A 60,948-nucleotide genomic window follows, 5' to 3' on the forward strand; every position below is an offset into this window, starting at 1 on the left:
TGGCTGATCCATATGTGGTATCTGGTTGGGGGGAGAAGAGACGGTTGAATCTGTGAAAGTAACTTGAAGTGGACTCGTGATGATTTATTGTGTTTCTTCTGTCCAGAGGGAGCAGGCGCTCCAGACCACATGACAAGAACTGTGACTTCCTTTGCTCTCCGCAGTAGGGCGCCGTTGAAAGGAGCGATAACGTGGGGTGGCATTAAGTGTTGAGGAGGATTAGCTGAAATTGAAGATTCCTGGTTTTTGTGAAGCCCGTCGTTTGGAGTGATGCAGACCCAGTGGAGAACGTGGTGAAACGGAGAAGACATTGTCTGTCCTGCTGAGTTTTGATGCAGAGTCTTTGCCCTAGAAAGTCAAAATTAGGATTTGTCAGTTATCCCGTGAGAGCTTTTGTTCCCTAAAATACTACAGTGTTGACTTTTTCCAAATTTTGTTATGTTACAGCCTTATTCTAAAATGGATTAAATAGTTTTTCCCCCCTCATCAACCTACACACAATACCCCATAATGACAAAGCAAAAACTGGTTTTTAGACATTTTTGCAAATGTATAAAAGAAAACCCGTAAATATCACATTTGCACAAGTGGTAGTGTTCTGTCTTCCTAGACCATTGGCCTGGAGTAGGATTAGATTGGGTTAAGTATTGGAATGGGGTGGTTTAATTTTTTTTGTTAGGGCTAATAGTTGGCAGGGTAATTTTCCTTTTCCCCCAATTTTGTATTACCAGAATGGAAATGGAAGCCTGACTCCATAAACGTGTTGCCACTGTAAAATACTGTCAGCTGCAACTGTGTTAAACCGTTAAGACAGTATACAGTAAGTGTGTTATTTGCATTAGTAAAATTATTTTGATATGATATGAAAGTAGGGGTATTTATGTTTCTAAAACCATACAGCAATTGAGAATCGACTCACTTTCAGATGGAGTATTTGGCTGTTTTGGCTTTCAGACCATTACAGAACATGTAGGGTTCTTGGACTAAGGAGTAACGTTAGCTCCTTTAGTCCAATATTGGGCTACCTACAACCCATGATTTACAGGGGTCCAAATAAAATACACTGACACAATGGAAAACAATTCAACAAAAAAACTTTAGCAAAATTGCAGTAGTCTCTGCATGAAATAGAAACGGCCTACAACCACACATTATTAGCAAAGCGATTACTGGCAATGATGTTCTGTTATTGTTTCTAAGCTACTTCAAACTAGCGCATATGCCGATGAAGGATAGAAATTTAGCATGGCACTGCAAATTGGACCACTGACGACTAGCACTGCCAGATCTGACAATGAGGGACAAAGTTCCAAATTAAAAGAATGGAGATGTTGCCATAAACACTGGCAGAATACATTAAGCCTATCAAAACCAGCTTTCTGTAAAAAATAAGCCATTTACCCATTTTCTTCTCTGACAATCCATGGTTTAATTGTGGATTTACGCAATAACTCAACAAAACTAGAATTTTTTTTCCAGTAATAATGTTTAGGCCAATGAATAAACAGGAACACTCAAACGGGAGCCGAAATGAAACATTATCAAATTAATGACTGAATGATAAATTGCATTTTGAAGAACTATTTAAAATCACGAACCTTTTAAGGGATGTCAGATCTCACTGAACACATAATTCATTCTTCTGCGATTGCAATTCTTCAAGACCAACAGGAGCATATTAAGAACCAAGGAAAAACAAACTCTGAAACGTGCAAATGAGGAAGGAGTAGTTCAGCCTTCGCATTTCCTTTGTTAGAATTTGCGTAATTCAAATCTGGTATTGGAATAAGAATCAAGAGATCTTCAATCCAAGCTAAATTTATTATATGCAAAATGTATGTATGATAAGTATGAAGGTTTGTATATACGGGTCCGCTGAGATACCACACAGGGCACTCAGAGAACTAAACCATTGTTTACAGGTTCTTTCTCAAATACTCTGACAGAGAGTTCCCACCTCTTCTGTTGGCCAATCAGAGTAAAGGACTGAGTGTGGTTTAGACTTTACTCAGCCAATCCGTTGGCGCACGGGTTAGTCCCAATCCCTTGGCGCTCCACCCCTTGGCGCTCCACCGTTCCCAGGCATAAGTTGCTATCATAATAACCTGTAGAGTCAGCACCCAAAAGACACCCTTCCAATCTGTACTCTATGTACCTACGTTCAAGGACGGTTTCACAGACAACAAAGAGAGAGTGTTCGTATCTGTAAGAAATACAAGTCTTATCTGTCCTACCCCTAACGTTCCTTACATGAATCACAGCCTGTTATGTGAAACAATTTATATCAGTATAGTACAAACCTATGCTTATCATTAATACATTCCTTCTAAGTTATTCATCAAATACAGATCCAATTATGAGAAAAATAGAACCCAACAATCCCCCTTTTGACACCCTCTAGGGTGTCACTCATTAAAATACAATACAAACAAAAAGAATCACACTTTTATTAATAGACAATTATGATAATAAAAGGCCTTCAGTCCTTCCATCTACACCCAACTTGCAAACGGTTGGCTACCAGTCACCCAGGAACTTCAAACCTTCACATAAGGAAAGACAAACATTCACAATGGTTAGCTTGATTAATAAAGCATAAAACACAAACAGGGAAGTAAATTGTGGCCCCCTTTAGACACCCTCTAGAGTGTCACTCCACCAAGCCTGGTAGGTCATATCCTTAATTCCTTAGGTCGGAGTCCGGGATTGGGCCGTATCTCACCATCTGTTGGGAAACCACCTTCTCCATCTCCTTTTCTCACCAACCCTCAGACACAGGAAATAAGACAACATCCACAAAGAACACGTATACCCATAGAAGCTATAACTTCACCCAGAATAGTTACAACAATAGTTTTCCATTTACCAAATATGTTATCAAACCAACCGTTTATGGAGCTATCAATACCAGAGTTCTCAGCCAGTTCGTTCGCCAGCGTGGTGATGGTCACGGACCCTTCCGGTGCTGTATTGTTTGGGGATGAAAGTACAGCACATATATCCAAACAGAACACAAACCCCGTCCCGCTCAGCCACAAGCATATCTAAAGCTATTCTATTCTGCCATGTCATTAAGCTAGTTGCCGCTGTCTGCTCAGCTAATCCCTTTATTGCATCACGAGTGTGGTTTATAAATCTTTATAATTTATCCAATCTACGTTTTTATTAATTGTTGACCGCCAGAAAATACTTGATTCAAACCCAGCTGCGATCTGATTGTGGATCCCATCAATATATATCCTTTCATCAAAGGATCCCGGGAGGAGGTTCTACTTTCTACGTGACAACTCACCAGTCTCTGACACGTTTGATTGTTTGCGTATGTAGGTGAGTTCACAACCAGTTATCACCACACAACCATCAGATGTCAGCACGGGCCTGGTTTTGGATCCTAAAATCCTCTGGCTGCAACAAAGAGGAGAGATTAGTCACGGTCTCTTTTAGTTGTGATATTCTCTGTGTGGGAGCAGGAGCTAAGATGCCTTACCCTGTATCCTATCTTATTAGTCCTAGAAAAACAATAAGACTCCCCTGTGATTTCAAACGGAGGCAACCTAGGTCTGGATGACTTTGTTATCGGGGGATACAGATAGTGCAAGTTACTACAAGACTCTTTCACCACATTCCCAGGTGGCTTGCATGGAGGATAAACCTGACAGAGAGTTAAAGCCTGTCAAGGGGAACGGAGTAGTTGTCAACCTTGGTTTGGCTGTCCTACAGGCATAACAGTCCTCTTTAGACCGTATACTGAATCCATTCCAACCACAGGTTAAAATATATTTACTCCGTCTCCATCTGTACTACTTCCTTCAGGTCTATAGTTTGCACTGTCTCACTACCTCCCTCAGAGAGGTTTACTCTATAGGGTGCCCCAGTTGAAGAGGATATCTCACTTGTCAGGTCTGTAATCTGTTTTAGCATAATTCAGACTTTCAGACCTACCCTTATATGGGTCGCACTGCCATTTCTGGTAATTCCCTACTTTCACAATACTACACCTGTCCTTAAACTGTGTATGGAGATTGACATATCCCCCCCGCTTGGTATGAGCAACTACATAGTCCCAGGATATACATGGTGACATACATATGGTGATGTCCTTCCCTACAGTCCCTAGTACTTCCCCTTTCCCTATGTCTAGTTGTCTCCTATGCCTTCATAGACTGTGTTAAGGTATTATTTGTTAGGTTAACTACTACTTCTGGCGGATCAGGAGGGTTTGAGTGTGTTAGGAATATGGCCCCCACAATCAGACAGCTACCTACCGTCAGGAGACCTGTGAATCCCCACCCTCGCCCTGAGAACATGTCAGATGCCAGAGGCCAACCCATTGCTTCACCTTCTATCGAACTCACACAGGGATGATCAGACAGGGTAAGGGAATCTTCGTTAAGGAGCCAACCCCCGAGCCCTAGTGGTGATCGGTTCTTTCTCCTAACTCTGTGTTTGTTCGTCAGGTGTAACTGGGTTTACCTTTTTGCAGTGAGTGACATGCACCCAGATGGATCTCTCAGCTATTCTGCTGGCAAAGGCAGTACTTGGTAGGGCCCTTCCCGCCAGGCCTGCTTCCAGTTTCCTGGTTAGATAGAGTGGGTCACCTTCTCCTTTAGTTCACCTGTGGGGCACAAAACCTCTGACATACGGGTGTGGTTAACAAACTATCTTCACACATACATGTTCAGCTCTCAATTTCTAATCTTTTTTTTTTTTTTTTTTAAGTATTTTGTCATCTCCTTCGTATATATTTATTATTTAATCCTATCATCTCCTACCATACCATCCATCCCCCATTTGACACATGATTTGCCCATGTGTCTATTACCACCTACCTAAACAATCACTTAGGTAATATTGGTAATTCATTATCCAATTGCCATCCCTCCACTCTCTCTTCTGTTATTTAATGGTTCAAATCAAATATACCATTACCAAATTATAATCTTCTTCACAATTTTCACAGTACTATAAATTACCCTCAACTTAGTAAAATAAACTATCTTAAACTCCTCCTCTCATGCCTTTAGAATTTACTAGTGTGGATGATTAATTAACACCAGAAGGTTAAAACAGAGTTCAGAGGCAATTGAAATTATTCAATGAACTGTTCCATCCCATAGTATAACCAACATTACCATTATTCTAATTATTAATTCTAAATATTTCATAAATGTTAGTTATCCCAAGTGTTCATTAAGTCCTACAGTTATTATCAATTCATTCTCATAAGAAATCATATATACCCCAAACTCAGCCAAAACCTAAAAAACTCCATAAAATTCACTGTGTGTGTTCCTCTAAGACCTATCACCCTTGACCTGCTGAAAACCCCCCAAAATTGAAACAACAAGGCTTATAAACATCATACTAGGTGTGTTGTTTTTTGTTTGAAAAACCCAATTTGAAAAACAACCACAAATAGCCAGGCCTCACTTAATTTGGTAGCTCACTTTTATGACCTAAATACTGCCTAACTGAGATGAGCTAATCTCTTTCTCCTGGTTATAATCTAAAGATGATAATACACACAAAACATGATACAGATATCCCCAGTCTTAACCCATCAATAATTGTTTGTATCAATCTAATTCCTCATAACTAATCCATAAAACCACTCAAAATTCCTCGAGTATACAATGATTATTTAATTGATTACCCTAACTCTGCTACATGTGATCTCATCTCAAATGATCCATTATCAATTATTTGTTCAACCCCCTAGGAAAATCTGTCTCCCTTCTATTGTTCCTGTCCCCCCTGTAAATGTCATATTTGAGTTTTTAGCCAATACAATCACGGTTACATCAAATGTTCCCTCATTTAATGGTATTTTCTTCCTAATATAACTTCCCTAAATGAGATTAAATCCCTTGCTTTTCCTCTACTATCCTTCTATCATTACTGGATCAATGATAATAACTGTAATAACTATCCATAATAATTGTAATAACTATTTCACATTAAATTGTGCCTTTTTTCTGATAATGTTATAATTGTAGCCTACTCCATCACTTTAGTTTAAAATATACGTTTGTTTTATGTAACAATTCCAGAACCCACCACAGGCTGGCGCTATTCCCCCATCACAACAGCCAATGTCACTTGCATCCACGTAACCAAAATACATTATCGTTCTAAAATGTACCAAAAATTTATATTTTCCCGCTAACCCATTTCAGTTCGCTATTCAATTTATTTAACTGTTCTCTCTGATTATGCCCTAATTAATAAAACAAATACTTGCTATCGTTGATAAGCATACATTTAATGATGTTCCTACCATCTGAACTGTACTGTCTCTCACCCTCCCCTTGCTCCTTCGGGGAAAGCGCATGGTAACCTTATATCATATTTTCATAGACCTTTCTAGAATACTTCTATTTAAGCTATCTAATTCAACCTTTCACATTTCTCAATCCACATAGTAATCTAGGTATATAGCCCCACTGCGAAAGCTTTACTCACTGTCCCTACCTGTTTTCGAACCAGGAACCCTTTACATACATCGCCAGGCACTCCACACCATCTGCGATGCTCTCAAAGTAACTACTCCCAGTTCATAGAGCAAGTGACGTCACCAAATGAAAATCGCAGTAGCTTTCACTTCAGCAAAAAAACTCTCTCTCCCTTCACCCATTCCCTATTGAATAAGTTAGTTTTTCTATTTAACCCCAAAACACACTACAAATAGTCCATTCAACATTACCAAACTAAACATTGCCAACAACCGAGAGGTCGCCGGTTCCAATCCCCGAGCCGACCAGGCGAAAAATCTGCCGATGTGCCCTCGAGCAAGGCACTCAACCCCAATCGCTCCTGCAAGTTGCTCTGGACAAGAGCGTCTGCCAAATTACAAAAAATGCAAATGTAAATATTCTCCACTTTCCCACCCATGACGTACGTCTACGTTCGGGTGAGCAAGTTCAGAACATCCATCGTCAGAAACCCGCAGGCACCTCTCAAATATTCACCCCGTGGTTTTCCCAGCCAACTCCCAGTCTTTCCTGGCTCCAAAAGCCGCACTTTTGCTCTCTCCAGCCCCTCCCCTCGCAACTCTCTCTTCAGCTTTTGAGGAGCTGTGTTTCTTGTTAGTGTTTCCAATATTCTGTCGTTATTTAAGGTACTTTAGTCTATTTATTTAAATCAAATCATTCCCACCTAATTAGTTAAAGTTGGTGCACGTTTATATTTAAACGATAAACCGAATTATTTCAGTCTAATTTTTAACCAGTATTTTGCAGGGTCAAACATCAAACATTACATCAAATAATCAACAAAAAAGCCTCAACCCAAGCACCTATAACCAGAATTATGCTATGTCTAACACCAAACGGCACAGTTCAAACATATCAGCTCAACCGTTTCAGTTCAGTCACACAATTCATCACTTTAGATTTATGTTCCCAATTGTTTTTAACGGGTTATATGGTTTAAGCAACCACAAACCCAACAGTTATCCCCAAATTATACAGTTTGGACAGGCACAGACGTCTTTGATTCCCAATTAGTTTTCTATCAAGGTATACAGGTTTATCATTCACACTCTCATGCATACGTCACCCCTGTCTTAAAGAATTTTAAGTGTCTCCTTTGAACCTAGTCATATCTAGTCTGAACTGATATGTGCCATAGCGTCGCACTGCCTATTTATTTAAAGTACCTCCTATGGGTGTCTTTTGTTAACGTTCGCACAATTTAAACTTTATTTCCTAATTGTAATTCTCATTATTTACTGTTTTAAAATATTGTTTGTATTCTCAGCCAAAATGGTACACAGTTATTACACAGTTTAACGTAGTATACAGTTATCACACAGCAAAAATAGTACACAGTTATCACACTCACTCACAATACACAGTCATAATCCTATCACACAGTCATAAATGACACACTTACACTCGACACACAATCGTAATTCTTTGTCACACAACTAAAGTTTCTTAGGACACACAGATAACAAAGGGGGCACACAGCTACCTCTACTATGGGGCACACAGCCACCTCTACTATGGGGCACACAGCCACCTCTACTATGGGGCACACAGCCACCTCTACTATGGGGCACACAGCCACCTCTACTATGGGGCACACAGCCACCTCTACTATGGGGCACACAGCCACCTCTACTATGGGGCACACATCCACCTCTACTATGGGGCACACAGCCACCTCTACTATGGGGCACACAGCCACCTCTACTATTGGGCACACAGCCACCTCTACTATTCCATGGGTTTAACCATCAGAATTATCAAACATTTGCATAGTATATTATGAAATCGAAATAGTATACTGTAATCGTTATTTATAGTACAATAGGGTTCACTTACATCAAACAGGTGTTTCACAAAATTAATTTGGATAAAGCCAATATGCAGAACTTTAGTTATATAAACAATAGGTGTCTGCTTACCAGTGTTTTTAGAAGCCCGGGCACTTTGTGAAACACACAGTTCAACGACAGTGATGTCCAATAGGCTGGGTGAATTCCAGCGAAGTTCCGCTACCAGATCACGTTGGGGTCACCAATTGTTAGAAATTGCGTAATTCAAATCTGGTATTGGAATAAGAATCAAGAGATCTTCAATCCAAGCTAAATTTATTATATGCAAAATGTATGTATGATAAGTATGAAGGTTCGTATATACGGGTCCGCTGAGATACCACGCAGGGCACTCAGAGAACTAAACCATTGTTTACAGGTTCTTTCTCAAATACTCTGACAGAGAGTTCCCACCTCTTCTGTTGGCCAATCAGAGTAAAGGACTGAGTGTGGTTTAGACTTTACTCAGCCAATCCGTTGGCGCACGGGTTAGTCCCAACCCCTTGGCGCTCCACCCCTTGGCGCTCCACCGTTCCCAGGCATAAGTTGCTATCATAATAACCTGTAGAGTCAGCACCCAAAAGACACCCTTCCAATCTGTACTCTATGTACCTACGTTCAAGGACGGTTTCACAGACAACAAAGAGAGAGTGTTCGTATCTGTAAGAAATACAAGTCTTATCTGTCCTACCCCTAACGTTCCTTACATGAATCACAGCCTGTTATGTGAAACAATTTATATCTAAGTATAGTACAAACCTATGCTTATCATTAATGCATTCCTTCTAAGTTATTCATCACATACAGATCCAATTATGAGAAAAATAGAACCCAACACCTTCTTCTTTGATGGGGTTTAATGTCGGTTGGCATCCAATGTTAATGGTGCATTACCGTCACCAGCTGGACGGGTATTAAACGAGAAAATAAAAAAATCCATTGCGGAAAATAGAAACTACATCATATGAAATACAAAAAATTGGTCCATTAACAAACAAAACACATCACACTTCTTCAATCACAGTCCATTCCAAAATGCATCCCTACACAGGCTCAGGGGCCTGTGAGGGCGGAACATTCACCAACACAGGATTTCTTGCAAGGCCTCGGCAGTGAAATCACAAAGATCCGCATTCACAATGATTCCAATTTTCTCAGACTTCTACTCAACTTGTGCTGTCCAATTTATGACTATTGCAATAAATAATACAAAGTCCACCTTTTTAACATGTAACATTTCATGATCCCCCGGTTGATGAGAAACTTGTGGTGGCTCTACTACCATTGTTTCTTCCCCCCTATTCGCTCATTCCACTCTTATCACAACCTCTAGATTGGAGACACGCTGGACACCCCTTACTCTTGCCACCTCGGTCTCCTTCACCCTAACAGGGCACTCCAAGAATTCAGATACATGTTCGCCACCACAACTGCAGCATTTCACTTCATCTGGCATATGATACTCTTCCCATCTGAACACATTTGCCACATGACCAAATCTTCTGCATTTGTAACAATGAAAGGGTTTGTACACAAAAGCTCTTACAGGGTATCACATGAATCCTAACTTTAATGAGAAGGGACAGACTTTTCATCAAAGAACAGTAGTATGGATGAAGTGAATTTATTTTCTCCATCCACCATATGGGTCAGTCGACGTGCAACAACCACCATCTACAGTATGTCTTCAGTTATATAATCTGCCTTTACTTCTTGCACCACCCCAGAAATATCCCTCTTGATAGGCGCCCTGCTTTGAAAAGAATCCATACAGGAAATATTCAACCGATATCTTTTTGAGGATTAAAACATGCTTCTTCTGCTCCGCAGACACGAAACATCTAAATAAGACCACTTCTTGTGACTCTCACCGACTCAACACGTTCCTCCAAAACATTCCAGATTTTCCTCGAGTTCAATACCCTCACTCCAACTAAAAATGAGTCTAAGGGTTTCCTAGCTTCCACCACAACGGTACTTCCCTTGTTTCCCTTCTTCACCACTGTAACCCAGTCATTCTTACTCTCTGTGCTATTATATTCACTAGCAGTTGCAAACAAAACCTCAGTTTCCTTGTGGTGGCCGAACAACAATGCTGATATGCTGTGTTGATAAGAAATCCGCTGACACTGTACTTTGATTATAAAGGTTTATTATATCAAAAGATTTCAGCGTCAATTTACAGATTTCTGCAGAATCTGGAGAACAACTAATCCAATCTCAAATATGAATATTCTCCCCGTGCTTTGTTGAAAACCTGGTATATATCCTATGTAACATAAGATGGGTGTTTTGAATAGACCAATCCCTGGCTTCCACATATCCAAGTCTCCTCTGTTTCAGGGGGCCCCTATAGTAATGCTTTCCAGATGTTTCAGCAAGGCAGAGTAAAGTTCATCTAACACACCATTTGCAAATGTCAGCCAAAATTATAAACTGTTCAGATACTACATCCGCCATCTCGTCAAATCCTTCACATTACCTGACTGTCTTCACCCATAATGGGTACTAGTTTTCCCCCATTGAGATAGATAGATAGAGGGCTCTTGTATCCAAAATCCAATTTTAGCATGGGCAGTGCCACAGTTTGTCTACATTCGTCCGCAGTATGCCTTTACAGACAGAATATGAAAATATTGATGCCTGACAGATGTTTGTCATGTTAGGCCTACATGTTTATAGGAATTAGAATACTATACAATCAGCCTTGAATTACTTTCAAATGTTATGTGGTAAACCGTGGGGTGTTGGGTTAAGCGTGCAGAGATGGACACAGAGACAGGGTGGTTCTAGACAGAAAAACACGACTTTCCTAGGCAACGAAAATAAAGATAACCACAAAGTATTTCAGGGTTGGCTCCGTGCCTCCGGGAGCTTTGTTCCCCCTCGTAGGCTCACTCCTTGCCTCTCTCTTTGTCCTTCTTGCGGTGTGCCACTGTGCTCCCTTTATGTGGCCTGCACAGCTGGCTGGCACTCTCCCCTAATTACCTTTACTTGGCCCATCAGTGTCGGGGTGCCCAGCCCATGTACTTCCAGCAGAGAGAGCCAACGTCGCGGTACATACCTCCCCTCTATCACCAACCCCTGGGGTAGACCTCCCGGAATACCACAGTTACTATGGATGATCATGCATCTCTGAACCATCCCAGTAGCTATAACTGAGGCCAGACACTTTTTAATTCGAAAGTATTTTGTTTTTACTAAATCAAGTAATTTTTTCCTAGATTGTCCTAGATACTAGATTTGTCCAAGTGGTGTAGTGGTAAAGTAAATATATTTTTCACATCAATCAATCACATACAGGTGATATACATTTGAGTGATTCGGCAGATAGTTCTGGTTAATTCAAGCCTTTATTGGAAAAAGGTCTAGAACTGGCCGACTGCACCCTCTCCATCAAGGTCATCGAGAAAGTCCACACTTTCCTTAGCTGTCTCCTCCATTACTAACAAGCGACAACAGAACACGAATACTGTTGTCACGGTGGTAAGTGGGTAGCATAATTTCTGCTCCCTTCTTGTGGAAATCAATTGATCTAGAAGTATCTTGTTTGGCATGAAACAGATGGTGGGCATACAAGTTGTAGAGCTTTTATAAATTCCGTGGTTCCATTCCTTCTCTATCATCGCATATATTATCTGCTCTATCAATGCTGCCAGATTGCTGCTGGTATCTCTGATGTTTTCCAGTTTAGATCTGCTGTAGTCCAACTTCCAGGTCAAGTGGCATTCCAAACCCAGCAGTGTTCTGAATCATTCTGGTTTTAAAAAACAACAACAGTTCAATCAAAAATAGTTTAGAACTAAGTTAGTTCAACTAACAATGCCTAAGTGAGTGAGTGAGGGATAGATCGAGAGAGAAACGCACTTAGGCAAAGAAAGCTATCTCATGGTTTCTGAATTTAAAGAGCAAATGAGTGTCTGATTAGATACCTCACTGACTTCTATCCTGATTGTATGCTGTATAGACCACATTGTTATCTTCGAATGGGCGGGTTATGCGGTTATTGCCTCACTTTACAAACAAGTATCATAGTTTCATTTATAGCCATAGTTTCGTTTCTACAAATAAAGACTAAAGCAAATGAGTGTGTGGCCTTATAAGAGCGTGCAAGATTCATGTTGAAACAGGAAAGGGCCTTACCCAAACTGTTGCCACAAAGTGGGAAGCGCATAATTGTCTAGAATGTAATTATATGCTGTAGCGTTAATATTTCCCTTCACTGGAACTAAGGGGCCTAGCCGGAACCATGAAAAATAGCCCCAGAACAATTTTACTCTTCCACCAAACATTACAGTTGGCACTATGCATTCGGGCAGGTAGCGTTCTCCTGGCATCTGGCAAACCCAGATTTGTCCGTCAGACTGCCAGATGGTGAAACATGATTCATCACTCCAGAGAACGCGTTTCCACTGCTCCAGAGTCCAATGGCGGCCAAAGCTTGGCACTGCACATGGTGATCATAGGCTTGGGAGCGGCTGCTCGGCCATGGAAACCCATTTCATAAAGCACCTGAGGAACAGTTATTGTGCTGACATTGCTTCCATAGGCAGTTTGGAACTCTGTAGTGAGCGTTGCAACCGACTACAGACGATTTTTATGCGCTATGAGCTTCTGCACTCGCCGGCCCCGTTCTGTGAGCTTGTGTGGTCTACCACTTCGCGGCTGAGCCATTGCTCCTAGATGTTTCCACTTCACAGTAACAGCACTTACAGATGACCGGGGTAAGTTACTTGATCTTGATGCCTGTGTGCCAAAACGATTTAGAGTTGTAAAATGAGAGTGACGAGTGTTTATATAATGGTAATATTGTCAAAATTCCGCTTTTAACAACCGTCAGAATTTAACAACCAAATGCACTGCGAGTGATAAGGACTCATTAGTCTCATTTCCAAAACTCAAATGTATTCTCTTTTTCCCAGCTGTCTAAATGGTATCACTGAGCTCAGGAAGTGGACAGAGTGCATGTTTGAGGATTCAACAGTGAAAGCCACCATGTACCCCAATGAGGCATACAAGGCCTTTAACAAGGGCTACGTCTAAGGAAAACTAAATTTTTTATATGGCCTTTAGATACATTGCAAGTTGGTATTTCACCCTTGACCATCCAGTTTTCCCATTTAAAATAAAAAATGTATTCCTGCCATGGTACATGTCAACCTAGTTGTGCAGCTGTGTATCTCATAGGAAACTTTTCTCAAAGTTCATTTCTGTGCTCCTTTCCTTTGTTTACATTTCATTGCATATGGAACATGGTTTGATCAACAGATTTTCAATGAACCCATAACAATGATTATTTAGAATGTTTGTAGTGTAGTTTCATAAGTGGCAGATCAGAAATATTAATGGAACTATGTGAATCATGTCTGTTGAAGTTAATTTATATCATGCTTTGTCCACACCTGGCAGTTGATTTTTTACATTTACAAAAGCATATGAATATTTTCATGTAATAAAGACTGCACAACAAGAGATCCAGTATTTTTATATTGTTGTGCTGAAATCTGGAAGTTGAATAGTGTGCTAGTCATCTGCATTATCTTATTTTCACCACCAGTCCTACATAAACCTATACTGTATTTGGACAGGTCTGTGAATAGAGGGTGGAGCACTGCCATGGAATAATACCTCTTTGTGGAATTGGTTATGCCATTGTCTTGCCTTTCACAATGTCAAATCCTATCTTGTATGTCAATGAGTAGTTAAATCAATGTCACGACTCACAACACAAGTAATAAACAGTCCATCAAACTGGAAGCTGCCTTCACCATTTATATAAAAACACTGCAAATGCAAATTAAAACATAAATTGTTAAAAGTACATTTTGTGGTAAAGTAGGCAAATTACAATGGGTATGAGAGACACTAGTAATACTACAAAACAAATACAACCTGTTTTATAAATTACAAATATATCCAAACACTTGTATACAAATTACATTTTTAAGAGTGCATTCTACTATCTCAAACCATATGTTTCTATTTGCCATTTAACTATACATGATCCTAAGACTGAACTAAAACAGAGGGGAATTGTTCTCTTCAATTAGATAGTACATGTTCTGTATCATTTCTAAGGTTATCATGCTGAAAGGAATTAAAAAAATGATCTTATGTTCCTCAAGTACCCATTTAAAGGAATGTCAACGGAATACCTTTGCTGACATTCTTATCTTTTGGTGAATGACAGCCAAGACGTGTAACAGGGAGTCTTCAATTGGTATTTTCAAACTATGTTGCACGGCTTACAAAACTAATATCCTTTTATGTCAAATAGCAATTGTTGACAAGTACTTTAAAACTGATAATACTGCATCATAAAAACACCCATACTACAAAGTATGATGTGGTCTTCTCTAGAATACATTTCTCAGACTGCCATTGAGTTGAGTCTGTGGCGACTGTCGCCATTGTCACGGTGCTGAGTTAAGGGATGGTAAACGGAGCACTCGTAGAGTGTCATCTTTTTATTAAACTTATCACACTATACGTTCGCAAAAATAAGCAAAGAGAGACAAGCACCAAGTGAATTATGTGCCGTGAACACAATAGCAGACAAGCACAAGCACGAACAATGATCCACACACAGGTGGATGTGAGAGGTGCCTAAATACTAACCCCAATCAGAGACTAACTCTAGACAGCTGTCTCTGATTGGGGATAATCAACCACCCTTAGTATTCATGTGAGGGCTTGACTGTGGTCCTACCACTCCCACTAGTGGAAAAAGGCCTACCAACAGTCAAACCTTCACAGCCATTTTGTAACAGAGGCGTGTACTCCTGAATCAGAACAGGAGCATTCCTGAGCATCTCCTGGAAATGCCGAAGCGTGTCAGCGTAAAGCTCTCTCTGTAACACCAGTGGCCGGAAAAGATTGATGGCCTCCGCCGTGTGGAATGTTGCCGGAACCCGGACTTCTGGTGGAACTTGGCTGTTCCCAACCAGAGCGTGACAGAGTCTCTTCTCCTGTAGACTCCTGTGAAGGAAGCCTAGCATGTCCCGTAGCCTGTGCTCCAGACTCTCAGAGCCCCAGCTAGACGACCCCTTACTCAACAACAGGTGCAGCAGGGTCGTCTTCAGGTGGTAGTTGGTCAGAGCACACCTGCCAGTTAGACCAATCTGTTTCTTGTGTAGGAAAGTGATGATCTGAAGGCAGTGGAGATTGCAGGAATTTTCAAGCAGGCTTTTAGCCACAACATTGAGCAGGTTCCTCTCATAGACAGCGAAGGAGAGGGGCCAGTAAGTGTCTAAGGAGGTGCTGCTGTCAGAGGGGAAGTGTGACACAAAGTAGGCATCTGTTCCCTCTAGTTGCACGACAGGGATAATGTTCATCACAACGACCTTTCCTGAGCGGAATCAGACCTTCAGTGCTCCAGCAGCATCCAGGTTGCGGAAAGTGAGCTCAAACTCGTACTTGTGAGAAATCCGTCCCCAGGCTTTGGTCACAGAGATCTGGAACCACTTCATGACCTGGTCCTTGGCCAGATGAGGTGTGTTCTTGGAGCACAGAAGGTCATCCAGGGTGTGGTCTGCTCTGGGCTTCTCATGTTTGCTGTGCAGCAAGCACAGCATGTCCTCACCCAGGTTGGCAGAGCCACAGAGACAGCCGTCCTCATTCTCCCCGACCTTCGTCGGGGAGAATTGCCTACATAGGAAAGGAAATTACATAAGGCCCTTTCAAAAACTTTTTGAAGCTTTTAACAGAACATCAACAGTATCTCAAATTACTAACCCTTGGGTTGAGCATATACCCAAAACAGCAGACTTCTAAATACTTAGAGAAATAAAGGAAATAGTAGGCATTATGAATGGGTCATGAAATGGACAAGCTTTTTGGGAGACTGAAAATAAACATTCCAAATGACAAAGAATGTGTTATGATAGATTTTGATAAAGAAATTAGAATCTGTTTCAGACTCTGTCACATCCATAAAGGAGTGTGTAACATCCATAACGGTCATTTTCCTTTCCGAAGTAACAATGGAATTGAAAATCTTTTCTAAATTATTGTTTTTGTGTTCAGCCAAGCCTTTCCTTCGAAATGGCCATTCATGCATTAACGTAGGACTTACAAACTCACAGATAGCTAATTATGTTCAGTCTCCCCAAAAAGCTTGTCCATTTCATGACACATCTATAATGCCCATTATTTGCTTTATTTCTCCAACATACCAATATTTTTAAGTCTGCTTTTTGGAGTATACGCTCCCCCCAAGGGGTTCTATAGACACACACATCAAAAGTTTCATTTGTTTTGTTGGTCCATTCTGTGAGAAATGTAGCTGGAATGTCCCATAGGCCATTGAGATGCTGAACAACTATTTGGCATTTCCCCTGTAAACTGCAATAGTAGCCTAGAATATGATACAAAATATACACCATGAAGTTGTCATGATAGGTGGATTTAGTCTGTTCCTTGAAATTTCCCTCAGGATAAAGACTGAGGTATGAAAGTTGTAGAGCCAGGAAAAATATAATTCAGAGTAACATTTTACCCTGGCAACATTTCAAATAATTTCTACCATGACTTAGTTCACTTGGCTATTTGTATTTTCCATAATCTACAGTTCAACAAACATTATAGACCTACAACAACAAGAGATGTCAAGTGGTGTTCTCTATGCAAAGCACTGACATTAGCCTTTAAAATCAAGACAAAATACTGATAACAGCTACAGCCTAAATTATTTTTTTAACACCAAAAGGCTCTTATGACTCTACAGTAGCCTACCCTACATCCCTAGCCCTTGATCATGACTCTCAGTTACATTACATTACACAAGTCTTTGAACGAAGGCGTCTTCTGTAGGGGGGAGTTTTGTTAAGAGCCGCTACGCTCGGTCTGAACATTAACACGCATCGTTTGCGGTACGGTTTTGGTAGCATAAGGACCTTCGTTATCTTTCATATCGGTGAGAAATAATTGTCAAAAAACAAAAAAGGTTTGATCAACTTTATACGGTTATGGTTCCCACACAGCCATATTTCCATGTCACAGCGCTTGTTTATGGAAAACAGAATGGACTGCAGAATCTAAGCTATAGAGGTGAGAGAGACAACAGGAGAGATGGCAGACCGGAAAAAAGGAAAGAAAGTTGAACATTTGAGTAAATATGGAGTGGGGGATTGCACAATCCTTCTGGAAGATCTGATGAAGGAGAAGATGGTGGACAAGAAAAAAAGGAGAAGTGGAACATGTTTTGAGGGAATATGGAATGGAGGAACTCACAGAACTTTTGGAAAAGCTACAGAAGGAAATTGAACGTGACGAGAGTGAGGATGAATTAACTGCAGTGGCAGGTGCAGTGATTACCGCAGAGAAAGAGCTGATTGTAGAGGGAAGCAGTGTGGTGAGGAAGGCTGGCGTCAAGCGCAAAAAGAGGGATACGTGCTCCAGTAGTTCAGAGATGGACCCTAACGAGAGTGAGGATGAAGTACCTGCTGTGAGGACCGCCGAGTTAATGCCTCACCCCGATGACGACATGGATGATTCTGGCCCAGTGGGAGAGACATCTGTGTAGAGAATGAATCCTTGTATTCTGGCTGATCCATATGTGGTTGGGAGGAGAATAGATTGGGGGCTGTTGAATCTGTGAAAGTAACTTGAAGTTGACGCATGACTTGCTTCGCTCTCCGGAGCAGGGCGGCGTTGAAAGGAGTGATAACAAGGGTGGCATTAAGTGTTTAGGAGGATCAGCTGAAATTTAAGATTCCTGGTGTCTGTGACACCTGTCTTTTGGTGTGACGCAGACCCAGTGGAGAACGTGGTGAAACAGTGAAGACATTGTCTGTCCTGCTGAGTTTTTAAGCAGAGTCTTTGCCCTACAAGGTCAAGTTAGGATGTGTCAGTTATCCCGTGAGAAATTTTGTTTTAGGTGCCAAGCTTATGGTCATGTGGCAGCAGTGTGTAGAAGGGAGATTCCTACATGTGATAAGTGTGCAGGAGGGCATGAGACGAAGGAATGTGGAGAAAGTTGTGTGTGTTAGCTATGGGGGTGCCCATGGGGTTGGAAATCAGAGGTGTCCAGTGAGAGAAAGGCAGGGTGAGGTTGCCAGGGTCAGAGTAGTAAAGAAAGAGTTGTATGCTGAAGCAGTGAAGAGAGTGGTAGAGGAAGATGGGTACATGGTGAGGGATCCTGAGAAAATTCCTGTGAACAGGCAGAGACCAATACAGAGGGATGGGAAGAATGTGCTTCAGTAACGTGGGTTTCTTAGCATTCATAGCCATGGTTGTCAACTGTACTGCAGAAACAGTAATTGACATAAAATACCAGTTAACAGTCTACAGTAAGTGAGTTTTTTGCATTTGTTAAATTATTTTGGTATGATATGAAAGCAGTGTTTTATGTTTCTAGAACCATACAGCAACTGAGAATCGATTCATGTTAAGATGGATTATTTTCATGGTTCTTGGACTAAGGAGTAACGTTAGCTCCTTTAGTCCAATATTGGGCTACCTACAACCCATGACATACAAGGGTCCAAATAAAATACACTGACTCAATGGAAAACCATTCAACAAAAAAAACTTGTACAAAATTGCAGTACTCCCTGCATGAAATATAAACTGCCTATAACCACACACCATTAGCAAAGCGATTACTGGCAATGATGTTTTGTTATTGTTTCTAGGATACTTCAAAATAGCCCATAGGCCAATGAAGGATGGAAATATAGAATGGCACTGCAAATTTGGCCACTGACGACTAGCACTGCCGGACCTGACGATGAGTCAGAAAGTTCCAACTTGAAAGAATGTGAGATGTTTCCATAAACGCGGACAGAATACATCGAGCCTATCAAAACAAGCTATATATATATATATATATATATATATATAAATAAATAAAAATAGCAATTTACCCATTTTCTAAACTGAGAATCCATGTTTTAATTGTGGATTAACGCAATAAATCAACAAAACAATGTTCTTTCCGGTAATAAAGTTTAGGCCAATGAATATACGGGAACACTCGAACGAGCCGAAATAAAACATTATCAACTGAATGATAAATTGCATTTTGATTAACTATTTAAAATCACGAACCTTTAAGTGACGTCAGATCCCACTGAACACACAATTCATTCTTCTGCGATTGCAATTCCTCAAGGCAAACAGCAGTTTATTTAGAACCGAGGAAACGCAAACTCTGAAATGTGCGAATGAGGAAGGAGTGGTTCAGCCTTTGCATTTCCTCCTCCTTCATTTGGGTTTCATTTCGGTTGGCATCCAATGTTAATGGTGCATTATCGCCACCAGCTGGACGGAGTATTGAACGAGAAAATACAAAAATCCATCGCAGAAAAGGAGGGAAAACGACATCATACAAAATATACGTCAACAAACAAAACGCATCTCACTTATTAAATCACAGTCCATTCCAAATTGAATGAGGGCGGAACATTCAACGACGAGATTTATTGCAAGGCCTCGGCTGTGATATCACGGAGATCTAAAAAACTTTATCTGCATTCACAATGATTCCAATTTTCTCAGACTTCTTCTCTGCTTGTGCTGTACAGTTTATGACCGTTGCAATAAATAATAAAAAGTCCACCTTTTTAACACTTCATGATACCTCGGTTGATGTTAAACTCGTGGTGGCTCTACTACCATTGTTTCTTCACCACAATTCGCTCCTTCCACTCTTCTCGTGGTCCTCTGTAGCTCAGCTGGTAGAGCACGGCGGTTGTAACGGGTTCGAACCCCGGGACCACCCATACACAAAAAATGTATGCACGCACGACTGTAAGTCGCTTTGGATAAAAGCGTCTGCTATTATTATTATTATTCTCACCGCCATCAGAAGGAGACATGCTGGACACCCGTTACTCTTGCCACCTCGGTCTCCTTCCCCCTAACAGGGCACTCCAGGAATTCGGATGCATGTTTGCCACCGCAATTGCAGCATTTCACTTAATCTGGAATATGATACTCTTCCCGTCTGCACACATTTGACGCACAACCAAATCTTCTGCATTTATGACACTGAAGGGGTTCCTGCACAAAAGCTCTTACAGGTTATCTCATGAATCCTAACTTTGTATGAGAAGGGACATACTCTTCATCAAAGAACATTAGTATGGATGGAGTGAATTTATTTTCTCTGTCCACTATACTGGTCAGTCGACATGCAACAACCACTCCATCTACAGTATGTATTCAGTTATATCATCTGCCTTTACTTCTTGCACCACCCCAGAAATAACCCTCTTGATAGGTGCCCTGCTTCGCAAATCCATGCAGGAAACATTCGACCGATATCTTTTTGAGGATTAAAACATGCTTCTTCTGCTCCGCAGAGACAAACTTCTAAATAAGACCACTTCTTGTGACTCTTACCGACTCAACACTTTCCTCCAACACATTCCAGATTTTCATCGCGACGTCAAACGGATTTCCCAGGTAGCATTGGTCCAATACCCTCACTCCGACTAAAAACGAGTCTAGGGGTTTCCTAGTTTTCACCACAACGGTACATTCCTTGTTTCCCTTCTTCACCACTGTAACCGAGTCATTCTTATTCTCTGTGCTATTATATTCACTAGCAGTTTCAAACAAAACCTCAGTTTCCGCCATCTCGTCAAATCCTTCTCTTTACCTGACTGGCTTCACCCATAATAGGTACTAGTTTATCTCCCATAGAGATAGATAGAGGGCTCTAGTGGCAAAAATCATATTTAGAATGGGCAGCGCCCTTAAGGACTTTCATCATTTTGCAGTAGTCAACTGGGTTAAAAAAAGAAAGTAGTCAACTGGGTGGGACTTCCTATGGATTAAGGAAGGATCACATGATTCCATCCGGGTCATCAGGAGGGATCAGCCAATGAATTATACTGGCAGTAAATCGCAAACCTTGGCTTTATACCTTTTCAAACAACCCACTCTAGGTGGCAGTATGCACCCTTTCAGTCTGTTTGCCAACTCCTAGAAGAAGTAGAAGAAGAACATTGACTACTTCAAAATGGAGATGGCCTCAATAGCGCTTCCCATGCTCTCACATATGTCATAATGAGACAGATACAATGATACAATGTATATCTATGTTTCTCCCTCTATAAAAACCATTTAGCTAATAGTCAATGTATTTAACCTTAAAATTTCTACTTGATATCCACAACTCCATTTAAGAAATTCTAGTTACCTAAATGGGATAGTGATGTACATTATAAAGTGACTTGGTATTGTTTGCTGTAACTGTATTAATGTAATTAATTATCTGTAAACATTATAGAACAGAATACCTTTATTTTCACAACAACTTGCAAGATATTATAGAGTACATCTTACACATTTTTCCAGAAACAGAATCCATTGTGCCCACTGTGCAGAAAAACAAAACACAAGATCCTATCACTCTGGATAGTCAGTCTGTGAGGCTATAAAGGGGTTCTCTACTTTATAATGCAATAATTGTCTACATTGTCCGCAGCATGCCTTTACAGACACAATATGGAAATATGGATTCCAGAAAGATGTTTGTCATGTTAGGCCTACATGTTTATAGGAATTAGAATACTTTACCATTATCCTTGAATTTACTTTCAAATGTTAGTATGGTTGATCAAGCATCTCTCAACTATCCCAATTGCTAAAATTGAGCCCAGACACTTTTTAATAAGAAAGTATTTTGTTTTTACTCAATCATAATTTTTCCTAGATTGTCCAAGATACTAGATTTGTCCAAGTGGTGTAGTGGTAAAGTGAATATATCAATTTTACATGACTGGGAAAACAGATATTAATCTGTTGGTCACAGATACCTTTTAAAGGTAGGGGGCTTGGATCAGAAAACCAGTTAGTATATGGTGTGACCACCAGTTGCCTCATGCAGCGCGACACATCTCCTTCACATAGAGTTGATCAAGATGTTGTCTGGATAGTTGCTGGATATTGGTGAGAACTGGAACACACTGTCAAACACGTCGATCCAGAGCATCCCGAACATGCTCAATGGATGACGTGTCTGGTGAGTATGCAGGCCATGGATGAACTGGGACATTTTCAGCTTCTAGGAATTGTGTACAGATCCTTGCGAGATGGGGCCGTGTATTATCATGCTGAAACATGAGGTGATGTCGGGGGATGAATGGCACAACAATGGGCCTCAGGATCTCTTCACGGTATCTCTGTGCATTCAAATTGCCATCGATAAAATGCAATTGTGTTTATTGTCCGTAGCTGATACCTTCCCATACCATAACCCCACCGCCACCATGGGACAGTCTGTTCACAACGTTGACATCAGCAAACACGATGCCATACACGCTGTCTACCTTCTGCCCCGTACAGTTGAAACCGGGATTCATCTGTGAAGAGCAACCTTCTCCAGTGTGCCAATAGCCATCGAAGGTGAGCATTTGCCCACTGAAGTTGGTTACGACAAGGCAGTCAGGTCAAGACCCTGGTGAGGAAGACAAGCACGCAGATGAGCTTCCCTGAGACAGTTTCTGACAGTTCTTCGGTTGTGCACACCCACAGCTTCATCAGCTGTCTGGGTGGCTGGTGTCAGACGATTCCGCAGGGGAAGAAGATGGATGTGGAGGTCCTGGGCTGGCATGGTTACATGTGGTCTGCAGTTGTGAGGCCGGTTGGATGTACTGCCAAATTCTCTAAAACGATTTTTGAGGTGGCTTACAGTGCCACCTTCGGAAAGTATTCAGACCCCTAGACATTTCCACAGTTCGTTACATTACAGTCTTATTCTAAAGGATTAAATAAATAAAAATCATCTTCAATCTACACACAATACCCCAAAGCAAAAACAGGTTTTTAGACATTTTGCAAAAAAATTAAAAAAAGAAATATCTTATTTACATAAGTATTCAGACCCTTTGCTATATGACTCGAAATTGAGCTCAGGTGCATCTTGTTTCCATTGATCATCCTTGAGATGTTTATACAACTTGATTTGAGTCCACCTGTGGTAAATTCAATTGATTGGACATGACACCTGTCTATATATGGTCCCACAGCTGAATGTCAGAGCAAAAACCAAGCCATGAGGTCGAAGGAATTGTCTGTAGAGCTTCGAGACAGGATTGTGTCGAGGCACAGATCTCGGGAAGGGTACAAAAACATTTCTGCAGCATTAAAGGTCACCAACAACACAGTGGCCGCCATCAGCCTTAAATGGAAGAAGTTTGGAACAACCAAGACTCTTCCTAGAGCTGGCTGCCCGGCCGAACTGAGCAATCAGGGGAGAAGGGCCTTGGTCAGGGAGGTAACAAGAACCCAATGGTCACTCTGACAGAGCTCCAGAGTTCCTCTGTGGAGATGGGAGAACCTTCCAGAAGGACAACCATCTCTGCAGCGCTCTACCAATCAGGTTTCTATGGTAGAGTGCCCAGATGGAAACCACTCCTCAGTAAAAGCCACATGACAGCCCGCTTGGAGTTTGCCAAAAGGCCCCTAAAGACTCTGACCATGAGAAACAAGATTCTCTGGTCTGATGAAAGCAAGATTGAACTCTTTGGCCTGAATGCCAACCGTCACGTCTGGAGGAAACCTGGCACCATCCCTACAATGAGTCATGGTGGGGCCAGCGTGGGGATGTTTTTCAGCGGCAGGGACTGGGAGACTAGTCAGGATCAAGGGAAAGATGAACGGAGCAAAGTACATAGAGATCCTTGATGAAAACCTGCTCCAGAGTGCTCAGACTGGGGCGAAAGTTCACCTTCCAACAGGACAATGATCCTTATCACACAGCCAAGGCAACGCAGGAGTGGCATTGGGACACGTCTCTGAATGTCCTTGAGTTGTCTAGCCAGAGCCCGGACTTGAACCCAATCTAACATCTCTGGAGAGACCTGAAAACAGCTGTGCAGCGACGCTCCCCATCCAACCTGACAGAGCTTGAGAGGATCTGCAGAGAAGAATGGGAGAAACTCCCCAAATACAGGTGTACCAAGCTTGTAGCGTCATACCCACGAAGAGTCAAGGCTGTAATCGCTGCCAAAGGTGCTTCAACAAAGTACTGAGTAAATGGTCTGAATACTGATGTAAATGTGATATTTCAGTTTATAATTTTTTATAAATTAGCAAAAAAATCTAAAAACCTGTTTTTGCTTTGTCATCATGGGGTATTGTGTGTAGATTGATGAGGGGGGAAAAACTATTTAATCCATTTTAGAATAAGGCTGTAACAAAATGTGGAAAAAGTCAAGGGGTCTAAATACTTTCCGAATGCACTGTATGGTAGAGAAATTAACATTCAATTCTCTGGCATCAGCTCTGGTGGACATTGCACGCTCCCTCAAAACTTGAGACATCTGTGGCATTGTGTTTTGTGACAAAACTGCACATTTTAGCGTGGCCTTTTTAGGTGTAATGATCATGCTGTTTAATCAGCTTCTTGATATGCCACACCTATCAGGTGGATGGATTATCTTGGCAAAGGAGAAATGCTCACTTACAGGGATGTAAACAACTTTGTGCACAAAGTTTTTGATAAATACACTTTCGGTGCATATTCTAAATTTCTGGGCTATTTTATTTCAGCTCGTATAACATGAGACCAACACCTTTTATATGTTGTAAAAAAAATAATAATTAAGTAGGTCATGAGAAGGAAAAAAAAAAGTTATATCTGAGTTGTGCCACTACCCTCTCATTGGCTAGAATGGTCCCAGCTGATCTTGTCATTTCCCGATTTACTTTCCATTTTTGAATACATTTATTTTAATTGTTAGAGTGGACAATAGAGCTTGCCAGCTTGTAGTTACATACATATAGGGTAACCCATACACAGGTCACAGGGGCTATAAAGCTGAAGCATCCATTTAGAACATTTTCTCACCACCAAATATGTCAGTGAGAGGAACTCCATTTGCGTGTAGTGGGAGAAGATGGAAGTCCTTGTCCCAAAATATCCCAGAATGCACCGTGCGGCCCTTTGACGATGCGTGGGCAACGTACACAATTGCCGTTATTAAGAGTTTAATTGGAGTTTCCCATCTCCTCTAAAGTATCTCTGGTGAACCTGGGCCTGCATTATGCTAATTTTCTAAAGTAAAAAAAGGAGTGCAAGGTTGAGTTGAGTTTGTGCACACGCGCACTTCAAAGGTGGCATTCCCTAACAGAAATATGCAAATACTTGCTACAACGTGCCAATAGGATCTCGCTAGCTCATGCTTGACTTTGCCCATCTCTTTCCTTGTTCTGCCCACTATGCTTCATTTGCTCCCACTGTAAACGACACAGAAGACCTGTCTTGGGTTAGTTATAAATATCTTTGTTGTAGTCCTTAAACCCGGAAATAAGTTACCTCTGGTTCGTTCAGCCAGAGAGGAAGCAGAAGAGGAAGAGAGAGACCCAACTCGGCGGAAAATCTATCTCCCTCCAGCAGGTGACGTTTTTTTGTTGTTTCGCCACCAAGCAATGAGTTTTTGTATGGATATCAATTGTATGGAGTGTCGAATTTGGTCAATAAACAATGTTATGGCTTATTTTCTACGTGAGGTTTATTTGATCAAATAGGAGTTTCATAATGCTGAAGTTGTTACAAGTGTACGTGACATCCCAGCAACTTCAATTCAGCTCAGTTTCCACATCATTTTATGGGCAGTGTGCACATAGCCTGTCTTCTCTTGAGAGCCAGGTCTGCCTACGGCGACCTTTCTCAACAACAAGGCAATGCTCACTGAGTCTGTACATAGTCAAAGCTTTCCTTAATTTTGGGTCAGTCACAGTGGTCAGGTATTCTGCCACTGTGTACATCTCTCTCCATTGAATACAGACAGTTGACGTCAACAACCCTCATCAAATATTTAAAAAAGGATTACAATAATGAGATGTATCCACCAATCCAAAGAAAGGATAGGCGGGAGCTAGACAGCTCGCCGTGCCGCTTTGTGGACAACGACTCACATTGTTAGGGGGGAGAAACATGTATCTTGTCAGTATATCCATAATCTTTGGTTTAGCCATTCCTATGGGGAAAATTAATGGGGAAAGAATAGGGTTCTGGGTTAAATGCCGAAAGTAAAGTCTGAGGTTAACACAAGTTTAGGAGATCTTCTATGTTTTGTTCTGTGAGATAATATAAGTCAGTTAACATGACCTTTATGAATGATGAAGCCTTTATGTGCTTTTTTAAAATTACATAAATGCTTCAAAATTCACAAAAAGTGACATTAGCTGATGAAGATTATCTCATAGAACAAAACCTATAAAATCTCCTAAACCTGTGTTTACCACTGACTTTATTTTTGGCGTTTATCCAAAAACACCATTCATTTCCACTTATGGCTATGTCCAACGAACCATGGCGGAGTTTGTGTGCCTACAAAAGACGCCATTACTATTTCTCTATGGAGTTTCTGGTCAATATAATGGATAATCTGTGGCTCTGCCGAGTCCTCTAACCAGATGTTCAGTTTTTCAGGAGAAATGTAAAGAGAGCCTGTGGCGCAAATCGGCTATTGGACGTTAACAACGTGACACTCCATCTTAACTACACCACAGATACTGGATTGTTTGAACAGTGCAGAAGAGAACCTCGCCCAACATGTAATGTCAAGTCCAGGATGTAGGGGATCTAGTTTCAGGCTTCTGTTAGGCCTGCTGTATTAGGTTAGGGGGAGAGATAACCAAATAGAGAAACAGGATGTACAATCGAAGAGTACAGGACAGAATGTAAATAAACGAGCCCAGGGTTCACATTATTCCTCACACTGGATTTACCTCCTATGAATAGCTACACCACCAGAGATAGGAGAAGAGCGATGGAATGAGAATGTTATGTTTAAGGCCAGGAGTGTTACCTGACCACTTGACCTGACCAGGAAAAACTCTGAAGCTGTATGCCAGCCTTCGGCATGTCAGTCAATCAATTACTAAAATAGAGACACAAGTGAATTTATGGATGCTGAACTGGTGGTGATGCATGAGACGGTGAGGAGTTATGGATTGGCTTCATTAAAAACTAGGTGGCACCTTATACACAAATATAATCCTGTTTTTCATCAAACCCTTGCAAGGGAAGAAGTGTTGTCTGACGAAAACTGAACGGGGGAGCCTACTGTACAAAATCAAGGAGCTCAGTAGGTGTGTAGTGTAATGTGTATTTCAATAATGTCATGTACTTTAGAACTTTAAGTATTTGTGAAATACTGCACAGTACTGGCAATATGTTGGCCTATCTTTCTCAGCAGCAATTATACTATGATTTCTGGAGCAACTTCTGAGAAGGTGATGTATTGTGATGTCAACTGACACTAGTCACCCTTCATTCCCATGGGGCGGCGCACAATTGGCCCAGCATCGTCCAGGGTAGGGGAGGGAATGGCCGGCAGGGATGTAGCTCAGTGGGTTCGATTGCAACGGGTGGGCCAGTATGAAAAATAAAAATAAATAAAAATAATGTATACACTCACTAACTGTAAGTCGCTCTGGATAAGAGCGTCTGCTAAATGACTTAAATGTAAAAATAAATGTAAAATTACCCATTGCTTTCCACTGACATGTTCTTTGCTGTATTTGTGGTGTTCTCTGTCTCTGTCTGTGTACCCTGACCTTGTACCGTATGCTTGACCTTCAGAGCCTTAATCAATCAAACTCAGACCATAGCTGATGATAGTCAATGCATTTGGTCGTACAATTAGAACTAGATATCCACAGCTATGCATTAAGAAATTCTAGTAACCTACTGGGATAGTGGTGTGTACTATAAAATAACTTGGTATTGTTTGCTGTTACTGTATTTCTTTAATTAATGATATTTTAACAGAATAGAATAGAAGATAACCTTTATTTTCACAAGAACTTACAAGATATTTGACAGTATAATATTACACATTAAATACATTTTCCAGAAACAGAATATATTGTGCCCAGTGTGAAGAAAATAAAATCAGTAAGATCCTATCACTCTGGATAGTCAGTCTGTGAGGCCATACAGGGCCTCTCTACTCTATAATGCAATAATGAAAAATAACATATTTGTTTGTCTACAGTACATTAGTCCACAGTAAACTTTTACAGACAGAAGTTTGTCATGTTAGGCCTGCATTATTATAAGACTTTACTATCAGCCTTGAATTTACTTTCAAGTGTTAGTATTGATGATCATGCGTCTCTCAGCAATCCCAGTAGCAAAATTGAGCGCAGATATTTCTCATAAATCAAGATTTGTCCTAGATTGACCAACATTTGTACTAGTGTTATAGTGAATATATTTTCCACATTAATCAATCATAAACAGGCGATGTAAATTTGAACGATTCGGCAGGTAGTTCTGGATATTTCAAGACTTAATTGGAAAAAAGGTATAGAACTGGCCGACATCACCTTCTCCATCAAGGCCATCCAGAAAGTCCACAATTTCCTCAGCTCTGTGTCCTCTATTATGGACAGTGGACAACAAAACACGAATACTGCTGTCACGTTGGCGAGTGGGTAGCATAATCTCTGCTGCCTTCTTGTGGAAATCAATTGACCTGTAAGCATCTTGTTTGGCATAAAACAGATGTTTGGCATACCAGTTGTACAATTTTTGTAAATCCTGTGGTTCCATTCCTTCTCTATCAAGAAACAGGTCCTCAAATATCTTATCTGCTCTATCAACGCTGCCAGATTCTTTGTACATGGCAGACAGTTCCAGTTTTGCTGCAAGGGATTTTGGGTAGAGTGCAACCAACTCTTCATAAAGTTTGACTGCATTTTCAATCAGAATATGCCTCATTGGGTTCCTTTTATCTTCTGGAGAGAAAATCTTCCATTTGTAACACTTCCCAAGATGCCTCTTCAGCTGGCGTGAATCAGGGTGTCTCTCCAGGGTCCTTCTTGCCAGGTCAATGCTTGAATCATGAGAGACGTGATCTCTGTAAAATGTTAGTAAGAGTCCAAATCCACCAAAGCTGTCCATAGGCTTCTCTGTCACTTCCTCTGCAAGTTTAAGTGCTTCCTCAACCTGGCCACTCTCTGCAAGCCTCTCCAGGTACATCACTGTGATGTACACATCTTCTGGATCCAATTCTCTAGCAATCCATAGCTGCTCCAACATCTCAGATCGCAGCTTCGGGGTAATGTTTTTCCTATCAACAGATTTATTAAATGCCATGGCGTAACCGCAGCGCAGCACCTTGTTCTCAGGGTCCCCATTTAAGGCCATCTGGAAGTAATCTAGCGCTTCCTTCCTCTTGCTTACATCGAACTTATTCAAAGTCCAGGCCTTTTCACCCCACACTACACCTGGGCAGGGGTTGTCCCGCAGTAGTCTGCCCACCTTCTCCACATAGGTCTGGCTCTCTGTCAGCTCCCCTTGGTGATAGTGCACCCACGCCAGGTTCCCATAGTGGACCACCAGACTTAGCTCCACGTCGTCTGGACTGCTTTGGCGAATGGCCTCTTCAGCCTTCTTCAGGCATTGAAGAGCGTCCTCTGTGGAGCCCAGAGCATGGTGTAGGTAAGCCAGGAGGTTGTACAGATGACCTGCCCAGGAACATTGAACCCCTTCTCTGCTGCTGATATCTATCATGGTTTCTCTGAGGCTTTGAAGTTTAGATCTGCTGTAGTCCAACTTCCAGGTGAAGTGGCATTCCAAACCTTGCAGACTAATTTTCAAGGAGGTCTGAGCCATTCTGGTAAAAAAAAAGACAACAGTTCAATCAAAATAGTTTAGAACTAACAATGCCTAGGGGAGATATTTCAGACCTGGATTGTGTGTGTGTTTGTGTGTGTGTGTGTGTTTGTGTGTTTGTGTGTGTGTGTGTGTGAGTGTGAGAGAGAGAGAGAGAGAGAGAGAGAGAGAGAGAGAGAGAGAGAGAGAGAGAGAGCTTACGTCTTAGTTGGACAAGAGAAAGCCATCTTGTGGTCTCTGAGTTTCAAGAGCAAATGAATGTCTGATTAGATACCTCACTGGCTTCTATCCTGATTTTATACTGTATGGACCACATTCTTATCTTACAATCAGCTGGTCATGCTGTTTACTGCCTCACTTTACAACCAAGTATCAAAGTTTCGTTTCTAGCCATAGTTTTGTTTCTAGCAAATAGAGACTAAAGTGAATAGACATTGCAGACACCATTTTAATAACATCTACATTTAAAGATCAATCAACTGTAATCAACCAACCAACCAACCAATCCATCATCCAAATTACTTAATAAATATTTACATAACATTTCTGAGAAATTAATGCAAACATAATTCAGCCTTTTTACTCTATGCAAAAGTAAGAAACACTTTAGTGGATTGCTAACTGACCCATTTTAATTGACAGTCACAGAAATGTTGAGTTAACACGTTGAGCAAAAGTAGGTTTTGTGTATCACATCTTAACATCTTACAGGTAAAGTTTATTAAGGTCAGAGAGCAGGCTCTTTCAGGTCCAAGGTCTAGATGTGTTGTACATCAGAGGTAAAGGTTTATTATTTTATGGCATTGAGTGTTTCTTATTTTATGACATCACGTGTGGTTTAGCTCCCCTTGGTGATAGTGCACCCAGGCCAGGTTCCTATAGTGGACCACCAGACTTAGCTTTTTTAGATACATTTTATTATAATGTTTGAAACATTTTATGATACGAGTTCTTCTTCTAGAGAAATCAAAACCAATGTCTCATCATCTCATTTTTGGTGAAAGATGGTGAGAGATGTGACATTAATGTTAAATCGCTGTGAGAGAGAAGCCAATATACCTCAGTCGAAATAACCGGATAGAGAAACAGGATAAGAGTACGGGACAGAATGTAAATAAACAAGGCCAGGGTTCACATATTCCTCACGCTGGATTGCCCTCTTATTAATATGAACAGATAACACCACAGGAGACAGAATGAGAAGACAGATGGAAGGAGAATGTTATGTTTAAGGCCAGGAGTTTTACCTGACCACTTGACCTGACCAGGCCAAACTCTGAGCCTGTATTCCAGCCTTCTGCATGTCAGTCAGTCAATGACTACAAATAGAGACACATGGGTGAATTTATGGACGCTGAACTGGTGATGCAGGGATGAGCAACTACAGTCCTCGGTGGCCTGATTGGTGACACACTTTTGCTCCAGCACCTGTTACCATACCTAACTCCAATAATCAACTAATCATGTTCTTCAGTTTAGAATGCAATTTGTTTAATCAGGTGTGTTAGCAATAGGGCTGCACAAGGTAAATAAAGGTGGAGGGATGCATTGTCTTTATTAAAACACTAGGTGGCACCTTACACAAAAATCGAATCCTGTTTTTTGTCGAACCATTGCAAGGAAAAGAGTGTTGTATTTGACTAAGACTGAAGGGGTAGCCTACTGTATAGTGATGGGCATTCCGAGTCTTTTTGGTGAGCCGGATCATTTTGCTCTGTTCAACTAAAAGAGCTGTTCATTTGGCTCTCAAATGGCTCTTCATTAAGTAGTGCTTAAACATTTACATAAATCCATGAAAAAATAGCTCATCTCTAATGTAAAGCACAACATGCTACCTACCGTTATGTCACATTGTGACATGCAAGTTAAAATAAATGTTTATCTGACCAAATTAATAGATGGCCTGCAAAAAATATGAAGGAAAATAATTCGCGCTTTGGACAGTGTGTGGACCAGAATGATGCGCTCTCCTCAGTTTCTGCAGTGAGGAATTACCATCTCCAGATAATGTTTTTATAACTTATCTACAGATGATTGTTGTCGGCAGCTCAAAAAGCAGTGGTAACAGTAGGCTATACAAATCAGGGAGACAAAGAAACGGCTCTTTCACAGATGCGATTCGACGTTCACCAAAAAGATCTGTTCAAAAAGAGCTGTTTGTTCGAGAATGACCCACCGTCACTACTACTGTACTGAACAATATCAAGAAGCTCAATAGGTGTGTAGTGTAGTGGGTATGTCAATAATGTCACGTATAATAGAACTTTAAGAATTTGTGAAATACTGTACACTAGGCCTACTGGCAATATGTTGGCCAATCTTGATACTGTGATTTCTGGAGCAACTTATTTTCCACATGCGCCGAATACAACAGGTGTAGAACTTACAGTGAAATGCTTACTTACAAGCCCTTAACCACCAATGCAGTTTTAAGAAAAATAAGTGACGTCTACTGACACTAGTCACCCTTCATTCCCCATTGCTTTCTACCAAAACTCTGTCTCTGACCGTGTGCCCTGAACCTGACCTTGTACCTACATGAATCAAACTCAGGCATACTCATATTGGTTTACCCAGCAACAAATACTAAATACTAGGGTCTCTACAGTGTCTGTTTTTGAAAAAGAACAACACAAAACTAAAATAAACATACACACAGCTGGACACTATAGTCCATGATCATGACATGATCAAACAGTATCTATCTGCCTGCCTACGGTTCAAGCGGGTGGGAACGTGTTGTCATAGTAGACCATTTGAAAACAGTTACTCTCAACTATGTTAAACTAATGAATAATGACTTACTTCATTGTCTGAAGCATTTTGTCACCCTAAATATTATTTCATTTCCCTTTGACAGATTACATTTTCATTTGAGGACAGTTGTTCATAGACGCAGGGGGTTAAATAGTTTGGAAAGTGAAGCATGCCGTTCCCTCCTTACGGAGTTCCCCAGCAGGAAAAGCCTAATAAGGACATGCGGTATGTCACATAGAGTAATAATACAGCCTCTTTAAGAGGCATCCTCTACTGCCTGCAGACTGAAGACCATTGGATCAGTAAAGATGGAGCCCTCACTGGAGTCCTCCTCTCCTGCTACAGAGTTTATGGGACAGGATAAGAGCACAAGAAGACTTTCTCCGCTCTCCTTTGTTCCCCGTCCTGTTCTCCCTGACACTCTATCTGAGCTGCTGCCTGCCTTACCTGTGCCTGGACACCCTGTCCTCCAGAGTAGACCTGGTGCACCACTACAAGATCCAGCCACAGAGCAGGGTGACCTGGGTAATGGCATGGAGCTGCCTGGCTACCTCCCTGCACACCCAAACTGTGTTCATCTTCCCCCTCAGCATTCTGCACTGGTACTGGAGACCAGTGGTCCTCCGTGCCCAAGCCCCTGGGGCTCTTCATGTGGCCTGGTACGTGCTAGTCTGTCTCCTCCTCTTTGACCTGCAGTACTTTGTGTGGCATGTGTTGCACCACAAGGTGCCCTGGCTCTACCGGACTTTCCATAAGGTGCACCACCGCTACACAGCCACCTTCGCCCTGACCACGGAGCACTCTGGGGTCTGGGAGACCCTGAGTCTGGGCTTGTTTGCGGCGGTGAACCCTGACCTGTTGGGCTACCACCCACTCACCAAGAGGCTCTTCTTCACCTTGAACACTCCAACTAAAAACGAGTCTAGGGGTTTCCGAGTTTCCACCACAACTGTACTTCTCTTGTTTCCCTTCTTCGCCATTGTAACCCACTCATTCTCACTCTCTGCGCTTTTATCTTCACCCGACTCACTAGCAGTTTCAAACAAAACCTCAGTTTCCGCCATCTCGTCAAATCCTTCGCATTACCTGACTGGCTTCACCCACAATGGGTACTAGTTTTCCCCCATTGAGATAGATAGTGGGCTCTTGTGGCCAAAATCATATTTTAGAATGGGCAGCGCCCTTAAGGACTTTCACCATCTTGCAGTAGTCAACTGGGTTAAAAAAAGAAAGTAGTCAACTGGGTGGGACTTCCTATGGATTAAGGAAGGATCACATGATTCCATCCGGGTCATCAGGAGGGATCAGCCAATGAATTATACTGGCAGTAAATCGCAAACCTTGGCTTTATACCTTGGCTTTCAACCTGATATCCACAACTCCATTTAAGAAATTCTAGTTACCTAAATGGGACAGTTGTCACGAGTTGCAAAGCCAGAACCCAGAAGCAGACCAGGACAAGGTAAGTTGAAACGAAGGTGAGTGTTTATTTACAATTCAAGAGTGATGCTGAATAATCCAGGGAACAGAGCGGAAGGCGTTGATTAGTTGTTGGGGGTGCAGTGGTTGATCCCATCATGGGTCGGCAGCCGCCGACCACCAGGCAGAGGTTGGATGAAGGTTCCGGACGGGTGACTGCAGATGGAACAAAACGGAGGTAAGTAAACAACAAGGTGCAAAAACAACAAAACTAACGCTAGGCTCTAAGACTGATACTCTGGTAAACCTACTGTTCATGGCTAACGATCCGGCAGGGAATGGATGTTAGGCCAGAGCCTAAGAAGGGTGATGATCAGGACCAGGTGTGCAGATTGCTGATGGGATGCAGGTGCGGAAATCAAGAGAGCTCCCCGGAGCGTTCCAGAACCCTCGGGAAACTGGAGATCACGAGCAGAAAAAACTAGTCCACAGACAGGACCCGACTCAGACTGCCGGGATCGTTACAACAGTGATGTGCATTATAAAAATACTTGGTATTGTTTGCTGTTACTGTATTACTTTAATTAATGATCTGTAAACATTATAGGACAGAATACCTTTATTTTCACTTACACATTTTTCCAGAAACAGAATCCATTGTGCCCACTGTGCAGAAAAACAAAACACAAGATCCTATCGCTCTGGATAGTCAGTCTGTGAGGTTATTACATTTACATTTAAGTCATTTAGCAGACGCTCTTATCCAGACCAACTTACAGTTAGTGAGTGCTAACATTTTCATACTGGGATTCATAAAGGGGTTCTCTACTTTATAATGCAATAATTGTCTACATTCTCCGCAGTATGCCTTTACAGACACAATATGAAAATATGGATTCCACACAGATGTTTGTCATGTTAGGCCTATATGTTTATAGGAATTAGAATACTTTACCATTATCCTTGAATTTACTTTCAAATGTTAGTATGATTGATCAAGCATCTCTCAACTATCCCAGTTGGTAAAATTGAGCCCAGACACTTTTTAATAAGAAAGTATTTTTTTTACTCAATCATAATTTTTCCTAGATTGTCCAAGATACTAGATTTGTCCAAGTGGTGTAGTGGTAAAGTGAAAATATCCATTTTACATGACTGGGAAAACAGATATTCATCTGTTGGTCACAGATACCTTTTAAAGGTAGGGGGCTTGGATCAGAAAACCAGTCAGTATATGGTGTGACCACCAGTTGCCTCATGCAGCGCGACAAATCTCCTTCACATAGAGTTGATCAAGATATTGTCTGGATAGTTGCTGGATATTGGTGAGAACTGGAACACACTGTCAAACACATCAATCCAGAGCATCCCGAACATGCTCAATGGTTGACATGTCTGGTGACTATGCAGGCCATGGATGAACTGGGACATTTTCAGCTTCTAGGAATTGTATACAGATCCTTGCAAGATGGGGCCGTGTATTATCATGCTGACACATGAGGTGATGGCGGTGGACGAATGGCACAACAATGGGCCTCAGGATCTCTTCACGGTATCTCTGTGCATTCAAATTGCCATCGATAAAATGCAATTGTGTTTATTGTCCGTAGCTGATACCTGCCCATACCATAACCCCACCGCCACCATGGGACAGTCTGTTCACAACGTTGACATCAGCAAACACGATGCCATACACGCTGTCTACCTTCTGCCCCGTACAGTTGAAACAGGGATTCATCTGTGAAGAGCAACCTTCTCCAGTGTGCCAATAGCCATCAAAGGTGAGCATTTGCCCACTGAAGTTGGTTACGACAAGGCAGTCAGGTCAAGACCCTGGTGAGGAAGACAAGCATGCAGATGAGCTTCCCTGAGACAGTTTCTAACAGTTCTTCGGTTGTGCACACCCACAGCTTCATCAGCTGTCTGGGTGGCTGGTGTCAGACGATTCCGCAGGGGAAGAAGACGGATGTGGAGGTCCTGGGCTGGCATGGTTACATGTGGTCTGCAGTTGTGAGGCCAGTTGGATGTACTGCCAAATTCTCTAAAACGATGTTGGAGGTGGCCTACAGTGCCACCTTCGGAAAGTATTCGGAAAGTATTCAGACCCCTAGACTTTTTCCACAGTTCGTTACATTACAGTCTTATTCTAAAGGATTAAATAAATAAAAATCCTCTTCAATCTACACACAATACCCCATAATGACAAAGCAAAAACAGGTTTTTAGACATAAAAACATAAATACCTTATTTACATAAGTATTCAGACCCTTTGCTATATGACTCGAAATTGAGCTCAGGTGCATCTTGTTTCCATTGATCATCCTTGAGATGTTTCTACAACTTGATTTGAGTCCACCTGTGGTAATTTCATTTGATTGGACATGATTTGGAAAGGCACACACCTGTCTATATATGGTCCCACAATTGAAAGTGCATGTCAGAGCAAAAACCAAGCCATGAGGTCGAAGGAATTGTCCATAGAGCTCCGAGACAGGATTTTGTCGAGGCACAGATCTGGGGAAGGGTATAAAAACATTTCTGCAGCATTGAAGGTCACCAACAACACGGTGGCCTCCATCAGCTTTAAATGGAAGAAGTTTGGAACAACCAAGACTCTTCCTAGAGCTGGCCGCCCGGCCAAACTGAGCAATCAGGGGAGAAGGGCCTTGGTCAGGGAGGTAACCAAGAAACCAATGGTCACTCTGACAGAGCTCCAGAGTTCCTCTGTGGCGATGGGAGAACCTTCCAGAAGGACAACCATCTCTGCAGCGCTCCACCAATCAGGCCTCTATGGTAGAGTGCCCCGATGGAAGCCACTCCTCAGTAAAAGCCACATGACAGCCCGCTTGGAGTTTGCCAAAAGGCCCCTAAAGACTCTCAGACCATGAGAAACAAGGTTCTCTGGTCTGATGAAAGCAAGATTGAACTCTTTGGCCTGAATGCCAACCGTCACGTCTGGAGGAAACCTGGCACCATCCCTACAATGAGTCATGGTGGTGCCAGCATTATACTGTGGGGATGTTTTTCAGTGGCAGGGACTGGGAGACTTGTCAGGCTCAAGGGAAAGATGAACAGAGCAAAGTACAGAGAGATCCTTGATGAAAACCTACTCCAGAGTGCTCAGACTTGGGCGAAAGTTCACCTTCCAACAGGACAATGACCCTTATCACACAGCCAAGGCAACGCAGGAGTGGCATTGGGACACGTCTCTGAATGTCCTTGAGTGGTCCAGCCAGAGCCCGGACTTGAACCCAATCTAACATCTCTGGCGAGACCTGAAAACAGCTGTGCAGCGACGCTCCCCATCCAACCTGATAGAGCTTGAGAGGATCTGCAGAGAAGAATGGGAGAAACTCCCCAAATACAGGTGTACCAAGCTTGTAGCGTCATACCCACGAAGACTCAAAGCTGTAATCGCTGCCAAAGGTGCTTCAACAAAGTTCTGAGTAAATGGTCTGAATACTGATGTAAATGTGATATTTCAGTTTATAATTTTTTATAAATTAGCAAAAAAATCTAAAAACCTGTTTTTGCTTTGTTATCATGGGGTATTGTGTGTAGATTGATGAGGGGGGGAAAACTATTTAATCCATTTTAGAATAAGGCTGTAACGTAACAAAATGTGGAAAAAGTCAAGGGGTCTAAATACTTTCCGAATGCACTGTATGGTAGAGAAATTAACATTCAATTCTCTGGCATCAGCTCTGGTGGACATTGCTGCAGTCAGCATGCCAATTGCACGCTCCCTCAAAACTTGAGACATCTGTGGCATTGTGTTGTGTGACAAAACTGCACATTTTAGCGTGGCCTTTTTAGGTGTAATGATCATGCTGTTTAATCAGCTTCTTGATATGCCACACCTATCAGGTGGATGGATTATCTTGGCAAAGGAGAAATGCTCACTTACAGGGATGTAAACAACTTTGTGCACAAAGTTTTTGATAAATACACTTTCGGTGCATATTCAAAATTTCTGGGCTATTTTATTTCAGCTCGTATAACATGAGACCAACACCTTTTATATGTTGTAAATTTTTTTATAATTAAGTAGGTCATGAGAAGGAAAAAAAAAAGTTATATCTGAGTTGTGCCACTACCCTCTCATTGGCTAGAATGGTCCCAGCTGATCTTGTCATTTCCCGATTTACTTTCCATTTTTGAATACATTTATTTTAATTGTTAGAGTGGACAATAGAGCTTGCCAGCTTGTAGTTACATACATATAGGGTAACCCATACACAGGTCACAGGGGCTATAAAGCTGAAGCATCCATTTAGAACATTTTCTCACCACCAAATATGTCAGTGAGAGGAACTCCATTTGCGTGTAGTGGGAGAAGATGGAAGTCCTTGTCCCAAAATATCCCAGAATGCACCGTGCGGCCCTTTGACGATGCGTGGGCAACGTAGACAATTGCCGTTATTAAGAGTTTAATTGGAGTTTCCCATCTCCTCTAAAGTATCTCTGGTGAACCTGGGCCTGCATTATGCTAATTTTCTAAAGTAAAAAAAGGAGTGCAAGGTTGAGTTGAGTTTGTGCACACGCACACTTCAAAGGTGGCATTCCCTAACAGAAATATGCAAATACTTGCTACAACGTGCCAATAGGATCTCGCTAGCTCATGCTTGACTTTGCCCATCTCTTTCCTTGTTCTGCCCACTATGCTTCATTTGCTCCCACTGTAAACGACACAGAAGACCTGTCTTGGGTTAGTTATAAATATCTTTGTTGTAGTCCTTAAACCCGGAAATAAGTTACCTCTGGTTCGTTCAGCCAGAGAGGAAGCAGAAGAGGAAGAGAGAGACCCAACTCGGCGGAAAATCTATCTCCCTCCAGCAGGTGACGTTTTTTTGTTGTTTCGCCCACCAAGCAATGAGTTTTTGTATGGATATCAATTGTATGGAGTGTCGAATTTGGTCAATAAACAATGTTATGGCTTATTTGCTACGTGAGGTTTATTTGATCAAATAGGAGTTTCATAATGCTGAAGTTGTTACAAGTGTACGTGACATCCCAGCAACTTCAATTCAGCTCAGTTTCCACATCATTTTATGGGCAGTGTGCACATAGCCTGTCTTCTCTTGAGAGCCAGGTCTGCCTACGGCGACCTTTCTCAACAACAAGGCAATGCTCACTGAGTCTGTACATAGTCAAAGCTTTCCTTAATTTTGGGTCAGTCACAGTGGTCAGGTATTCTGCCACTGTGTACATCGCTCTCCATTGAATACAGACAGTTGACGTCAACAACCCTCATCAAATATTTAAAAAAGTATAACAATAATGAGATGTATCCACCAATCCAAAGAAAGGATAGGCGGGAGCTAGACAGATCGCCGTGCCGCTTTGTGGACAACGACTCACATTGTTAGGGGGGAGAAACATGTATCTTGTCAGTATATCCATAATCTTTGGTTTAGCCATTCCTATGGGGAAAATTAATGGGGAAAGAATAGGGTTCTGGGTTAATTGCCGAAAGTAAAGTCTGAGGTTAACACAAGTTTAGGAGATCTTCTATGTTTTGTTCTGTGAGATAATATAAGTCAGTTAACATGACCTTTATGAATGATGAAGCCTTTATGTGCTTTTTTAAAATTACATAAATGCTTCAAAATTCACAAAAAGTGACATTAGCTGATGAAGATTATCTCATAGAACAAAACCTATAAAATCTCCTAAACCTGTGTTTACCACTGACTTTATTTTTGGCGTTTATCCAAAAACACCATTCATTTCCACTTATGGCTATGTCCAACGAACCATGGCGGAGTTTGTGTGCCTACAAAAAGACGCCATTACTATTTCTCTATGGAGTTTCTGGTCAATATAATGGATAATCTGTGGCTCTGCCGAGTCCTCTAACCAGATGTTCAGTTTTTCAGGAGAAATGTAAAGAGAGCCTGTGGCGCAAATCGGCTATTGGACGTTAACAACGTGACACTCCATCTTAACTACACCACAGATACTGGATTGTTTGAACAGTGCAGAAGAGAACCTCGCCCAACATGTAATGTCAAGTCCAGGATGTAGGGGATCTAGTTTCAGGCTTCTGTTAGGCCTGCTGTATTAGGTTAGGGGAGAGATAACCAAATAGAGAAACAGGATGTACAATCGAAGAGTACAGGACAGAATGTAAATAAACGAGCCCAGGGTTCACATTATTCCTCACACTGGATTTACCTCCTATGAATAGCTACACCACCAGAGATAGGAGAAGAGCGATGGAATGAGAATGTTATGTTTAAGGCCAGGAGTGTTACCTGACCACTTGACCTGACCAGGAAAAACTCTGAAGCTGTATGCCAGCCTTCGGCATGTCAGTCAATCAATTACTAAAATAGAGACACAAGTGAATTTATGGATGCTGAACTGGTGGTGATGCATAAGACGGTGGGGAGGTATGGATTGGCTTCATTAAACACTAGGTGGCACCTTATACACAAATATAATCCTGTTTTTCATCAAACCCTTGCAAGGGAAGAAGTGTTGTCTGACGAAAACTGAACGGGGGAGCCTACTGTACAAAATCAAGGAGCTCAGTAGGTGTGTAGTGTAATGTGTATTTCAATAATGTCATGTACTTTAGAACTTTAAGTATTTGTGAAATACTGCACAGTACTGGCAATATGTTGGCCAATCTTTCTCAGCAGCAATGATACTATGATTTCTGGAGCAACTTCTGAGAAGGTGATGTTTTGTGATGTCAACTGACACTAGTCACCCTTCATTCCCATGGGGCGGCGCACAATTGGCCCAGCATCGTCCAGGGTAGGGGAGGGAATGGCCGGCAGGGATGTAGCTCAGTGGGTTCGATTCCAACGGGTGGGCCAGTATGAAAAATAAAAATAAATAAAAATAATGTATACACTCACTAACTGTAAGTCGCTCTGGATAAGAGCGTCTGCTAAATGACTTAAATGTAAAAATAAATGTAAAATTCCCCATTGCTTTCCACTGACATATTCTTTGCTGTATTTGTGGTGTTCTCTGTCTCTGGCTGTGTACCCTGACCTTGTACCGTATGCTTGACCTTCAGAGCCTTAATCAATCAAACTCAGACCATAGCTGATGATAGTCAATGTATTTGGTCGTACAATTAGAACTAGAAATCCACAGCTATGCATTAAGAAATTATAGTAACCTACTGGGATAGTGGTGTGTACTATAAAATAACTTGGTATTGTTTGCTGTTATTGTATTTATTTAATTAATGATATTTTAACAGAATAGAATAGAATATAACCTTTATTTTCACAAGAACTTACAAGATATTTGACAGTATAATATTACACATTAAATACATTTTCCAGAAACAGAATATATTGTGCACAGTGTGAAGAAAATTAAATCAGTAAGATCCTATCACTCTGGATAGTCAGTGTGTGAGGCCATACAGGGCCTCTCTACTCTATAATGCATTAATGAAAAATAACATATTTGTTTGTCTACAGTACATTAGTCCACAGTAAACTTTTACAGACAGAAGTTTGTCATGTTAGGCCTGCATATATATAAGACTTTACTATCAGCCTTGAATTTACTTTCAAGTGTTAGTATTGATGATCATGCGTCTCTCAGCAATCCCAGTAGCAAAATTGAGCGCAGACATTTCTCATAAATCAAGATTTGTCCTAGATTGACCAAAATGTGTATTAGTGGTATAGTGAATATATTTTCCACATTAATCAATCATAAACAGGCGATGTAAATTTGAACGATTCGGCAGGTAGATCTGGATATTTCAAGCCTTAATTGGAAAAAAGGTCTAGAACTGGCCGACAGCACCTTCTCTATCAAGGCCATCCAGGAAGTTCACAATTTCCTCAGCTCTGTGTCCTCTATTATGGACAATGGACGACAAAACACGAATACTGCTGTCACGTTGGTCAGTGGGTAGCATAATCTCTGCTGCCTTCTTGTGGAAATCAATTGACCTGGAAGCATCTTTTTGGCATAAAACAGATGTTGGGCATACCAGTTGTACAATTTTTGTAAATCCTGTGGTTCCATTCCTTCTCTATCAAGAAGCAGGTCCTCAAATATCTTATCTGCTCTATCAACGCTGCCAGATTCTTTGTACATGGAAGACAGTTCCAGTTTTGCTGCAAGGGATTTTGGGTAGAGTGCAACCAACTCTTCATAAAGTTTGACTGCATTTTCTATCAGAATATGCCTCATTGTGTTCCTTTTCTCTTGCGGAGAGAAAATCTTCCATTTGTAACACTTCCCAAGATGCCTCTTCAGCTGGCGTGAATCAGGGTGTCTCTCCAGGGTCCTTCTTGCCAGGTCAATGCTTGAATCATGAGAGACGTGATCTCTGTAAAATGATAGTAAGAGTCCAAATCCACCAAAGCTCTCCAAAGGCTTCTCTGTCACTTCCTCTGCAAGTTTAAGTGCTTCCTCAACCTGGCCACTCTCTGCAAGCCTCTGCAGGTACATTACTGTGATGTACAAATCTTCTGGATCCAATTCTCTAGCAATCCATAGCTGCTCCAACATCTCAGATCGCAGCTTCGGGGTAATGTTTTTCCTATCAACAGATTTATTAAATGCCATGGCGTAACCACAGCGCAGCACCTTGTTCTCAGGGTCCCCATTTAAGGCCATCTGGAAGTAATGTAGCGCTTCCTTCCTCTTGCTTACATCGAACTTATTCAAAGTCCAGGCCTTTTCACCCCACACTACACCTGAGCAGGGGTTGTCCCGCAGTAGTCTGCCCACCTTCTCCACATAGGTCTGGCTCTCTGTCAGCTCCCCTTGGTGATAGTGCACCCAGGCCAGGTTCCCATAGTGGACCACCAGACTTAGCTCCACGTCGTCTGGACTGCTTTGGCGAATGGCCTCTTCAGCCTTCTTCAGGCATTGAAGAGCGTCCTCTGTGGAGCCCAGAGCTAGGTGGCACCTTACACAAAAATCTAATCCTGTTTTTTGTCGAACCATTGCAAGGAAAAGAGTGTTGTATTTGACTAAGACAGAAGGGGTAGCCTACTGTATAGTGATGGGCATTCCGAGTCTTTTCGGTGAGCCGGATCATTTTGCTCTGTTCAACTAAAAGAGCTGTTCATTTGGCTCTCAAATGGCTCTTCATTAAGTAGTGCTTAAACATTTACATAAATCCATGAAAAAATAGCTCATCTCTAATTAAAGCATAACATGCTACCTACCGTTATGTCACATTGTGACATGCAAGTTAAAATAAATTTTTATCTGACCAAATTAATAGATGGCCTGCAAAAAATATGAAGGAAAATCATTTGCGCTTTGGACAGTGTGTGGACCAGAATGTTGCGCTCTCCTCAGTTTCTGCAGTGAGGAATTACCATCTCCAGATAATGTTTTTATAACTTATCTACAGATAATTGTTGTCGGCAGCTCAAAAAGCAGTGGTAACAGTAGGCTATACAAATCAGGGAGACAAAGAAATGGCTCTTTCACAAATGCGATTCGACGTTCACCAAAAATATCTGTTCAAAAAGAGCCGTTTGTTCGAGAATGACCCACCGTCACTACTACTGTACTGTACAATATCAAGAAGCTCAATAGGTGTGTAGTGTAGTGGGTATGTCAATAATGTCACGTATAATAGAACTTTAAGAATTTGTGAAATACTGTACACTAGGCCTACTGGCAATATGTTGGCCAATCTTGATACTGTGATTTCTGGAGCAACTTCTGAGAAGGTGATGTATTCAAAATCAAATCAAATCAAATTTTATTTTCCACATGCGACGAATACAACAGGTGTAGAACATACAGTGAAATGCTTACTTACAAGCCCTTAACCAACAATGCAGTTTTAAGAAAAATAAGTGACACTAGTCACCCTTCATTCCCCATTGCTTTCTACCAAAACTCTGTCTCTGAACGTGTGCCCTGAACCTGACCTTGTACCTACATAAATCATGTATCTTGTCAGTATATCCATAATCATTGGTTTAGCCATTCCTATGGGGAAAATTAATGGGGAAAGAATAGGGTTCTGGGTTAAATGCCGAAAGTAAAGTCTGAGGTTAACACAAGTTTAGGAGATCTTCTATGTTTTGTTCTGTGAGATAATATAAGTCAGTTAACATGACCTTTATGAATGATGAAGCCTTTATGTGCTTTTTTAAAATTACATAAATGTTTCAAAATTCACAAAAAGTGACATTAGCTGATGAAGATTATCTCATAGAACAAAACCTATAAAATCTCCTAAACCTGTGTTTACCACTGACTTTATTTTTGGCGTTTATTCAAAAACACCATTCATTTCCACTTATGGCTATGTCCAACGAACCATGGCGGAGTTTGTGTGCCTACAAAAAGACGCCATTACTATTTCTCTATGGAGTTTCTGGTCAATATAATGGATAATCTGTGGCTCTGCCGAGTCCTCTAACCAGATGTTCAGATTTTCAGGAGAAATGTAAAGAGAGCCTGTGGCGCAAATCGGCTATTGGACATTAACAACGTGACACTCCATCTTAACTACACCACAGATACTGGATTGTTTGAACAGTGCAGAAGAGAACCTCGCCCAACATGTAATGTCAAGTCCAGGATGTAGGGGATCTAGTTTAAGGCTTCTGTTAGGCCTGCTGTATTAGGTTTGGGGAGAGAGAACCAAATAGAGAAACAGGATATACAATCGAAGAGTACGGGACAGAATGTAAATAAACGAGCCCAGGGTTCACATTATTCCTCACACTGGATTCACCTCCTATGAATAGCTACACCACCAGAGATAGGAGAAGAGCGATGGAATGAGAATGTTATGTTTAAGGCCAGGAGTGTTACCTGACCACTTGACCTGACCAGGAAAAACTCTGAAGCTGTATGCCAGCCTTCGGCATGTCAGTCAATCAATTACTAAAATAGAGACACAAGTGAATTTATGGATGCTGAACTGGTGGTGATGCATAAGACGGTGGGGAGGTATGGATTGGCTTCATTAAACACTAGGTGGCACCTTATACACAAATATAATCCTGTTTTTCATCAAACCCTTGCAAGGGAAGAAGTGTTGTCTGACGAAAACTGAACGGGGGAGCCTACTGTACAAAATCAAGGAGCTCAGTAGGTGTGTAGTGTAATGTGTATTTCAATAATGTCATGTACTTTAGAACTTTAAGTATTTGTGAAATACTGCACAGTACTGGCAATATGTTGGCCAATCTTTCTCAGCAGCAATGATACTATGATTTCTGGAGCAACTTCTGAGAAGGTGATGTATTGTGATGTCAACTGACACTAGTCACCCTTCATTCCCATGGGGCGGCGCACAATTGGCCCAGCATCGTCCAGGGTAGGGGAGGGAATGGCCGGCAGGGATGTAGCTCAGTGGGTTCGATTCCAACAGGTGGGCCAGTATGAAAAATAAAAAAAAATAAAAAAAATGTATACACTCACTAACTGTAAGTCGCTCTGGATAAGAGCGTCTGCTAAATGACTTAAATGTAAAAATAAATGTAAAATTCCCAATTGCTTTCCACTGACATATTCTTTGCTGTATTTGTGGTGTTCTCTGTCTCTGGCTGTGTACCCTGACCTTGTACCGTATGCTTGACCTTCAGAGCCTTAATCAATCAAACTCAGACCATAGCTGATGATAGTCAATGTATTTGGTCGTACAATTAGAACTAGAAATCCACAGCTATGCGTTAAGAAATTATAGTAACCTACTGGGATAGTGGTGTGTACTATAAAATAACTTGGTATTGTTTGCTGTTATTGTATTTATTTAATTAATGATATTTTAACAGAATAGAATAGAATATAACCTTTATTTTCACAAGAACTTACAAGATATTTGACAGTATAATATTACACATTAAATACATTTTCCAGAAACAGAATATATTGTGCCCAGTGTGAAGAAAATAAAATCAGTAAGATCCTATCACTCTGGATAGTCAGTGTGTGAGGCCATACAGGGCCTCTCTACTCTATAATGCATTAATGAAAAATAACATATTTGTTTGTCTACAGTACATTAGTCCACAGTAAACTTTTACAGACAGAAGTTTGTCATGTTAGGCCTGCATATATATAAGACTTTACTATCAGCCTTGAATTTACTTTCAAGTGTTAGTATTGATGATCATGTCTTCTCTCAGCAATCCCAGTAGCAAAATTGAGCGCAGACATTTCTCATAAATCAAGATTTGTCCTAGATTGACCAAAATGTGTATTAGTGGTATAGTGAATATATTTTCCACATTAATCAATCATAAACAGGCGATGTAAATTTGAACGATTCGGCAGGTAGATCTGGATATTTCAAGCCTTAATTGGAAAAAAGGTCTAGAACTGGCCGACAGCACCTTCTCTATCAAGGCCATCCAGGAAGTTCACAATTTCCTCAGCTCTGTGTCCTCTATTATGGACAATGGACGACAAAACACGAATACTGCTGTCACGTTGGTCAGTGGGTAGCATAATCTCTGCTGCCTTCTTGTGGAAATCAATTGACCTGGAAGCATCTTTTTTGGCATAAAACAGATGTTGGGCATACCAGTTGTACAATTTTTGTAAATCCTGTGGTTCCATTCCTTCTCTATCAAGAAGCAGGTCCTCAAATATCTTATCTGCTCTATCAACGCTGCCAGATTCTTTGTACATGGAAGACAGTTCCAGTTTTGCTGCAAGGGATTTTGGGTAGAGTGCAACCAACTCTTCATAAAGTTTGACTGCATTTTCTATCAGAATATGCCTCATTGGGTTCCTTTTCTCTTGCGGAGAGAAAATCTTCCATTTGTAACACTTCCCAAGATGCCTCTTCAGCTGGCGTGAATCAGGGTGTCTCTCCAGGGTCCTTCTTGCCAGGTCAATGCTTGAATCATGAGAGACGTGATCTCTGTAAAATGATAGTAAGAGTCCAAATCCACCAAAGCTCTCCAAAGGCTTCTCTGTCACTTCCTCTGCAAGTTTAAGTGCTTCCTCAACCTGGCCACTCTCTGCAAGCCTCTGCAGGTACATTACTGTGATGTACAAATCTTCTGGATCCAATTCTCTAGCAATCCATAGCTGCTCCAACATCTCAGATCGCAGCTTCGGGGTAATGTTTTTCCTATCAACAGATTTATTAAATGCCATGGCGTAACCACAGCGCAGCACCTTGTTCTCAGGGTCCCCATTTAAGGCCATCTGGAAGTAATGTAGCGCTTCCTTCCTCTTGCTTACATCGAACTTATTCAAAGTCCAGGCCTTTTCACCCCACACTACACCTGAGCAGGGGTTGTCCCGCAGTAGTCTGCCCACCTTCTCCACATAGGTCTGGCTCTCTGTCAGCTCCCCTTGGTGATAGTGCACCCAGGCCAGATTCCCATAGTGGACCACCAGACTTAGCTCCACGTCGTCTGGACTGCTTTGGCGAATGGCCTCTTCAGCCTTCTTCAGGCATTGAAGAGCGTCCTCTGTGGAGCCCAGAGCATGGTGTAGGTAAGCCAGGAGGTTGTACAGATGACCTGCCCAGGAACATTGAACCCCCTCTCTGCTGCTGATATCTATCATGGTTTCTCTGAGGCTTTGAAGTTTAGATCTGCTGTAGTCCAACTTCCAGGTGAAGTGGCATTCCAAACATTGCAGACTAATTTTCAAGGAGGTCTGAGCCATTCTGGTTAAAAAAAGACAACAGTTCAATCAAAATAGTTTAGAACTAACAATGCCTAGGGGAGATATTTCAGACCTGGATTGTGTGTGTGTTTGTGTGTGTGTCGTGTGTGTGTTTGTGTGTGTGTGTGTGTGTGTGTGTGAGAGAGAGAGAGAGAGAGAGAGAGAGAGAGAGAGAGAGAGAGAGAGAGAGAGAGAGAGAGAGAGAGAGAGAGAGAGCTTACGTCTTAGTTGGACAAGAGAAAGCCATCTTGTAGTCTCTGAGTTTCAAGAGCAAATGAATGTCTGATTAGATACCTCACTGGCTTATATCCTGATTTTATACTGTATGGACCACATTCTTATCTTACAATCAGCTGGTCATGCTGTTTACTGCCTCACTTTACAACCAAGTATCAAAGTTTCGTTTCTAGCCATAGTTTTGTTTCTAGCAAATAGAGACTAAAGTGAATGGTCATTGCAGACACCATTCTAATAACATCTACATTTAAAGATCAATCAACTGTAATCAACCAACCAACCAACCAATCCATCATCCATATTACTTAATAAATATTTAGATAACATTTCTGAGAAATTAATGCAAACATAATTCAGCCTTTTTACTGTATGCAAAAGTAAGAAACACTTTAGTGGATTGCTAACTGACCCATTTTAATTGACAGTCACAGAAATGTTGAGTTAACACGTTGAACAAAAGTAGGTTTTGTGTATCACATCTTAACATCTTACAGGTAAAGTTTATTAAGGTCAGAGAGCAGGCTCTTTCAGGTCCAAGGTCTAGATGTGTTGTACATCAGAGGTAAAGGTTTAATATTTTATGGCATTGAGTGTTTCTTATTTTATGACATCACGTGTGATTTAGCTCCCCTTGGTGATAGTGCACCCAGGCCAGGTTCCTATAGTGGACCACCAGACTTAGCTTTTTTAGATACATTTTATTATAATAATTGAACCATTTTATGATACGAGTTCTTCTTCTAGAGAAATCAAAACCAATGTCTCATCATCTCATTTTTGGTGAAAGATGGTGAGAGATGTGACATTAATGTTAAATCGCTGCGAGAGAGAAGCCAATATACCTCAATCAAGATAACCGGATAGAGAAACAGGATAAGAGCACGGGACAGAATGTAAATAAACAAGGCCAGGGTTCACATATTCCTCACACTGGATTCCCCTCTTATTACTATGAACAGATAACACCACAGGAGACAGAATGAGAAGACAGATGGAAGGAGAATGTTATGTTTAAGGCCAGGAGTTTTACCTGACCACTTGACCTGACCAGGCCAAACTCTGAGCCTGTATTCCAGCCTTCTGCATGTCAGTCAGTCAATGACTACAAATAGAGACACATGGGTGAATTTATGGACGCTGAACTGGTGATGCAGGGATGGGCAACTACAGTCCTCGTGGCCTGATTGGTGACACACTTTTGCTCCAGCACCTGTTACCATACCTAACTCCAATAATCAACTAATCATGTTCTTCAGTTTAGAATGCAATTAGTTTAATCAGTTGTGTTAGCAATAGGGCTGCACGAGATGAAGGTGGAGGGATGCATTGTCTTTATTAATACACTAGGTGGCACCTTACACAAAAATCTAATCCTGTTTTTTGTCGAACCATTGCAAGGAAAAGAGTGTTGTATTTGACTAAGACAGAAGGGGTAGCCTACTGTATAGTGATGGGCATTCCGAGTCTTTTCGGTGAGCCGGATCATTTTGCTCTGTTCAACTAAAAGAGCTGTTCATTTGGCTCTCAAATGGCTCTTCATTAAGTAGTGCTTAAACATTTACATAAATCCATGAAAAAATAGCTCATCTCTAATTAAAGCATAACATGCTACCTACCGTTATGTCACATTGTGACATGCAAGTTAAAATAAATGTTTATCTGACCAAATTAATAGATGGCCTGCAAAAAATATGAAGGAAAATCATTTGCGCTTTGGACAGTGTGTGGACCAGAATGTTGTGCTCTCCTCAGTTTCTGCAGTGAGGAATTACCATCTCCAGATAATGTTTTTATAACTTATCTACAGATAATTGTTGTCGGCAGCTCAAAAAGCAGTGGTAACAGTAGGCTATACAAATCAGGGAGACAAAGAAATGGCTCTTTCACAAATGCGATTCGACGTTCACCAAAAATATCTGTTCAAAAAGAGCCGTTTGTTCGAGAATGACCCACCGTCACTACTACTGTACTGTACAATATCAAGAAGCTCAATAGGTGTGTAGTGTAGTGGGTATGTCAATAATGTCACGTATAATAGAACTTTAAGAATTTGTGAAATACTGTACACTAGGCCTACTGGCAATATGTTGGCCAATCTTGATACTGTGATTTCTGGAGCAACTTCTGAGAAGGTGATGTATTCAAAATCAAATCAAATCAAATTTTATTTTCCACATGCGACGAATACAACAGGTGTAGAACATACAGTGAAATGCTTACTTACAAGCCCTTAACCAACAATGCAGTTTTAAGAAAAATAAGTGACACTAGTCACCCTTCATTCCCCATTGCTTTCTACCAAAACTCTGTCTCTGAACGTGTGCCCTGAACCTGACCTTGTACCTACATAAATCAAACTCAGGCATACTCATATTGGTTTACCCAGCAACAAATACTAAATACTAGGGTCTCTACAGTGTCTGTTTTTGAAGAAAAAAAACCACAAAACTAAAATAAACATACACACAGCTGGACACTATAGTCCATGATCATGACATGATCAAACAGTATCTATCTGCCTGCCTACGGTTCAAGCGGGTGGGAACGTGTTGTCATAGTAGACCATTTGAAAACAGTTACTCTAAACTATGTTAAACTAATGAATAATGACTTACTTCATTGTCTGAAGCAATTTGTCACCCTAAATATGATTTCATTTCCCTTTGACAGATTACATTTTTATTTGAGGACAGTTGTTCATAGACGCAGGGGGTTAAATAGTTTGGAAAGTGAAGCATGCCGTTCCCTCCTTACGGAGTTCCCTAGCAGGAAAAGCCTAATAAGGACATGCGGTATGTCACATAGAGTAATAATACAGCCTCTTTAAGAGGCATCCTCTACTGCCTGCAGACTGAAGACCATTCGATCAGTAAAGATGGAGCCCTCACTGGAGTCCTCCTCTCCTGCTACAGAGTTTATGGAACAGGATAAGAGCACAAGAAGACTTTCTCTGCTCTCCTTTGTTCCCCGTCCTGTTCTCCCTGACACTCTATCTGAGCTGCTGCCTGCCTTACCTGTGCCTGGACACCCTGTCCTCCAGATTAGACCTGGTGCACCACTACAAGATCCAGCCACAGAGCAGGGTGACCTGGGTAATGGCATGGAGCTGCCTGGCTACCTCCATGCACACCCAAACTGTGTTCATCTTCCCCCTCAGCATTCTGCACTGGTACTGGAGACCAGTGGTCCTCCCTGCCCAAGCCCCTGGGGCTCTTCATGTGGCCTGGTACGTGCTAGTCTGTCTCCTCCTCTTTGACCTGCAGTACTTTGTGTGGCATGTGTTGCACCACAAGGTGCCCTGGCTCTACCGGACTTTCCATAAGGTGCACCACCGCTACACAGCCACCTTAGCCCTGACCACGGAGCACTCTGGGGTCTGGGAGACCCTGAGTCTGGGCTTGTTTAAGGCGGTGAACCCTGACCTGTTGGGCTGCCACCCACTCACCAAGATGCTCTTCTTCACCTTGAACACTCCGACTAAAAACGAGTCTAGGGGTTTCCGAGTTTCCACCACAACTGTACTTCTCTTGTTTCCCTTCTTCGCCACTGTAACCCACTCATTCTCACTCTCTGCGCTTTTATCATCACCCGACTCACTAGCAGTTTCAAACAAAACCTCAGTTTTACCTGATTGGCTTCACCCACAATGGGTACTAGTTTTCCCCCATTGAGATAGATAGAGGGCTCTTGTGCCCAAAATCATATTTTAGAATCGGCAGCGCCCTTAAGGACTTTCACCATCTTGCAGTAGTCAAATGGGTTAAAAAAATAAAGTAGTCAACTGGGTGGGACTTCCTATGGATTAAGGAAGGATCACATGATTCCATCCGGGTCATCAGGAGGGATCAGCCAATAAATTATACTGGCAGTAAATCGCAAACCTTGGCTTTATACCTTGGCTTTCAACCTGATATCCACAACTCCATTTAATAAATTCTAGTTACCTAAATGGGATAGTGATGTGCATTATAAAAATACTTGGTATTGTTTGCTGTTACTGTATTACTTTAATTAATGATCTGTAAACATTATAGAACAGAATACCTTTATTTTCACTTACACATTTTTCCAGAAACGGAATCCATTGTGCCCACTGTGCAGAAAAACAAAACACAAGATCCTATCGCTCTGGATAGTCAGTCTGTGAGGTTATTACATTTACATTTAAGTCATTTAGCAGACGCTCTTATCCAGAGCGACTTACAGTTAGTGAGTGCATACATTTTCATACTGGGATTCATAAAGGGGTTCTCTACTTTATAATGCAATAATTGTCTACATTGTCCGCAGTATGCCTTTACAGACACAATATGAAAATATGGATTCCAGACAGATGTTTGTCATGTTAGGCCTACATGTTTATAGGAATTAGAATACTTTACCAATTTCCTTGAATTTACTTTCAAATGTTAGTATGGATGATCAAGCATCTCTCAACTATTCCAGTAGCTAAAATTGAGCCCAGACACTTTTTAATAAGAAAGTATTTTTTTTACTCAATCATAATTTTTCCTAGATTGTCCAAGATACTAGATTTGTCCAAGTGGTATAGTGGTAAAGTGAATATATCTATTTTACGTGACTTGGAAAACAGATATTCATCTGTTGGTCACAGATACCTTTTAAAGGTAGGGGGCTTGGATCAGAAAACCAGTCAGTATATGGTGTGACCACCAGTTGCCTCATGCAGCGCGACAAATCTCCTTCACATAGAGTTGATCAAGATATTGTCTGGATAGTTGCTGGATATTGGTGAGAACTGGAACACACTGTCAAACACATCAATCCAGAGCATCCCGAACATGCTCAATGGTTGACATGTCTGGTGACTATGCAGGCCATGGATGAACTGGGACATTTTCAGCTTCTAGGAATTGTATACAGATCCTTGCAAGATGGGGCCGTGTATTATCATGCTGACACATGAGGTGATGGCGGCGGACGAATGGCACAACAATGGGCCTCAGGATCTCTTCACGGTATCTCTGTGCATTCAAATTGCCATCGATAAAATGCAATTGTGTTTGTTGTCCGTAGCTTATGCCTGCCCATACCATAACCCCACCGCCACCATGGGACAGTCTGTTCACAACGTTGACATCAGCAAACACGATGCCATACACGCTGTCTACCTTCTGCCCGGTACAGTTGAAACCGGGATTCATCTGTGAAGAGCAACCTTCTCCAGTGTGCCAATAGCCATCGAAGGTGAGCATTTGCCCACTGAAGTTGGTTACGTCAACGAAATGCAGTCAGGTTAAGACCCTGGTGAGGAAGACGAGCATGCAGATGAGCTTCCCTGAGACAGTTTCTGACAGTTCTTCAGTTGTGCACACCCACAGCTTCATCAGCTGTCTGGGTGGCTGGTGTCAGACGATTCCGCAGGGGAAGAAGACGGATGTGGAGGTCCTGGGCTGGCATGGTTACATGTGGTCTGCAGTTGTGAGGCCGGTTGGATGTACTGCCAAATTCTCTAAAACGATGTTGGAGGTGGCCTACAGTGCCATCTTCGGAAAGTATTCGGAAAGTATTCAGACCCCTAGACTTTTTCCACAGTTCGTTACATTACAGTCTTATTCTAAATGATTAAATAAAAATCCTCTTCAATCTACACACAATACCCCATAATGACAAAGCAAAAACAGGTTTTTAGACATAAAAACATAAATACCTTATTTACATAAGTATTCAGACCCTTTGCTATATGACTCGAAATTGAGCTCAGGTGCATCTTGTTTCCATTGATCATCCTTGAGATGTTTCTACAACTTGATTTGAGTCCACCTGTGGTAAATTCACTTGATTGGACATGATTTGAAAAGGCACACACCTGTCTATATATGGTCCCACAATTGAAAGTGCATGTCAGAGCAAAAACCAAGCCATGAGGTCGTAGGAATTGTCCGTAGAGCTCCGAGACAGGATTGTGTCGAGGCACAGATCTGGGGAAGGGTATAAAAACATTTCTGCAGCATTGAAGGTCACCAACAACACGGTGGCCTCCATCAGCCTTAAATGGAAGAAGTTTGGAACAACCAATACTCTTCCTAGAGCTGGCCACCCGGCCAAACTGAGCAATCAGGGGAGAAGGGCCTTGGTCAGGGAGGTAACCAAGAAACCAATGGTCACTCTGACAGAGCTCCAGAGTTCCTCTGTGGAGATGGGAGAACCTTCCAGAAGGACAACCATCTCTGCAGCGCTCCACCAATCAGGCCTCTATGGTAGAGTGCCCCGATGGAAGCCACTCCTCAGTAAAAGCCACATGACAGCCCGCTTGGAGTTTGCCAAAAGGCCCCTAAAGACTCTCAGACCATGAGAAACAAGATTCTCTGGTCTGATGAAAGCAAGATTGAACTCTTTAGCCTGAATGCCAACCGTCACGTCTGGAGGAAACCTGGCACCATCCCTACAATTAGTCAAGGTGGTGCCAGCATTATACTGTGGGGATGTTTTTCAGCGGCAGGGACTGGGAGACTAGTCAGGCTCAAGGGAAAGATGAACAGAGCAATGTACAGAGAGATCCTTGATGAAAACCTACTCCAGAGTGCTCAGACTTGGGCGAAAGTTCACCTTCCAACAGGACAATGACCCTTATCACACAGTCAAGGCAATGCAGGAGTGGCATTGGGACACGTCTCTGAATGTCCTTGAGTGGTCCAGCCAGAGCCCGGACTTGAACCCAATCTAACATCTCTGGAGAGACCTGAAAACAGCTGTGCAGCGACGCTCCCCATCCAACCTGACAGAGCTTGAGAGGATCTGCAGAGAAGAATGGGAGAAGAATGGGAGAAACTCCCCAAATACAGGTGTACCAAGCTTGTAGCGTCATACCCACGAAGACTCAAGGCTGTAATCCGTGCCCAAGGTGCTTTAACAAAGTACTGAGTAAAGGGTCTGAATACTGATGTAAATGTGATATTTCCGTTTTTTTTCTTTCTTATTTTTCGTCTGGGCACTCTACGATAAAAACCTGTTTTTGCTTTGTCATCATGGGGTATTGTGTGTAGATTGATGAGGGGGAAAAAACTATTTAATCAATTTTAGAAGAAGGCTGTAACGTAACAAAATGTGGAAAAAGTCAAGGGGTCTGAATACTTTCCAAATGCACTGTATGGTAGAGAAATGAACATTAAAATCTCTGGCATCAGCTCTGGTGGACATTGCTGCACTCAGTATGCCAATTGCAAGCTCCCTCAAAACTTGAGACATCTGTGGCATTGTGTTGTGTGACAAAACTGCACAGTTTAGAGTGGCCTTTTTAGGTGTAATGATCATGCTGTTTAATCAGTTTATTGATATGCCACACCTATCAGGTGGATGGATTATCTTGGCAAAGGAGAAATGCTCACTTACAGGGATGTAAACAAATTTGTGCACAGCATTTTAGATAAGTAAACTTTCGGTGCATATTCAAAATTTCTGGGCTATTTTATTTCAGCTCATAAAACATGGGACCAACACGTTATATGTATAAAAAAAACAAAAAACAGTTTAAGTAGGTCATGTGACATCCCAACAACTTTGAGAGAAAAAAAATCGTTATATCTGATTTGTGCCACTGCCCTCTCATTGGCTAGAATCGTCCCAGCTGATCTTGTCCTTTCCCAATTACTTTCCATTTTTGAAAACATTTATTTTCATTGTTAGAGTGGACAATACAGCTCGCCAGCTTGTTGTTACAGACATAAAGGGTAACCAAGAGACAGGTCACAGGGGCTATAAAGCTGAAGCATCCTTTTAGATCGTTTTCTCACCACCAAATATGTCAGTGAGAGGAAGTCCATTCGCGGGTAGTGGGAGAAGATGGAAGTCCTTGTCCCAAAATATCCCAGAATGCACCGCGCGGCCCTTTGACGATGCATGGGCAACGTAGACAATTGCCGTTATTAAGAGTTTAATGGAGTTTCCCATCTCCTCTAAAGTATCTCTGGTGAAACTGGGCCTGCATTATGCAAATTTTCTAAAGTAAAAAAAATAAATGTTGTTTAGAAGGAGTGCAAGGTTGAGTTGAGTTTGTACACACGCGCACTTCAAAGGTGGCGTTCCCTAACGGAAATATGCAAATACTTGCTACAACGCACCAATAGGATCTCGCTAGCTCATGCTTGACTTTGCCCACCTCCTTGCTTGTTCTGCCCACTATGCTTCATTTGCTCCCACTGTAAACGACACAGAAGACCTGTCTTGGGTTAGTTATAAATATCTTTGTTGTAGTCCTTAAACCCGGAAATAAGTTACCTCTGGTTCGTTCAGCCAGAGAGGAAGCAGAAGAGGAAGAGAGAGACCCAACTTGGCGGAAAATCTATCTGCAAGTGACGTTTTTTTGTTGTTTCGCCCACCAAGCAATGAGTTTTTATATGGATATCAATTGTATGGAGTGTCGAATTTGGTCAATAAATAAATGTATGGCTTATTTGCTACGTGAGGTTTATTTGATCAAATAGGAGTTTCGTAATGCTGAAGTTGTTACAAGTGTACATGACATCCCAGCAACTTTGAGAAAAAACACCTCATATCGGAGTTGTCTCGAGATGGCTATGCATATTCATGGTCTGAGGCTAGTAGAATAGCATCTCAATTTCAATTCATTTCAGCTCAGTTTCCACATCATTTTATGGGCAGTGTGCACATAGCCTGTCTTCTCTTGAGAGCCAGGTCTGCCTACAGTGACCTTTCTCAATAGCAAGGCAATGCTCACTGAGTCTGTACATAGTCAAAGCTTTCCTTAATTTTGGGTCAGTCACAGTGGTCAGGTATTTTGCCACTGTGTACATCCCTCTCCATTTAATACAGACGGTTGACGTCAACAACCCTCATCAAATATTCAAAAAAGGATTACAATAATGAGATGTATCCACCAATCCAAAGAAAGGATAGGCAGGTGCTAGACAGCTCGCCGTGCCGCTTTGTGGACAACGACTCCCATTGTTAGGGCGGAGAAACATGTATCTTGTCAGTATATCCACAATCTTTGGTTTAGCCATTCCTATGGGGAAAATTAATGGGGAAAGAATAGGGTTCTGGGTTAAATGCCGAAAATAAAGTCTGAGGTTAACACAAGTTTACGAGATCTTCTATGTTTTGTTCTGTGAGATAATATAAGTCAGTTAACATGACCTTTATGAATGATGAAGCCTTTATGTGCTTTTTTTAATTACATAAATGCTTCAAAATTTACAAAAAGTGACATTAGCTGATGAAGATTATCTCATAGAACAAAACATATAAAATCTCCTAAACCTGTGTTTACCACAGACCTTATTTTTGGCGTTTATCCAAAAACACCATTCATTTCCACTTATGTCTTTGTCCAACGAACCATGGCGGAGTTTGTGTGCCTACAAAAAGACGCCATTACTATTTCTCTATGGAGTTTCTGGTCAATATAATGGATAATCTGTGGCTCTGCCGATTCCTTTAACCAGATGTTACGGTTTTCAGGAGAAATGTAAAGAAAGCCTGTGGCGCAAATCCGCTTTTGGACGTTAACAACGTGACACTCCATCTTAACTACACCACAGTTACTGGATTGGTTCAACAGTGCAGAAGAGAACCTCGCCCAACATGTCATGTCAAGTCCAGGATGTTCGGGATCTAGTTTCAGGCTTCTGTTAGGCCTGCTGTATTAGGTTAGGGGAGAGATAACCAAATAGAGAAACAGGATATACAATCGAAGTGTACAGGACAGAATGTAAATAAACGAGCCCAGGGTTCACATTATTCCTCACACTGGATTCAACTCCTATGAATAGCTACACCACCAGAGATAGGAGAAGAGCGATGGAATGAGAATGTTATGTTTAAGGCCAGGAGTTTTACCTGACCACTTGACCTGACCAGGAAAAACTCTGAAGCTGTATGCCAGCCTTCAGCATGTCAGTCAATCAATTACTAAAATAGAGACACAAGTGAATTTATGGATGCTGAACTGGTGGTGATGCATGAGACGATGGGGAGTTATGGATTGGCTTCATTAAACACTAGGTGGCGCCTTATACACAAATATAATCCTGTTTTTCGTCAAACCCTTGCAAGGGAAGTAGTGTTGTCTGACGAAAACTGAACGGGGGAGCCTACTGTACAAAATCAAGGAGCTCAGTAGGTGTGTAGTGTAATGTGTATTTAAATAATGTAAAGTACTTTAGAACTTTAAGAATTTATGAAATACTGCACAGTGGTGGTAATATGTTGGCCAATCTTTCTCAGCAGCAATGATACTGTGATTTCTGGAGCAACTTCTGAGAAGGTGTTGTATTGTGATGTCAACTGACACTAGTCACCCTTCATTCCCCATTGCTTTCCACTGACATATTCTTTGCTGTATTTGTGGTGTACCCTGACCTTGTACCGTATGCATGACTTTCAGAGCCATAATCAATCAAACTCAGACCATAGCTGATGATAGTCAATGTATTTTGTCGTACAATTTGAACTAGATATCCACAGCTATGCATTAAGAAATTCTAGTAACCTACTGGGATAGTGGTGTGTACTATAAAATAACTTGGTATTGTTTGCTGTTACTGTATTTCTTTAATTAATGATATTTTAACAGAATAGAAGAGAAAACCTTTATTTTCACAAGAACTTACAAGATATTTGACAGTACAATATTACACATTACATATATTTTCCAGAAACAGAATCTATTGTGCCCAGTGTGAAGAAAATAAAATCAGGAAGATCCTATCACTCTGGATAGTCAGTCTGTGAGGCTATACAGGGCCTCTCTACTCTATAGTGCAAGACTGAAAAATAGCCTATTAGTTTGTCTACAGTACATTAGTCCACAGTTAACCTTTACAGACACAATTGAAAAATTGGATTCCAGACAGATGTTTGTCATGTTAGGCCTGCATATATATATATAAGAATTTACTATCAGCCTTGAATTTACTTTCAAGTGTTAGTATTGATGATCATGCGTCTCTCAGCAATCCCAGTAACAAAATTGAGCGCAGACATTTTGAATACTAAGGTATTAATTTTCTCATAAATCAAGATTTGTCCTAGATTTACCAAAATTTGTACTAGTGGTATAGTGAATATATTTTCCACATTAATCAATCATAAACAGGCGATGTAAATTTGAACGATTCGGCAGGTAGTTCTGGCTAGAACTGGCCGACAGCACCTTCTCTATCAAGGCCATCCAGGAAGTTCACAATTTCCTCAGCTCTGTGTCCTCTATTACGGACAATGGACAACAAAACACGAATACTGCTGTCACGTTGGTCAGTGGGTAGCATAATCTCTGCTGCCTTCTTGTGGAAATCAATTGACCTGGAAGCATTTTTTTTTGCATGAAACAGATGTTGGGCATACCAGTTGTAGAATTTTTGTAAATCCTGTGGCTCCATTCCTTCTCTATCAAGAAGCAGGTCCTCAAATATCTTATCTGCTCTATCAACGCTGCCAGATTCTCTGGACATGGCAGACAGTTCCAGTTTAGCGGCAAGGGATTTTGGGTAGAGTGCAACCACCTCTTCATAAAGGTTGACTGCATTTTCAATCAGAATATGCCTCATTGGGTTCCTTTCCTCTTCTGGAGAGAAAATCTTCCATTTGTAACACTTCCCAAGATGCCTCTTCAGCTGGCGTGAATCAGGGTGTCTCTCCAGGGTCCTTCTTGCCAGGTCAATGCTTGAATCATGAGAGACGTGATCTCTGAAAAATGATAGTAAGAGTCCAAATCCACCAAAGCTGTCCAAAGGCTTCTCTGTCACTTCCTCTGCAAGTTTAAGTGCTTCCTCAACCTGGCCACTCTCCGCAAGCCTCTGCAGGTACATCACTGTGATGTGCAAATCTTCTGGATCCAATTCTCTAGCAATCCGTAGCTGCTCCAACATCTCAGATCGCAGCTTCGGGGTAATAGTTTTCCTATCAACAGATGTATTAAATGCCATGGCGTAACCGCAGCGCAGCACCTTGTTCTCAGGGTCCCCATTTAAGGCCATCTGGAAGTAATGTAGCGCTTCCTTCCTCTTGCTTACATCGAACTTATTCAAAGTCCAGGCCTTTTCACCCCACACTACACCTGGGCAGGGGTTGTCCCGCAGTAGTCTGCCCACCTTCTCCACATAGGTCTGGCTCTCTGTCAGCTCCCCTTGGTGATAGTGCACCCAGGCCAGGTTCCCATAGTGGACCACCAGACTTAGCTCCACGTCGTCTGGACTGCTTTGGCGAATGGCCTCTTCAGCCTTCTTCAGGCATTGAAGAGCGTCCTCTGTGGAGCCCAGAGCATGGTGTAGGTAAGCCAGGAGGTTGTACAGATGACCTGCCCAGGAACATTGAACCCCCCTCTCTGCTGCTGATATCTATCATGGTTTCTCTGAGGCTTTGAAGTTTAGATCTGCTGTAGTCCAACTTCCAGGTGAAGTGGCATTCCAAACATTGCAGACTAATTTTCAAGGAGGTCTGAGCCATTCTGGTTAAAAAAAGACAACAGTTCAATCAAAATAGTTTAGAACTAACAATGCCTAGGGGAGATATTTCAGACCTGGATTGTGTGTGTGTTTGTGTGTGTGTCGTGTGTGTGTGTGTGTGTGTGTGTGTGTGTGTGTGTGTGTGTGTGTGTGTGTGTGAGAGAGAGAGAGAGAGAGAGAGAGAGAGAGAGAGAGAGAGAGAGAGAGAGAGAGAGAGAGAGAGAGAGAGAGAGAGAGAGAGAGAGAGAGAGAGAGAGAGAGAGAGAGAGAGAGAGAGAGAGAGAGAGAGAGAGAGAGAGAGAGAGAGAGAGAGAGAGAGAGAGAGAGAGAGAGAGAGAGAGAGAGCTTACGTCTTAGTTGGACAAGAGAAAGCCATCTTGTGGTCTCTGAGTTTCAAGAGCAAATGAATGTCTGATTAGATACCTCACTGGCTTATATCCTGATTTTATACTGTATGGACCACATTCTTATCTTACAATCAGCTGGTCATGCTGTTTACTGCATCACTTTACAACCAAGTATCAAAGTTTCGTTTCTAGCCATAGTTTTGTTTCTAGCAAATAGAGACTAAAGTGAATGGTCATTGCAGACACCATTCTAATAACATCTACATT

The 60,948-nt window shown here is 41.6% G+C and overlaps 5 protein-coding genes and 1 pseudogene across 5 annotated transcripts; 2 read left to right on the forward strand and 4 right to left on the reverse strand.

The window, feature by feature from the left end:
- Positions 1–14,149: 14,149 nt before the first annotated feature.
- Positions 14,150–17,806, reverse strand: LOC121553262 (annotated as a pseudogene).
- Positions 17,807–28,103: 10,297 nt separating this feature from the next.
- LOC121553731 (interferon-induced protein with tetratricopeptide repeats 1-like) lies at positions 28,104–29,898 on the reverse strand. The gene has a single exon (XM_041867082.1). The coding sequence runs from the start codon at positions 29,799–29,801 to the stop codon at positions 28,569–28,571; it is 1,233 nt and encodes a 410-aa protein (XP_041723016.1). The 5' UTR covers positions 29,802–29,898; the 3' UTR covers positions 28,104–28,568.
- A 2,931-nt stretch (positions 29,899–32,829) lies between these two features.
- LOC121553263 (cholesterol 25-hydroxylase-like protein) lies at positions 32,830–34,966 on the forward strand. Its single transcript, XM_045211482.1, has 3 exons — positions 32,830–32,885; positions 32,969–33,611; positions 34,943–34,966. The coding sequence occupies exons 1-3, from the start codon at positions 32,830–32,832 to the stop codon at positions 34,964–34,966; spliced, it is 723 nt and encodes a 240-aa protein (XP_045067417.1).
- A 10,905-nt stretch (positions 34,967–45,871) lies between these two features.
- On the reverse strand, positions 45,872–47,918 carry LOC121553264 (interferon-induced protein with tetratricopeptide repeats 1-like). The gene is made up of 2 exons (XM_041866284.2): positions 47,894–47,918; positions 45,872–47,673 (listed from the first exon to the last, which is right to left on the reverse strand). Exon 2 carries the CDS (start codon positions 47,670–47,672, stop codon positions 46,362–46,364), a length of 1,311 nt encoding a protein of 436 aa, XP_041722218.2. The 5' UTR covers position 47,673; positions 47,894–47,918; the 3' UTR covers positions 45,872–46,361.
- Positions 47,919–50,696: 2,778 nt separating this feature from the next.
- Positions 50,697–52,223, forward strand: LOC121553265 (cholesterol 25-hydroxylase-like protein). Its single transcript, XM_041866285.1, has 3 exons — positions 50,697–50,701; positions 50,785–51,427; positions 52,200–52,223. The coding sequence occupies exons 1-3, from the start codon at positions 50,697–50,699 to the stop codon at positions 52,221–52,223; spliced, it is 672 nt and encodes a 223-aa protein (XP_041722219.1).
- Positions 52,224–59,023: 6,800 nt separating this feature from the next.
- On the reverse strand, positions 59,024–60,200 carry LOC121553700 (interferon-induced protein with tetratricopeptide repeats 1). Its single transcript, XM_045211483.1, has 2 exons — positions 60,191–60,200; positions 59,024–60,135 (listed from the first exon to the last, which is right to left on the reverse strand). Exons 1-2 carry the CDS (start codon positions 60,198–60,200, stop codon positions 59,024–59,026), a joined length of 1,122 nt encoding a protein of 373 aa, XP_045067418.1.
- Positions 60,201–60,948: the final 748 nt, after the last annotated feature.

The sequence above is a fragment of the Coregonus clupeaformis genome, chromosome 37 (genome assembly GCF_020615455.1).
Source record: "Coregonus clupeaformis isolate EN_2021a chromosome 37, ASM2061545v1, whole genome shotgun sequence".
NCBI lineage: Eukaryota > Metazoa > Chordata > Actinopteri > Salmoniformes > Salmonidae > Coregonus > Coregonus clupeaformis.

Bases quoted from the DNA above. Each gene is read 5' to 3' on its own strand.
- LOC121553264 (XM_041866284.2), bottom strand. From the start codon at position 47,672: ATGGCTCAGACCTCCTTGAAAATTAGTCTGCAATGTTTGGAATGCCAC.
- LOC121553731 (XM_041867082.1), bottom strand. From the start codon at position 29,801: ATGATAGATATCAGCAGCAGAGAAGGGGTTCAATGTTCCTGGGCAGGT.
- LOC121553263 (XM_045211482.1), top strand. From the start codon at position 32,830: ATGCCGTTCCCTCCTTACGGAGTTCCCCAGCAGGAAAAGCCTAATAAG. The intron at 32,886-32,968 runs GTATGTCACATA...GGATCAGTAAAG, and splicing joins AAGCCTAATAAGGACATGCG to ATGGAGCCCTCACTGGAGTC. The intron at 33,612-34,942 runs GTACTTCTCTTG...CATTCTCCGCAG, and splicing joins TCCGAGTTTCCACCACAACT to TATGCCTTTACAGACACAAT.
- LOC121553265 (XM_041866285.1), top strand. The intron at 51,428-52,199 runs GTACTTCTCTTG...CATTGTCCGCAG, and splicing joins TCCGAGTTTCCACCACAACT to TATGCCTTTACAGACACAAT.